The 72,089-nt window shown below is 36.4% G+C and overlaps 1 pseudogene; it reads left to right on the plus strand.

Annotated features, from left to right (window-relative positions):
* Positions 1 to 16,368: 16,368 nt before the first annotated feature.
* LOC131077741 (bifunctional levopimaradiene synthase, chloroplastic-like) lies at positions 16,369 to 43,111 on the plus strand (annotated as a pseudogene).
* The last annotated feature ends 28,978 nt before the right edge of the window (positions 43,112 to 72,089 follow it).

Here is a 72,089-nt window from a genome sequence, read left to right on the forward strand (position 1 = left end):
TGAAGAATTTATATTGTCATTGTCCTTATTGAGCTTGATAATTCCTTTAGCTACAAAAGCTGTTTCAATACTCATTCCTTTCTTAATGAGTTTTTCTATAGTACTAGGACTTTTTAATTTTAGCTCATACATCATTTCTGGGACCAGATTCTGGATAAACAGATTCACTTGCTGTTCTTCAGGTATATCAAGAGAAGAACGACTATACAGGCTTCGCCAGCGTTGCAAGAAAGTCACTAATGGTTCACCTTGCTTCTGCTTAGTATTACATAAATCCGACATAGTCACGTCACTATCGATATTGAACGCGAAATGAGATATAAACTTTTGTGCCAGTTCTGACCAAGTCTTTATATTTCCTGGCAAATGTGAATACCAATCCATAGCTTGTCCAGCGAGACTTCGTGCAAATAATCGCATTAAATATGTCTCCTCATAGCTTACTTCCATGCACGCCGCGTAAAATGCTCGAATATGATCCTTTGGATTGCCATTCCCTCTATATTTCTCAAAGTTGGGTGCCTCAAAATGCTTAGGGAATGGAGGCATGTATATACTCTTGTCAAATGGATTAGGACATAAATCTTGACCTATATACAATTTCTTTGTTCCTTTAATTTCTAATGCATCAACCTTTCGTTGCAACATCTCAAGTTTTTGTGCGATTGTATCAGATTTTAGAGGTCCATCATTAATCCCGGTTGGTATTCTTTGTTGATATATCGCATTTCCGATCGGTTGTTGATATTCTGCAATGGTCGTTTTTGGTGTCTCCTGCACATAAAGTTCTTGGTACTTCTCTTGTTGTTGCAGTTGTGCTATGCCTTGATACTGACCTTGTTGTTGTGCCCCTTGGAGCCTAGGTTGATATTGCAATTGAGTAGGCTGTTGATATTGCATAGGCACCAATTGCGGTTGTAAAGTAGGATAACTTGTTTGCCTTGGCACATATTGTGGCACATGTTGTTGGTACTGACGAATCGGAATTTGTTGACTTTGTGCCAATTGTTGTCGTGGTGTATATCCCATCATTTGTAAAAGCTTTGTTTAGATGGTTTTCGTTGCTTCTCCTTAGGATGGGGTATAACACTTGCATTAACTTGCTGTATTGCTTGTCCTATCCCCTGTGATGGTTGCAAGTTTGTGTTGACTTGTAATGGTGCCGAAGGTACTGCAATTTGTTGTCGACTGCCATATGGTTGTTGTTGCATATCATTTGTTTGCACATTTGATTGTACCTTTTGTATATTACTCAATTGTTGCAACAATTGCTGGTGGTGCAAACCACTATCCATAGTTCTTTGTGTCGCCATTATTGAAGGATCTGTCGCAATAGTGTTTGACAAAGATACATAAGAACTTTGTTGCATCATGGAATTGCTTTGGACATTATTGACATTAGGTATTCCAGTTGTGAAATGTTCTTGTATCTTAGATGTTGATCCAATTTTATGCATATGAGGAACCACTTCTTGTTGAGGAACCATTGTCGATATTTACTGGGTCTTCATTTGATCTTGTATTACAGGCGTTGTATTAAATAATGGATTATTTATCGTCTCAAATGGTGACTTTTGAGGAATAGTCACTGTCAATTCCTTTAAAGCACGTTTACTCATCAAGGTAGGTTGAGTTGCTTGTTGTACATTTTCTTCATTTGGATGTGAGGAAAAACTTAGCGGCCCGCTACCTTGTTGTGTTTGCACATTAATCTGATCATTTGAGGAAGCCACATTACTCACCATGTTAAGGTACTTCTGTGGAAACATCTTAAAGACCTTATTCAAGAATCTATCCATTTTTTTTGTTACCTTTGGATCTTGAAGGAACATGTCAATATCATTTGAATCATCGGAATCGGATGAAGAGTCTGGTTGGATATTCGGATTCACTTCTTGTTGGATGCCTTGATCTGAACCAAATCCTTGCGAAAGAGTTTGTTCTTCATATAAGGTTTGAGTTTGAATATCATGTTGCAAGTTTGGTTGATTCCAATTGAAGGGTGCACTTCCTCTTGGAGTTGGTGGGACACTCCCCTGTCCTGGTTTCATAGGTACAAACACTGGTTCATATAATGGTGGTGGTCCAAGTTGTACCGTTCCATATGGTGGTAGAGATGTGTTTGATGAAGCTTCAACTTGCACTGGTTGGCTAGTTTGAAATTGCGAATTGGCTATGTTGTCCATGGGTTGATACATTGGTTCTCCCATCTTCTTAGATCTTGATCTTGTCTCAACTGGCATGTCACTTATGCAAATGCAATATTTTTGGAATTTTTCAAGGATAATATATGATATGCAACTAAATGCAAACTAAATATATGAAAATGCAATCTATGTTTTTGGTTGTTTTTGAAGATCTTGATAAACTTATGAAATGCAAATCTAAAAGAGACCCTTAGGAAATTGAAATGATACCTAGACCTCAAAGGACAAAAGGACCAAGTGACAGAAGGACAAATTGACAATGTCTCACCTATATGCTTGGATACTAAGCTAGGTTTGACGAAATGATATTGATGACAAAAAGGACAAAAGACTTGATGAGGTCTAGACTTCTTAACAATGACTTGGGGTTTATCAAAGATTTGGATTGCTTAAGTATGACAAGACCTAGGTTTTGAGACTATATGCGAAAGGATAATTAATATGCAAATGATCTTAATATGATATGATAAAGACTTAGGCTTAATGAAGAGACTTTGGATATGCAAATGCAAATGTATGACAATGTCAACCTAAGATGAAACCTAAGGTTTAATTATGAAATGATATTACTCTTATGCAAGAGGACATATGCAAATGGATGACTTTTATTGATATGCAAAAGAAGTATGACTTAGGTGAAACCTAACCTTGATACTTGACAATGACTTTGAAAAATGCAACCTAGGATGAACCTAAATGCAAGTGACATGAATGTTAAGACAAGATTTGGAACAATGTTTGACAACCATGTTTTAGGAAGATGATCTTTGAATCTTGTTGAATTTTTGTTGGATGAATGTCTCTTGTGTTTAATCTTGTTTTGATCAATGTGTTTTGCTTTTGAAATGGGATAACATTCAACTTTTGACAATCAAAGAATACAAGATGTTACAACTTAGACTCAAGACAATCATACTCATTTCCACATTCCTTATGGTAGGCAAAGACATTAGGTACTTGAGAGGTAGACTCATTATGAGATTCAAGGAGAATACATAGATGCTTGACCCCACGGGCTCCCCTCCACGGCACTCACTTCTCAGGGCAGCCAAGCATCAGTCCCCATGGAATCTCCCCATGGCGAACTTAGTATCTCTTCCAAGTATCCGAATTTGTCCTTCTCAAGCAACTAGAAGGGTTTTTGGCCTCTAAAAACAAGGTATGTAGTAAGGATTTCTGTTAAGCATTACTCCTTGATGTCATGCAAGCATGATTGAGACATTAAGCCCATCAAGATACCAACAAATGTAGTCACGCAAGCGCGATTTAGACCAAGAGGCCCTACTTAGATGTTGATATGAGAAAGAGTTTCAAGGGGCATCACTTCCCAAGTAACTGCAATTCCCACGTAACACTTCCTTCAAAGCTTTCGCTCATCAGGTATTTTTTTATAGTGAGTTAGAATGCCAAGGAATTGTAGCCGTACTCACTTTGGGTCGTCCCCTTCTCACGATTATCACTCGCTTGCTAAAGCAAAGTGGTCGGGAAGGCAGGCCCTCTAATGGAGACAAACAATCAACAACACAAGCATGGTATTGAAGATCTGGATTTCTGATCACCCTATGAAGGATGAGAGCATACTCTCCTACTCCAATGTCATACTTAACAAACAAAGCAAACAAGGGTTCATTTCCAACCTATTTAAAAAAAATCACTAAGTGCCTAATTAGAAAACTCAAACACACAATTTGGTTGTTTCTCCAAGGCAACCTGCAAAACACATGTCAGAAGTTTGATTTGTTGTCTTTGACCATCGAATCTGCATAACACATGTTAGTAATTTGATTTTTAGTCTTTGTCATGCGTACGCCAAGATCCTGCACAAATAATCAGTACCAAAATCCAAAGCATAGAAAACAGAAAGCAAAAAACATCAAAAATTTCAAGTAAACTGCATTTTTTTTACCCTCTGATCTGGACTTTACACAGGCGCAGAAGATAGGACACAAGCACAGGTTGTCAAACACAAGCGCAGAATGTCTTGACACAGGCGCAAGACTCTTCAACACAGGCGCAAGATGCTTCACACAGGCGCAGGATGTGTCCAGAATGCATTGCACGGCCCTGTTTTTGAGTTTTGCCCTGCAAATCAGCTTAGAAGCACTCCAAAACACAGTAAGATGGTTAGAAGGTTAGTATTCACGTCGGGTTCACCAGTTAATGTAGTGTAGAAATTAGGATTCATCACAAGATATAAGTAGATCAATCAAAACGTTAAACATGATAGCTCAATCAAAGAAATACTCATTGCAATGAACCTAATTCTAAAGCACATTCAATGAAGGTATGAAAATGAAGCATTCAAAAGAAAACATTATGCAAACCAGATTCAAGATTGAATACTCCTTCCATGCGGCTCCATTGTTGTTCTTTCCTCTTCAATAGTTTTGTGGATCTCACCTACAAGTGCTCTCACAATTGAAAGCAAAAAGCTCAAGAGTACTAGAACGAAAATTCAGTAGTCTGATAGCAATTCGGAGTTCATGAAGTGATTGAAGGGGGTGATTGAAGAAAAATTATCCAATTTATAGAGAAATTGGAGAAGTGACAAAATTGGCATGATGCAACTCAAATGGAAATTGCAAATCAATATGTCAATTATGACAAATTATGCATTTCCATACACAATTTTGATTGATTGATTATGACACATTTCATGTCAAAATTGATTGATTAATCAATTATGACAATTTCATGACAAATTGAAATGCCACTCCCATAGAATTAGGAGATGAATTAGGAGGGAAAAGGAATTAGAAATTTGAAAATTAGCAAAATGAAATTGATGACAAATTAGGAAATTGGAATTAGAAATTGATGAAAAATAGGATTTAAGAATTAGTGAATTAATTAATAATTTTTCATTTATTAATCAATTCACAAAGAAGAATAATTAGACAATTAAATAAAGATTTAATTGTAATAAGAAGACTTAGGATAAATAAGTAATTTATTTAATCCTAAAGGAAGAAATGACAAATTAGGTTAAATGACTAAATCATAAAACCCTAGAAGACGAATTAGAAATGCGAAAATGACAGTTAGGTCTTGATTAAAGATAATTAATGTCATGATTTTGAATTGATAAATGACCAATGCGACAAAATGGTTTGATTGATAAATGCGCCAATTGACAAATTGATCCAAATTGACATACTTGAGATAGACAACGATCGATGACAAATCGATCGTTAAAATGACAAGATTGAAGGATTGATGATAAATCGACAAGATTGATAAGAGGGCAACGATCGATGACAAATTGATCGCAAGATTGACAGGATTGAAAAGAGGACAAAACCCTAATTAGGATTGACAATGTCCAAAATGATGACAAATAAGCATGCTCATTGATGCAATAAGATAAAATCGATCAAAATCATGACTGGATAATGTTGTCGACAAGACCAAATTTGAGGACGAGATGATTGAAGAATGTAGAAGAATGACTCGATGTTCGCAAATGATAAAGACGAAGTGCGAATCATAGGAGAAATGTTAATGCAACGCAAAAACCTAAAATGAGGCAATGCGCAAATGTTAAAGTATGACCTCGCAAGCGTTGACCATTTTTGGGTGTCTACAGTTTTAATTTTTAATTATTATAATTTTGAATTGTAATAAAAATATTTATTTTAATTTTTAATTATTATAATTTTGAATCATTGTTATTAAAAAAATATATTAGTATAATTATATTTATGTAATATTAACTATAACTATAACTCTCATTTTAATAAAATAATTTAAATAATTATAATATAATACAAATTTAATAGTAAAAATATATATTTTGCTTAAAAGCATAATTCTAATTTAGTTTTAAAAAATTATATAATCATAATCATAATTATAATAATAAAATTAATCTCAAATTTAATTATTAATTTTTAGTGTAATATTATCTTATTTTTTATATTTATGTAATATTAATTATGACCAGTCTTAATAACAACTATTAGTAATTATAAAAGTGAAAATAGACATTTTTTGAATAACTTGATGAAAAATATTTAAAATCATGATTAAAAGTTATTTAATTATTTTGTATATATTAAAATAATTAAAAAAATTATGATTTAAAATTATTTTGTTATTTAATGTTTAGTTTAAATGTTAAATTCCTCACTAAATGAGGCTAAGGTCTTTTTATCGCCTATATAGATGCAAAATGATCTTCACTAAATAAAGTCCTCAAATACCTTTAGTGTTCATTTTCTAATATTTCATATTCTCGCTCAACCTTTCTTTTCTACCTATATTGGACTACATATGGTCTTAAACATTAAAGTTATAGGAATTTTGGGGCCAAGTCATGTCATTACGTTTAATTTTAGCACTCAACAACCCTTTTTTTATTTCATATCATGAAACATATCATTACATTTAATTATATCCAGCACAATAAACTCTTATAAGTTTGTTACCTATATTCTCTAATAAATTTGATTTAATTCTCTCATATTTTTTAGCAGCTATATTTTCCTAGAAATGATACACCTCCATGATTAAAACAACTAAATTTTAAATGAATTAGATTTTTAGTACATGTTATTTTAAACGATTAAGATTTCTAAGATATCGGATATTTATGCAGATGCCTGGAAAAAGTTTACACAACTCTCAACATCCATGCTAGGATTGTAGAAGCCTCTCGACTTAAATTAAAACTTATAATGTTCAAATGAAACATATGTTTTTTAAAGATATTTATGGACATTCTTTATATAAAATGGAAATTATAAATATTTAATAACTCAAATAATATAAAAAATATATGAAAATATTAAAATATAGAAAAAAAATAAAAACAAGATAATAATAATAATAATAGATGAAAATGAAAAAAAAGATGAGGAGCCGTGCACATCGACACCCACACCTCGGTGACCATCATTCACACAAGGGCATGAACTACAATGTGGTTGGAAGGCTTCCATCCGAGAGGGAAGCATCTTCACAAAACCACTTGTGACAATTGGTAAAGTGCAGAAGAGCTGCTAGGGCAGAGAAGAGGGAGGCTAGGGTTTCTCTGGAATGGTCAAGTATGTGGGCGATCCCCATCACCTCTCGAATCCCTGGTTGTGCCACGAATGCAAATAGCATACCAGTAGGTTTTTGAGAAAATACTTCTGGTCCTGGACATCCCCTTCAAAAGCCACAACATTCTTCCCGCCCACATACCTATAGAGCGGAGGGTTATAGAAGACCCGCTATGGATGGAGGAAGGGAAATACCATATCATGGCCCCAAATTAGTCAATTCAATGTCGGTTTTGAAGCTGGGAAACTCACTCCATAATGAAAGCAAGAATGTGACAAGGAGCGAGGATGCCTTAGCAGTGATAACCCCGACCCGGATTGCATCGAAATTTTGAACCCCAGGGAAGCCATGGAATTAAGTAAATATTACAGAGGGCACAGGCTCTTTGCAAAATAGGGAGGGAATAATCGACCTCTCACCAGAATAGTTGAATGGTGGAAAACAACATTCCATGGTCGGGTAAATATCACTACCCTAGTGAATAATTTTCTATATATTGAATGCTACAAAAATTCTCTAAAAGCCAAGCTATTACCTGAAGAATATGTTTTTTACAAAGATGCAAATTTCAATTTCATTGAATGGCAACCTAAATTCGATGCTAATAGATATGAATTCAAAATAGTATCAAAATGGGTAGAAATTCACAATGTTCCTGTTGAATTAATGCATGCTAAAATTCTTGTAGAAATTGGGGATAAATTGGGCAAATTCATAGTCGTAGAGAAAAACTAGTCGAATAAATCTAACATAAAACTGCTAATAGAAGTAAATAAGGGCATGGAAAACCTAAAAAACATAACTCTAGAAAAAATAGATGGTATTTACACCCTAAAACCGGTATGGTATATTGGCCCAGTAGCTGAAGATTTAGTATTCTACAAAAGGTCGAACCCTAATCTACAGAAGCCTCAGGAAAAAGAAAGAGATAACCATAGAGCTCCAAAAGACATAATAAACATTTAATTTAATAATGACAGGGGCGGCTTTATTATAAACAATGGGACCAGCAAGAGAATGTTAATATCCCAACCTCGCCTCCATCCTCAGTCTTGAGTAACAGTCCAAACAGAGTCGATAACAACAAAGAAACTCATGTTTATGATAATGAGGACCGAATCCAATAAGAACTGAACAATGTTATAGAAAACTTAATGGGGAAACTAGCTGAAGAATTTGTCGAGGAGGTACTCATTGATACTCTGACAAATAGGGAAAATAATGTCAATATCTCCAATATAGAACAGGTTCACGCCCCCCTCAAAACCCCCTCACTAAACACCAACCCGGCTGAGGTGGCTCAAGAGGAAAATATCACAGTCTCTCCCACTTTAGAGGAATCCCCTATTGTGGAAGGATTGAATGCTAATGAGGAAAGAGAATTCATTATCAATGAATTGATCAATATGCAAGAAAGGAAAATAACATATTATTAGATAATAGCTCAATCAACCCACAAAAAAAAGGTATCCTCCAGATGGGAGGTGAGAAATTAACTCCTAACTGTGGAAAATCCATGAGCAACAAAATAGGTCAGAAGTCTTTTTTAGACAAAAGAAAGATGGATAGGGATGTGAAGGGGTAGGCCAAAATCACAACCCTGTTGGGGCAAGGAAAATCTCCCCTTCTCCTCGTAGAGGAATAAACATACTTACATGGAATGTTAGGGGTTTGGGGCCCCCTAACAAACAAAGATTGATTAAGCGAAGCATACTAAAATCTACTATGGACCTAGTTATGATACAAGAAACAAAACTGGGCAAGACTGATATGAACAATTTTAGTAAAAAATTCACCCAATGGCAGATGGAAATGTTGGAGTCTATAGGGGCATCGAGTGGACTGGGTATAATGGAGAAAAAATGCAGTTGCATTCACATGTCATACCAAGATGCAAAATTGGATGGCTGGAAAAGTAAGAGCCCTTAGTCTAAATCTTGAGTTTATTATCATTAATGTATACGGTTGAATTCCAACAGATAAAAAGAAATTTGTTTGGCAGGAAATTGAACACTACTTAAACATTCAGGATGAAAAACACATCATCATAGGTGGTGAATTCAACACCATCTTGTTCTCAACTAATAAAGGTTGTGGTATAAAAGCCATAAGACAACCACAAAGAGACTTCACAAACTGAATAAATAACAATAACCTACTGGAAATCAGGATTGAGACAGGTTTTCACACATGGAATAACAGAAGAAAATGTTTCTCCAACATTGCAGAAACACTTGATAGATTCTTCTTCAAAGGAGACCTAACCGACCTCAAAACATAAATAGAGACTACAGTATTACCATGCTCAGGCTCTGATCATTACTCAGTGCTTTTAGAACTTATGGGGGAAGCAAAGAAAATTGGGTGTCCCTTCAAGTTCAAAATGATGTGGTTTACACATGAAGACTTCCTCCCCAACATGTAGAAATGGTGGAAGGATAGTGTCTTTGTAGGATCTAAAATGTACTATCTTGTCTCTAAGCTAAAAGAGATTAAGCATAAATTACTAGATTGGAACAAAAAGAAATTCAAAAACATCTTCGAGGAGAAGTCAAGAATTAAGAAAGAGTTGGAGACAATAAATACTGTTGTGATGCAAAACGGGACGACCTCTGAAACATACGAGGCTGAAAAAATGCTTTTATGTGAATATGAAGGCATTCTGGACAGAGAAGATATATACTGGAAACATAAATCTCGAGAGACATGGTTAGAAGATTGAGATAGAAACACTAAATTTTTTCACAATAATGTCAAAATGAAAAGGGTAGCAAATAAGATTACTCAAATCACCAATGATAGTGATCAGATCATTACAGATCAAGATCTAATTGCAAAAGATGCAACCAAGTACTTTGAAAATATTCTCAACAACTGGGAGCACTCAAACCTCCCTAACAATAGAATCTTATTAAATACCATACCCAAACTGATAACAGAGGGTGATAATCAAATGTTAAACTCCAAAATCACCCATGAATAAGTCAAAACGACGTTGGCACAATTTCAAGGAGATAAAGCCCCTAGACCAGATGGCTTCCCTACTGGTTTTTTTCAGAAATGCTAGTACATCTTAGGGGACGAGGTTACTAATGCCTTGGAATATGCCCGTAATGCAAGGAAGTTCCTAAAAGAGATCAATAACACCTTTTTGGCCTTAATTCCAAAGGAGAATCTCTCAAAGTGGGAAGAATTCAGACCCATTTCTATATGCAACATGACTTATAAACTACTAGCTAAAGTCATGGCCAATAGACTAAAAAAATTACTACCTGTCATAATATCAGAAGAACAAATAGGCTTTGTACCCAATAGATCAATTTTGGACGGGATTATTATCGTCCAGGAAGCCATCCACACCTGTCAATTCCAAGGGCAACCTAATATGCTGATAAAATTAGATATCAAAAAGGCTTATGACAAAGTGGATTGGTATTTCCTTTGTAGCTGCATGAAGGCCTTTGGCTTTAACAAACAATGGGTTAATTGGGTTTACTTCTGCATATCAAACCCTAGGTTCTCTATCTTACTAAATGGGAAATCGGAAGGCTTCTTTGAAGTATCTAGGGGACTCAGATAGGGAGATCCCTTATCCCTATTCTTATTTATAATTATGTCTGAAGCCTTAGGAAGAAGCCTGGATGCATCATGGAGGGCAGGTAGACTGGTAGGGATTTAGATCACCGGAGGGGTAGATCCATGTACTCATCAACAGTTTTCTAATGACACAATTATTCTGGGGAAAGGGCAGTTGAAGGAAGCTAAGGAAATCAAAAAAATATTGCAATCTTATGGGCTAGCTTCTAGAGAGATGGTAAACAAGGAGAAATTGAAGATATTATTTTTCAATATGGAGGCACAGGAGGAATACATAATAGCTTCGTGTCTAGGGTACAAAATAGGTCATCTACCATTCTCGTATTTAGGGATGCCTTTGGACAAAGGTATTAGAACCAACAAACTCTGGGATCCCCTGAGTGAAAGGGTGAGGAAGAAGCTGTCATCTTGGAAAGTCTTATGGCTGACATGGGTAGGAAGATTAACCCTCATAAAAATAGTCTTAGCAGCAATGCCTTTGTATCTTCTATCATGTATACCACTTCCAAAAGGGGCCTATAAGAAATTAACTCAAACAATCAGAGATTTCAATTGGAATGGTGCAGAGGATAAGAACAAAATGAAATTGATATCATGGGACAAGATATGTCAAGAAAAGAGTGGAGGCATGGGAATAAGAGAATTACTATGGCAAAATAAGGCTTTAGGGGCAAAACTGGCATGGAGAATGTACACATCCTCAGAAGCCAAATGGGCAAGAATCCTTAGGATCAAATACATATCATAAAATCAGAAAGAGGCAGTATTTAGGGAAACAAACCCATCCAAGGGATCTAGAATCTAGAATTTTATAAAAGAAAGTCGATTGCTCATATCGAACCATCTATCCTGGGATATTCGTGATGGTAAATCCGCCTTGTTTTGGGAAGATTCCTAGGGGGGCTACCCCCTAATAGACAGTCTAATGAATACGACCGGTATAAAGGACCAAATGAAATCTTTATGGGGTAATCATGTAAGGGATTATACAACAATGGCACCAAAATTGACAATGGGATGGAAATGGAAAAACATGCTCCCATTCTTGGCGGATAACAAAGACCAAGAATTGTTGCAAATTCTTCAATGCAGAATAATAATATTCAGACTTGGGCCAGATGAGCTTATATGGTCGAGATAAAAGGATGGATAATACAATTGCAAAGATGGTTTCAAAACCATATATGATGAGGCAAACAATGTCAAGGATTACATCCCTAATACACTATGCTGGGACAAATTTTGTCTCCCAAAAGTTGGCTTCTTTGCCTAGGTGGCATTCTAGGGGAAGGTCCTAATTGCTGAACAATTTAAACTTAGAGGCTACGAAGGACTCTCAATCTGTTTCTTATGCAAAAAAGACGAGTAGACAAATGACCATATATTCACAACCTGCAACTACACACAAAAGTGCTGGTATTGGCTGATGGCACAACTAGGTTGGTCAGGTGCACTTATCCCTTCCCTAAAGGAATGGCTCAGAAGTTGGCCAATTATCAAAATAAATAGCATCTTCCACAGTTTATAGATATGCAACCCAAAAATAGTAATCTGGGAGGTTTGGAAGGAGAGGAACAGGATAATTTTTCAAGAAACAAAAATGAAGGTAGAGAATCTTATAGAAAAAATAGAAGCTTCCACCACAGAAACCTCCAATAGTAGGAATGCACCCATCCCCCAACATGATAAGACATTTACAGACTGGGATAACTGCATCAGAAGGCAACGGAAGGGGATTAAAATCCCTTCGTTCATTGGGAAGGGTGGCATAGACAAGACCAAAGTGGAAAGCATGCAAATGGGTGCCTCCAGAGGTTGGATGGAGAAAACTCAACTTTGATGGAGCATCCAAAGGTAATCAAGGGGAGGAAAGGGCAGGATGTATAATTCACTCAGATGAAGGGATCTGTATTGGATCTAGATCCAGATATCTAGGTCATTGCACTAACAATAAGGCAGAACTGTTGAGCCTAATAAAGGGTTTACACCTATGCAAACAATTAGAAAATATCCAAATTGGAAATAGAAGAGGACTCTTCCATTATAGTTAATGCAATGAGGACTAGGACAATGCCAAACTAGGAACTCAGAAGTTTATTGGACAGAGCCCTATCTCTAATGGAAAGCTACTCAGATTACACGCTCAATCACATATATAGGGAGGCTAATACATTGGCAGATAATCTAGCCAAATTAGGGGCAGATGGAACAAAAAAAACCACATCATTAACATATAGGAATTTAGACCCAGATACTTATAGGCAGGTAGGGGTTTAGATATAATCCTGAACAACACATTCACACACATATTGGAAGGTGTACATATGTATATGCATAGATAGCAGTATATATTTATACTTATATACTTATATGTGCATATGTGCATATATATGGTATCAGATACATATATAGATGAGCGTATACATATATAACTATATATATAGATACATACTCACACATATACAAATATTGTTCGTATATATAACCATATATACCTATAAATAATAATCTTAGAGAAGAGCTCATCATAACCCCTCCTTTGGCTCTTAATAGATTTCTCAATATAATAGATGCATACGATCATTTGTATACACAAAGTATGTTTGTATGCTTATATGGTTATATACATACATATATATGTATATATATAAACATATAAATATGTATATCTATATATGCATACAGTTATATATGTATATACACACACAAACATATACACATTTAAAATTTATATATTTACATAGAGATATATATATCTGTATATATAGATATATATATAGAGAGAGGGAGAGACTAAAATATGTATATATACATATAGATATATATGCAGACATGTATATATATAGATCTATATAATATATAGATATGCGTAGGCATCATCATATGTCAAGACCTTATCATTTAGGTATAGTTAGAACCCTTAGCAATCATTCACTGGAGATGCTAGGGTGCAAGGCAAACAGAGAATAAGGGAAAAACAATCAACAGCCCTATATTCAATATGACAGGATAGTATAGGGATGAAAATCTCTCAGATTTGACAGAGATACACATGCTCATCTGTATACATAAAACATGTTTATATACTCAAATCTATATATACATACATACACACACACACATCATAAAGGCACCACTCGACTACTTGAGCAATCATACATTGGAGAGGCTAGGAAGTAATGCTAACTAAGAATCATGAAAAAGTAATCAACACTCCTATAGTCATTACAACAAGGCGGTATGGGGATGGAAATATGTCAGAGTTATCATAAGATAATCATAATATTTACCAAGAGGTGAATGGGAAACCATCACGAGAATAGCCTGGCATAACTGGGGTTACAACTCAATTTACTGATTATACTAGTTAACAAAATCAATATATCTAAGTAGAGGCACCCACCATTTATCTTTGTAAAAGATGGACTCCGGTATTGTCTTTTCCCTGAGAAGCGTGAAATGTCCTTTCTCGGAGAGATCTCTAGCAAACGCTAGTCGGTTATTCTGAGATCGGAAGATGATCTGGTCATACATGCAACCAAAAGGATTCTGGGCAATGAGATTATATACTTGGAACATAGAAAATGAGTCAATAGAAGCATCCCAATGGGGTTTGTAGCAATACTACTCACAATGGGAGAAGATAAAGCAGTCACAGTCTAACTATGCAGGCTAATATTAAAAAAAGAATATTTGGTTAAGCTGGAAATGGCCATTAAATGTGTGGATGATAAGCTATATATACATTATCTAGAAGATTAAACCAAAGTTGTGGAAGCTATAGACAAGGAAGAGGCTCTCAATATAGAGTTTAAGAGGCCAATTCTCAACAGCAAAGATCATAAACTATGCCGCCAAAGGCAAACAGAGATAACAAGGAGCATTGCATTCCTCAAACAATGGCTTGGTGTAGTAGAAGAGGCAAAAGGTGAATGGTGAGTAAGTTATATAGTAGAGGAGGGTTGGACCCCGTTCCAGGTTGATAATCCCAGTGATATGGAGGCTGAGGAAACACAGGCCTCTAGCATGGAAGTCGTAGATGATAAGGAGGAATAATAAGTTTTCATAACATATTTTTATTTGCAGTTACTAATATAACTAATCTAATACATAGGGATGTAGGATCTACAGTTAGTACAAGGCACATATAGAACTATTTATGAAAGCACTTTGATATAAGGATGGCTTAGAAATGTATAACTTTGTTATAGCATAGATAGCGAAGGGTAAGATACTCACTTGATGACATTTTCAAAACATATAGATATACTAAATAAGTGAAGTTTAGAATCCAGATGTTTCTTTGAGTTAGGCATATACTAAAATGCAATAACAAGAAGTACTCTAGTAACTCTTGCATATTGGTTTAATTGAGCATTTACATTTAGACATCTATAAGACTAGAATATCATGAATTATAGGATAGATGGGTTGTGTTATTATTAGTCTTTTGTTGACCAAGTGTTTATACCTCTATTATTATTGTAGTCTGGGTAATCTTTCATAGTATAGCCAACAATTTCTGATGCTGACTTAATATGAAAGAAACCTAGGGTATAATAACAACAGTGGAAAGTATGCAGAGATAATACTAGTTCTTCTTCTTTTTGTACTAACACTTAATGAAGTGGTTTGCAGAAAGATTGTCTTGAGAATCTGTTTTGAAGGAAAAGAAGAACGCATAAAATATGGCAAAAGAGGCAACAACGTACAACGAAGTTTGGTAGAAGCAAGTAAACTTAGTGGAAATTATAGATACTACCTATGAAGGGCTTTTTGAACAACCATAATGAAGAATTTGTATAAGATTATATGTAACTCAATCAATGATATTAGATACTGACTGGACCTATGGTCCCGGGCAAGGCCGAAGGTTTTCTCCTCTCCGCTCTTTCCTACCGGTGCCCGCACTGAGCAGAGATTGTAATTCTATTTATTAATAAAATATGACTTAGGCCTTTTACCGAACAAAATAATAATAATAATAATAATAATATGAAAACTATAATATAATTATATTTTATTATATTAACTTTAATATTAAAAAATTATTTTCTTATCAACTTTTTTATTATTTTATATTTTTGGTAAATTGCTATAGTTTTTAATATTTTATTTTTATAATTTAAACATACCATAATTAAATCCTAATTTCTTATCTATGATCGCGTCAAAATTAAAATCAAAATATAAAATGGTGGTCATTAAAATTATGACCAAAATTTAATCTATGCATGAATAAAAGTTTGCACTAATGGTTGTTGCGGTTGTAGATGTTACGCCTCAGGACATAACAAAATCTTGCTCAGTAAATACTAGAAAAAATATCTATACTTGATTACAACGTTACAGATCATTAATGACCCTTAAGGTCACATGTAGCAGGTAATGACGGTGGTTACTTCTGCCCACGCAATTATGCTTTTACATTCAAGCAGTAGAAAAGTAAAGAGAAAGTGAGGAGCATATTCAGCTTTTGCTACCTTAAAAATCTCGTCAGTTTTATCTCTAGCCTGTTAGAATGGCCCAGCAGGTTGTCTGTTCTTCCTTCATTGGTAAAAGTTTTGGATGGCGAATATTTTGTGGTACAAAAGTAATCTTGCCTCTCTCCCACAAAAGGAGAGTAATCTACATCAGGTCTAAAATAGGTATGTGAGTCTAATATTGAGTTACAGAGCTATCTTGACATCTTATAAATTAGAGTAATTTCTTTTGTAGTGTAGATGGTGCAAGCTCTGGTTTCGGAGACAAACTACAAATTCGTTTTGGAGAAGTCGATCACAATATAGTTGGTATGTATGTGATTCTTTGAATAATATCTCAATTTTGACTCAATTTAGTTTCATTTGAGTAAATTAACGTCATATTCAGTGAATACTTTGGTAGCTTCATCATTCACACAGACATATGAGGCAAAGCCATACCCCCAAATATATGGGGCGATGATTTTATGGTTTCTTTTGCGACAAGAAATCAGGTGTATAACATTGTCTAGAATGTTTTAGAGAAACAGAGTTTTCTAGAAATGAGAAATTGTTAGAAGTTGTACAAGTAAAGGAACTTTCTAGTTTTAGAATTCTTTATAATTCTAGAAGCTTCCAAGTTCAATTATAAATATGAAGTTGAGCAATTCAATGGAACACACAATGTGTTGTGGATTTATGTTGTTGGATTGAATAAATAAAAACTAGATTGTTATATTTCAGTCATTTCTCTTACTAGTGCCCTGTTTTGCCTTGATTACTGTTGTTATTTCAATTTATAAGTATATTTTGAACCTGTTTTTTACACCAGGTACCTAGGGATTTGTGGTTTTTTAAAGATTGAAATAGGTGCATGATTTAATAGCCTACCTTGATTTTGATGACTATATGAATTCTCCCAGGAGACCATGGTTACGCATAGAGAATTTGGTCTGTGAGATTAAGGAGAAGTTTGATTCTATTGAGGATGGTGAGATAAGTCCGAGCTCGTATGATACCGCATGGGTGGCAAGAGTGCCCGCCATTGATGACTCTCACAAACCGCAGTTTCCCCAGACGCTCAAATGGATAACTGATAACATGTTATTCGATGGCTCGTGGGGAGAGGAAAGCATCTTCCTTGCAAGCGATAGAATACTTAACACTCTGGCCTGCGTCATCTCACTCACTATTTGGAACACTAGCAAGACTTATGTATATATATATATATATACTTATTGTAAAAAAATTTGTATTTTGTTATTAACAAATGGCGAGACACACCATATCCTTTTTAAGAAATTATGTAAGTGATAGTTTACAGATGGCATTGTAGCAAGATGAGAAGTGCAACATCTCATATTTATCTGACATAATGAAGATAAGGCCTTGTTTTTGTAGGTCTAGATTTCATCAAAAGACATGCAGAACAAATGATGGAGGAAATTCAGGCCAACGGAACATCCAAAGAATTTGAGATGGTGTTTCCTCCAATGCTTAATGAAGCTAAAACTCTCGGCTTGGATGTTGATGCAACTCTTTTTAAGGAAATCAGTAAAAGGAGGGACGTGAACATGAAACTATAGAATTCTATCTATGTTTTTGCTACTACTTTGTATATGTTTTATGAAAGGGAATTTATAACTAAGGCATCTATTTAAGGAAAAAAATTGTTATGAAATAGGATTTCGGTGGAACGCTTCCATATCATTCCCACTGGTGTATTGTACTATCTAGCGGGTGTGCAGGATGTAGTGGATTGGAAGATTATCCTTAACTTGCAATCCAAGGATGGCTCTTTCCTAGGCTCGCTAGCATCTACAGCCTGTGTCTTCCTCTGGAGACAAGAAATGTCTAGAGTTCTTGACCAGCCTTCTTTTTAAGTTTAGAGGCCATGATAAAGTTTCAAATATGTAAAGCATGCTCAAATAGAACTAGCATATATATCTTAAATAAAACATTGTATTTAGTAAGGATTTCTTTTTGAATAGTAAGTTAATATAAGCCTGGAGTCCCTGCAAAATATATTTATGGGATCCTTGATACATTTTGACATGGATTTTGTAGCGCCATGCATGTATCCAGTGGATATCTATGAACGTTTGAGGACCGTTGATAATGTTGAACATTTAGGGATCGATCATTATTTCCTAACAAGGATCAAACAAGCTTGGGATTATATGTTCAGGTTGTAGAATTTTGCAGCTATTCCTACAAAATAAAATAGATGTAGCAGAAAATGAAGAAGCAAAACTTGCAAACAAAATAGAGAAGAAAATCAAAACCGAATTAATGCAATTCAATCATCTTTCTTATTACAAATCTGTATGAATTACAAGTGATATATAGATCAAAGGAGCATAAATTATGCGTGAGATGCATGAAATTTCTAAAGATCAACTGAAGTGGAAGAGAGAAAACTCCTTGGTTAGGATTACATTCAAGCATGCAAACATACTTCTCCATAAGTTATGGGAGAAAACAAAATGTGTAAGCAAACAAGTATGCATTCATGCTTCTCCATAAATCACATCTTATAAAAGGAGAGCATGTGTAATCTAAGCTCCGTGGATCACAGTAGGAACAAGAAGTTAACTGCGCTAACACCCCCCCTTAAGCCTAACTAAGGAGAGATATGAGAGATATGGGTCTTGGCAATAAACCCTGATTAGGAACCCAATTACAAAGAATAAAGGAGAAAACCCAATTGAGAGAAACTCCTAACCATTTATTCAAACTAAAGAAGAAAGATGCAAACTACAAATAAATCCACACTACAACAGGATTGTATCAAAATCATAGAAACCACTGCATGAGTACCTCCGGGATACTTTGAATTTATGCAGTTGTATATACTCTACATTGCTCAAATAGATGAACAAACAGGTACACAATCTCTGAATATAGAAACTGATCATCTGAAGACATGAAGATATGAATCTGCAGAAATGTGCTCCAAGCTGAAGAACTACAAAGAAGACCTCCAGTTGGGATGATGCCATTGCTTATCCAATGCTTGACAATATTGTCCCACTAGAAAGAAACTTCGGAAGCACTCGAGGATGCGACTCTGGAATCTCATGTAGTTAGGAACCCTACTAGAAAGAATATCTAGGAGAAAACAAAGTTGCAACATTGAAATCTCATGTAGACAAGAATGTAGAACAAAAGAATAATTTTGGTTGTCAATTGGAGGAGTTGAGTACATAGGAACTTTAATCTTCTATTTTTATTCAGGAAACTTATTGAAAGAAACAAATACTAAATGCATTAAATAAAACCCTCATATAAACCGAATTAATGCAATTCAATCATCTCTATTATTACAAATTTGTATGAATTACAAATGATATATAGATCACAGGAGTAGAAATTATGCATGAGATGCATGAAATTTCTGAAGATCAACTGAAGTGGTAGAGAGAAAACTCCTTGGTTAGGATTACATTCAAGCATGCAAACATACTTCTCCATAAGTTACGAGAGAAAATAGAATGTGTAAGCAAACAAGTATGCATTCATGCTTCTCCGTAAATCACATCTTATAAAAGGAGGGCATGCATAATCTAAGTTTTGTGGATCATGGTAGGAACAAGAAGTTAACTGCGTTAACATAGGTGATTCTTGGGTCCGTCATTCTAGCTTGGTTGTTTTTATTAGAAATTTATGTTAAAAGCAAACATGAGTCCTTAGGTACTAGGACGAAAGAGGCGTGGGTTTTGGAAGAGAGAGCCTACTTCCAGACATTGATTGCACCGCCACAGGCCTCAGACTCTTAAGACTTCATGGGTACAATGTGTCTTCAAGTTGGTCATATGGAATCTAAGCTTGTTTTGAAAGAGCGGAAAATTTATCTCCACAACTACTTTTGTCTTCACAATTTAATCGCTAATATTTTCATGTGGCAAACATTCTAGAGAATATAAATGATGACCAACTTTACTACAGGGGACCTTCGGCTATGTTAAGGCTTTACAAGTGTTCACAGATCAACTTCCCTAAAAATGATTAATGAGAGAGGCGAGTGCCATGGCCAAGGCTTACCTATCCCAAAGCATTCGAAGCAAAAAATTTTTTAATGAGTTGGCTATCAGGAAAGACCTTCGCATAGAGGTTCTACCTATTGCAATATGAACCTTCATCACATCAATATTTGTTTTTATTATTAACATGTATAGTTTATAATGTTTTTTATTTATTTATTTGTTCATGCTCTCAGATTGAGCATGCTTTAGATTATCCTTGGCACATGAGTCTTCCAAGATTGATGACTAGAATTTACATGGATCATTTTGCATCCAATCACTCGTGGATGGAGAAGACAGTATATTATTAAGAATGGCTACATAAACTTTTGAGAATTTTATATTTAAATATTTAGTAGGGGAGAGGCACCAATATGTGTGCACCCTAACTTCAGGGGTCCACGTGGCACATCATGCCACGTGGACCCAGAGACCAATTTTGACCCTTCGCCAGCTCAATCGGTGAGTTGGCAACCCAAAATAAAAAATTGGATGTCCACTCCTTTCATTTTCCATGTGTTTGTCGTGCATTGGTGTGAGGTGTCAAAAAATTTCCGTTTTGTACCCCCGACCGGAACATTGGCGAACCCACCCCGTTCCCTATCAACAATATCTGACAGTCTCAAACAAGTTTACATGTGGTAAATTTTTACAAGACAACCCATTTCATTGAGCTCTCCCTCTAAAAACAATGCCACCACTTTCAAACTTTCCAACCTGCCGCATTAACTCCACATCCACTCACCCTACGTCTAGCTACCGCATCACGTTTTTTGAGAAGAGATGCATTCATGGCATTCATCTCCTCACTTTTTGCTCCTGCATCCATTTTGTGTGCTTTCTCTGGTGAAGGGTTTCAATCAACTCACCTCTTGTTCGCCATGGCATGCAACCAAATCAGCAAGGACCCAGAACGTGCGCACCTTCGATCGGGTATGTGATTTGTTTTTGTCCTTCGAATTCTGGGTTGTGGTCGACTTTTTGCCTTCGTTCCACTTTTTTGATGTTTCAATTGATGTTTGCAGGGTTTGGTTGTGACGAGGACGCGTTGCGATGGCTGCGGCAGACCAACGACGACTTCCCCTTCGACCCAGGTGAGGAAATGTCCTCACTAAGGCATGTTGATTCTAGTTTTTTATTTGAAGGCTACTTCCCTTTGGTATTTCAATTTTTTTTTTCATTCTCTATCTTTCCGCAAGTCTTTGTGTTTTTTAGCACAACACAGTGTGTTCTTGAACACAATTACATGCCAAAAGGGAATCGTAATCCTCTGTTCAAGGTTCGTTGTTCTTTATTTGCTCACTGCTATGAGAAGATGGGTTTACATTTCTTGCATCTCTGTTTCTATTGATGGCTTCTAATTGATGTACAACTGAATTTTGTTTGAGGGTTTGAGGGTTCGAGGATTTGAACTGATATATGTTGGAATTTTGTTTGAGGATTTGAGGATCTAAATTGATATATTTGTTACATGGTTTCAATGCTCGAATGCTTTGGATAGTTCAATGCCTTCGGTTTCCAAGGGTTTCAATTTTTTAAATGTTGGAATTTTTTAGGGTTTATGGGTTTCTCGGTTTGAATGGTTCGAGTGTATATTTGAATATTCGAATGTTTGAGTCTTTGTGAGTATGTGAGTATGTGAGTTTGTGGGTTTGAGGGTTTGAATGCTTTCACTTCAATACATTGCTTCAATGCTTAAATGTACACTCAATGCTTCAATGGTTACATGTCCAAGGGTTTACACTCAAGAAAATGAAGATTATTTGGTAAATCGTGACTTAATGGTTGTCACATTTCAATATTTGTCATGTTTCAATAGTTTGAATGTTGTCAAGTTTCAATAGTTTCAATGCTTGTCATGTTTCAATACTTGTCAAGTTTTAGTAGTTTCAATGTTTCTTTCAAATAATGCACAAACAGTAAATTAGAAACCCTCAAACCCTTAGACATGAACAATGGCATGTATGTGCAAATGTGTATGCACATGTGTATGGACATGTGTATGTATATACTCATGTGTATTTACATGTGTATGTATTTACACATGTCTATGTCTTTACACATGTGTATGCACATGTCTATGTATGTACACATGTGTATGAATATAATTAAATGAAGTTTATTTGGTTTATTGCGAATTACTTGTCAAGATACTTTTATTATTCTTTCAATGAACTCATTAATGGTTGTCATGTTTCAATAGTTCATGATGTTTCAATAGTTTCAATGCTTGTCATGTTTCAATAGTTTCAGTACTTGTCAAGTTTCAGTAGTTTCAATGTTTCTTTCAAATAATGCACAAACAGTAAATTAGAAACCCTCAAACCCTCAAACCCTCAGACATGAACAGTGGCATGTATGTGCAAATGTGTATGCACATGTGTATGTATATACACATGTGTATATAAATACACATGTGTATGTATATACACATGTGTATGTATATATTCATGTGTATTCACATGTGTATGTATTTACACGTGTATGCACATATCTATGTATGTACACGTGTATGAATCTACATGTGTATGAATCTAATTGAATGAAGTTTATTTGGTTGATTGTGAGTTAGTACTAGTCAAGATACTTTTACTCTTCTTTTAATGAACTCATTAATGGTTGTCATGGTTGCATAAATAGTATATTAGAAACCCTCAAACCCTTAGACATGAACAGTGGCATGTATATACACATGTGTATGTATTTACACATGTCCATGCACATGTTTATGTATTTACATGTGTATGCACATGTCTATGTACATATATGAATCTACTTGACTTACAACTCAAATTTCAAGACATTCACTCTATAGACATGTACATTTATGTATGTATGTACATGTATATACATATGTGCATGTACATATATATACGAAGGTGCATGTACATGTTTTTGGTGTGCGATTGCACAAGTTTTGTCAGGCGGGCGATCATGTGTGGGGTCCGTGTGGAGTCCATAATGCACATGTTCTATATCACCTTCTGAACCCGTGCACATATTGGCTACTCTCTCCCCTACCCTAAATCTTACCGATTCTAATTCAGACTGCCGAATAGGACCGACGAGAGGTTCTTACAACTGGCCAAGCTGGACTTCAATAGAGTGCAGGCTTTACACCAAATGGAAATTCTAGAAATTAGTAGTTGCTGCAGAATTTATTGTACAATAGTGTAGTCTTTTATGTTTAGGTATTCAATAACTGACATTAGTCTGTATGCGTTTGTGTTTGTGTTGGGGGGGCCAAAGATGGTGTATATACAAGCTGCGGTTTCAACAGCCTCATTTTCACTCGTCATAGACCAGTGGAGATATACTTCACAGCTGCAGTGGTGAATACTCTGCTTGTACAATTGCCTACACTAAAGCCGCCTGCATTGCAGTTATTCTGGACGACCTCTTTGGTTCTCATTCTTCGCTAGACCAAGTCAACTTATTTACTGAACTCATCAAAAGGTAAGCCGTGTGGTATCCTCATCTACATACTACACGTTAGATTATCGCATGGCTACATTTAACATAGTTTCTCTTGTTGCTGCAGGTGGGATCTATCTCTTTTGCACTGCCTTCCAGCCCACATGAAAATCTGCTATTTGGGTTTGTATGAAACTGTAAACGAGTTAGGGCAACAAGCACCGGAGGCTCAGGGACGTGATGTGCACCCCTACCTTCGCTCGGTTGTAGGTAGACAGTTAATGCTACCATATCTTTCGAGATTCAATGGAAACTATATTTTACTGCCTTACTTATTGCCCCGGCTTAACCGGCACACTCTAAGCATTGACTGCTTAGGTGGTCGGGTTCATGTGGGGCCCTCTTAACCAGGGTTTCCTCGTTACTTCAACATTTTCTTAACTAACCGTTTCCGTAGCATTCTGTCGTTAACCCTTGCCCAGTCTCCGTTTAGCATTTTGCTGTTGCGTTTCACGTTTGCTCTTCAACAGACAGAAAATCAACGCCAGGGAGGGATGCAACGTTCAGGATTTCTGCAATCTACCTGATCCGTAAGGAACCCCCATTTATTATTGCTCATTCCCACTGTTTCGATATTATCTGCGTCACAAATCGACTTTAAATCCCACATTCGTTTCATTACTTGATTGGGTGAGTGTAGCCGTTTATATAAAGGAACCCCATAGGAAAATGAATTTAGTATAAGCACTCATCTTTTCTATATTTCATTTTACACGTGAATAATATTTTTTTATATTAAAATATATTTATCTAAAAATAACTAACTCTCATGAGGGACACCTTTGTGTAGAATTCTAAGTTGTGACTCTTGGTCTTTCATTGGTTGTTTAAAGTGGATTTCTAAGTTGTGACCCTTGGTCTTCCAATTGTTGTTTCTAGTTTGGCGCTGAACAAAAAATGAGCTTTATGATTCTATGATACTTAATACAAAAAAAATAAAAAAATTTGTTAACGTTAATAATTTTAATTTTTATGATTATTATTTAATTATTTTAATATATATATATATATATATATATATATATATATATATATATATATATATATAATTTCAAATTAATAATTTTAATTTTTAATGATTATTATTTATATATGTTAATAAATATATATTTAAAAATGTTATTTATTTTAATTAAGAAATTTACCTTGTGTAATTTAAAGAAAAAAGTAAATTTTATGAAAGTTATGGAAGAATTGATACTACTATAAGGTCGATTATATAGTCTTGCAAAAAAAAAATGAAAAATAAAATGAACATAAATAAATAAATATCTAATGATCAATGCATTGACATTAGACTATATTTCTTTAGCGATTTCATTGAATTCATTGAATTAACCTGTATTTTTTGTTCCTATTTATAGATATTTGGAAGAAGAGAATTTAAGGTTTTGAAAAGTTTCTATGCTTTTTTATTTGTGAAGTTTAAATTCATACAACTAAATATTTCTTTATCATTCAGGTTTAAAATGTAAATATCAATTTTACCATATCTAAGTGTATATATAAGGTTTTTATTAATCAATTTGTCCTATATTTAAAAAACATTATTTTGTATGACTCTTAAAATGGTTGAATGATAAGACTATTAATTATCAATTCATGAGACATATGACCATAAGAAAAATTATTGCACATACCTTTAATAATCACCATCACCTTTAACAAATCATTATAGAGTTACATTCTTGACCTACTATGTGTTACAAACCTCTATTACTTCATGTAACCCAACTAAATAGACAAGAAAAATAATGCTTAAGAATGTGTCTTTACAAAGCTAAATTCTTGCATGAGATAAAATTGCTCAAGCTCATTGGCTTCTACATCTTTCCATTTTCTTTATCTTCATTTCTTTATGGATTATTACCTAGGTTATTCTCATATTTTATGGGAATTTCCCCCCCCTTTCTACATAGAGTCGGGGCACAATTCTCATTTATTAGTATTCAAATATTTTTTTCATTTTCATTTCTATTTCATCTTAATTTTATGTTTAAATGTTAACATGTTAATTAATACAAACATTGACCACATAGTTTCATACAAATATTGTTTCTATAGCCTATCATTTTGGAAATCACAATAATTATCGCACTAATCACCATATTCACAATTTGTAAAATAAAATTAACTTAATTTTATTACCATCTATGAACAAGATGAATTCAAAGGGTAGGTTTTAAAATACTTGCATGCATGGTAATTACTACATATTTAATATACTGATTATAAACAAAATTAAAATAGTAAAACATGTTAAGACTAAAAACCTCTAGATGGATTTTGGGCCTTGGAACCTAAAGTTTTGGTTACCAAGTCCATCCTATCTCTTATCCCTCACAAATTGATGTTAGATCCCCTTTGCATTTTCATTTTTGAATCCTTTTCAATCTTGGTTTGTATTCCCTTCTAGTTCCTGGACTTGCGACCCATTCTTTGACCTTTCCTTATCAAGAACAAACTAATGAATGGATTCTAAACTTTGGAACTAAATTCCTAGTTCATATTTACATTTGTACCTTGATCTCTTATTATTAGTTCCTCCCCACTAGGCCTTCTTCCCATTGATAAATAGTGAACCTTGACACCCAAGGTTCAAGGTCCCACGTCGTCCTCAACCTTTATGACCTAACGTTATTTTCAAATCTCTTCTTCATAATCTTCCATGACCATTTCCTTATTCCAATATCCTCTTATTCCTTGGGAATTCATTCAAACCTTTCATGTCTCACCTCAATTTTCTCTACATTCATCCTTCCTTCTTGTACCTAACTTGCACCCCTTTCAATGTGACTTTCTCAAGTCTATCCCAAACCTTGACTTTGGTCAAGCATTGAAATGTCTAGAATATTACATCAAGAGTCAACATGCTCATTTCACTTACCCATCCACTTTTTATGGATACTATTAATGACTAGATATTATAGATTGAAGGGAGATGAATCCCCACAAGGACATGTTTTAGGAAGATTTAAACTAGCAAAATAATTAAAAAAAACATGACATTGAGGTATATTTTCACTTTCTAAAACTTCCCATGATCATAGATTTTAGGAATTTCTGGAAAGCCTACATGTTTTCCACTTTGGCATGACCTACTAATAAGTATAAAGACTGCATTTTAGTTGTAAAAAGGAGATGGAAAAATAAATAGTATAATAGTTCCAAAATCAACAATAGAAGAGTATCCCACATTAACCTTGGGGTTTCATTCTCTAGTTTTAGCTAGTGTATTTTAAGAATATAGTAATGTAGGTTCACTCAAATTATATAATAGACATTAAAATTTTAAAGAGTGTCTATACTAGAAGGTTTGATAAAATTTTATTGTTTCCAAGGATATTCTATGCATTATCTTGATGAGTTTTGATTAGTTGGTCAACTAGAAGGCCATTGAATTATTTGAAATTTTTTTTAATCTTTCTACTCAAGATCAATAAATAAATATACAAGTTGATTTTTGAATTATTAAGTAGGCTCATGTAAAGTTCTACAAATTTCAATTATTTATTTATATGCATGTGTAAAACCTAATTTATGTGTGCATTTAAATAATTATAATATTTGGATATATCTTGATTAATGTAGCCATTTAGTTTTGAACAACTATTATATATTTTAAGCAAACTTCATTTCTTTTTCTCAAGTAGATATATGCATTATATAATTTTTTGCTTTCCATCATTTTAACACATAATATCATTTCTATCCTTCAACTCTCATTTTACATCCCGATGATGGATCATGGAGTGTGATCCAAAAATGTTGATGCAAAAGAATATCACATTATTGATCCAGAAACAAAACAAATAATTTTAACATGGAACGTAGAAATTTAATGTCTCTTACATAATATCAAACTAAACTTTATATACATTTTTAGTTGTTTGTCTACTCCTAGATTCCATGCATGTATTTAAGTATAATTTAAAAATGGGGATTTTTAAATCTAATATTTAAAAAACCTACACTTGACTATCCCCTTGTTGCTATATAAAGGTCTAACTCTACATTTTCAAACCAACATATAGATACATTTTGACAAGTTGTATACAAGTATAATGTGTAACTGTGGGTATGGTTTGTAATAATAAAATATTTAATCTTATTCATATTATATAACTTGAACACCTCATTGAAGCCCCCTTGATCTTGTAGAAATATAAGTGAAGGAGGTCCTATATGCACCTCAATATTTTGTCCTTAATTGCCCAACTTGAATATAGTTTTTGTGATAACCTTCCTAAGTTTGACACCTTTGCAAATTCATAAATTATCCATTCATAGGGATTTGGCAGATATATCTTAGAACACCAATAAATTGACATCATTGCAAGGGATAATTAATTTAACCTTCTATTTTAAGATTTAGGTTGATAAAATAAGTGGTATATCTAGTTAAGTTGACACTTAGCTCAAAAAAAATCAAAAGATTTATTCTTATACAAATATATTTCTCCTAATTTGAAGAGTGGTGACTCTATCAAGGAAGAAAATATTAGTTACAAGAAAGAAGAAATATAATAAGAGAAAGAGAAGCAATTTGAAGGTCAAAGATAGCCTAATGTGATTTATTAGAAGGAAGGAGGCAATAGGTTGAGTGATGAGCTAAAAACCTAGGTATTTTTCTTGAGCATGATTCCCAAACTATTGAATTAGTAATGATGCAAGAGCATCCCTGGTCTATGAGCAATCTTGCATCAACCAAAAATATTTCCTTAGTTTTGTTCTTGTTCAATTCATGTAGTAGTTTTTTGCGTTTCTTTCAGAATATTCTGGTATTTGTTTATCTTTTGTTGCAAATCATATTTTTTGGGTTCTAGGTGTGTTATTGTGCATTATTCCATATTTCTAGTTCATTTGGGTTATTTTCCGATGAGTTGTTCTTTCTGGAGTAGTTGTTTTTAGGTTCCGAAGCAGTTTTGAGCTTATCATCTAAGTTGAAGATTTCTTCTTTTTCGGAGCGATTTCTTGGACTATGGATCATTTTGGAACCACAATCGATGTTCTTAGGCCCTTGGTTGACCTTCCTTTATGGTTCACACTTCTGGATTGTTCTTTGCGGATGAGATCCTAATCGTTTTGGGACCGACTTGTCTTACACATTTCATTTTCCTTCCTTGGTTAATATAATCTTTTGTGGTCGACTCGAATGTGTTTCGGAGGATATTTATATTGTTTTATGTAACTTGATTAGGGGAATATAGATTAGTATGAGATTCTAGATTCATGATTAAAGATCCGGATAACTTTGAGAGTTCTGGATGGATTGTAATCTGGCATGTTAGCCTACATGTAATCGGTTGATTATCGGATGTTCTATGAGGATAATATGATGATGCAGATGTCTAATTCTGTGATATTCCTATGTGTTCTTGTTGCTTCCATTTTGTTACTCTTGCTGCATGATCTGGTCAGTTCTCTTTGAGGACCCACTAGATCATGGTTACATCAAGTGATATCAGAGTTGGTTGCGAACCTTGTGGCATTCCTTTGGGTGAATAGATCATCGAGTGGAGGTAGGCTACGAGTGTGTTAAATAGATCACTGAGCGTGAGGCAATTGAAACCTATAGTCAGATCACCATGTCGAGGCAGTTTCACCAGAGAAAAGGAGGAGTTGTTTCCCAGAAGGGTGAACCCCTAGAGGGTAGAGAAGATGATTGAGGACATAAAAAATGAGATGAGGAACTAGATCTAGAATGCATTGGCTAGTTTGCGGAGGAATCCAAAGTCTGAGGATGAATATGAAGAAGTTGGAGAAGAGATTGAAACGGAAGAGGTTGAAGGAATGGAAGATGGGAGAGAGGAAAGATTCCTGAGAGCAGTGGCGCAAGTGAGCAAAGTTCATAAAGTGGAGGTTCCAAAATTTTTTGAGATGTTGAGTCCGAAGGATTTGATTGACTGGATTGGAGGGTTGGAGGAATACTTTGAATTTGAGGATATTGAGGACCCACAGAGAGTCTGGTTAGCATAGACTAAGTTGAAAGGGAATGTTGCCTTATGGTGGAAAGAGTTGCAAAGAGATAGAGTGAAGAATGGTGAAATGAATATCACTCAGTGGAGATAGATGGTTGCAATATTGAAGGCTAAGTTCATTTCGAAAGACTATGAGTTGGAATTGTTCAAGAAGTTGCAGAACCTAAAGAAGAGAAACATGAGTGTGAAAGAGTATATTGAGGAATTCTACAAGGTAATTATTAGATATGGACATAGAGAGATGGATAGGTTAAAGGTGGATAGATACATAAATGGACTTGCACTTAACATTCAGGATGAGATGAGCATGCTAAAGATTTCTACAGTTGAGGAGGCTTACCAATATGCTTTGAAAGCTGAGGAGAAAGTGAAAAGGAGACACCAGAGTAACCCTAGAGAAAAAGAGAGATATAAGGGACAAATGAGTGACAATTTAGAGAAGGAGAAAGTGGATGAAGAACCAAAACCTAAGTGGAATAAAGAACTGGATCAGAAGATAAAGCAAAATGGCAGTGGCAATAGCAGTAGAGGATTTTTGGGAAGATGTTTCAAGTGTGGAGAGACCTGACATAGATCTTATGAGTGCAAGCAAGGAGTGGCAAGAAATTGTGTGGCAAATGAGGATCAAGAAGCTAGAGTCATTGAATCTGAATGTGCATCAGACTAGGGATAATCTCTTATGTTTAGGAGAAACTTGATGGAGCAGAGTAGTGAAGATACCAAACCTACTCAGAGAAGGAGTCTTTTCCGGATTGTAAGTAAATCAGGTGGTAAGTGTTGTAAGGTTATTATGGACAGTGGAAGTATTGATAATTTTGTATTCAAGGAGATGGTGGAGAAGATTGGATTACAGAGGCTTAAGAATCCTTGTCCTTACAAGGTGAGTTGGTTACAAGATGATCAAAAGATAGAAGTGGAGGAGCAGTGTTTAGTGCATTTTAATATTGGACCTTTTAGAAATGAGGTCTTATGTGATGTTGTGTCTATGAGTTCTTGTCATGTCTTGTTGGGTAGACCTTGGTAGTTTGATAGAAGAGCTATTTACATGATTGTAAAAGAAACCTAATCACTATTGAGAAGGATGGGCAAAAGTTCACTTTGAATTTCTTAAGGAAGGAAGAAGTGATAAATTTGAGTCTTGGGAAGAGTTGCAGTAATGAGAAGCCGATTACAGAGGCTACACCGGTTGGTGGCATGGATTTGTAGAAGGATCAAGTCAATAAGTCTGATAGCAAGATGGATCTAGGTGACAGTAAACTTATGGTGGTAGACCGGATGAAGTCTTGTGGCAAAAATAAATCCAAGTTACAAAGTAAAGAGAAAAGCAGTAAGCAGAGAGAGTGTGCAGATAAGAAGCAAGAAAAAGAAGAATAAAGAGAACCAGAAGTTGGAGGATATGGTTGAGGTTCCGGAAGAGGAAAGGAAGTGGTTTGCAAACAAGGAAGATGTTTGGATCATAATTGAGCATGGGTTTTATATTCCGAATCCTTTTCGATGTTCATGATTTTTCACTCATGGAACATCTCTTTCTACATGGGGTGTTTGATGTAGGAGCATCCCCGGTCTATGAGAAATATTGCATCAACCAAAAATATTTCTTTAGTTTTGTTCTTCTTCAATTCATGTAGCAGTAATTTGTGTTTCTTTCAGTATATTCTGGTAGTTGTTTATCTTTCATTGTAGATCAGATTTTTGGGTTTTAAGCGTGTTATTGTGCATTTTTCCAGATTTCCAGTTCATTTGGGTTCTTTTCTGGTGAGTTGTTCCTTCTGGAGTAACTATTTCTAGGTTTCGGAGTAGTTTTGAGCTTATCGTCTAAGTTGGAGATTTATTCTTTTTTGAAGTGATTTCTTGGATTGCAGATCAGTTTGGTACCACACTCGATGTTCTTGGGCCCTTGGTTGACCTTCCTTTGTGGTCTACACTTCGAATTATTCTTGACAAATGAGATCTTCACTGTTTTAGGGCCGACCTGTCTTACATGTTTCATTTTCCTTCCTTGGTTAATGTAATCTTTTGTGGCTGACCTAGATGTGTTCTAGAGGATATTTATATTGTTTTCTATAGTCATTAGGGGAATATCAACTAGTATGAGATTCTAGATTCATGATTTAAGATCCGGATAACTCTGAGAGTTTCGAATGGATTGTAATTTGGCATGTTAGCCTGCATGTAACCGATTGATTATCGGATGTTCTATGAGGATAATATGATGATGTGGATGTTTGATTTTGTGATATTCCTATGTGTTCTTGTTGCTTCCGTTGTGTTACTCTTGTTGCATGATCTAGTCAATTCTCTTTGAGGACCCACTAGATCATGGCTACATCAAGTAAGCATATCAAGTAGGTGATGATCATTTTAATAGACCTCAAATGAAACTACCCACAATAGGGTTAAAACTAGTAGAACTCTCAAAAGTGATTAATGGGCCTAAAAATAAAATAAAATTTGGTATAAGAAATAGAGGTACACCTCAATAATTTTATACCCAAGGTGTAGATATGAGTTTACCTTGACCTCCACATTTGAGAAATCCTAGGAGTGACTTTCATCACAACTCTTCTACCTCATCTCATAAAATTGAAGAAGTGAAAACAACTTTCCAAGATACTAATGTTGATGCAACTACTCAATAAAAAAATGAGCATAGAGAATAATAATTATATGAGTAATTAGATCTACTTGACTAGCTTAGACAGATGTAGCATGAATTAGAATCTAAAATTAAGTAGTAATAGGTTTAACTTTTTCTACATGCCTATCAAATGAACCAAAACCTAAATATTTGACAGCATAATAGAAATCCAATAACGCATTAGACATTACAAATCATTAGATACACAATATGCAACAAAGTCAATGGGTCCAAATCAGTAAAAGACTCAACAACAAGGCATAGGATAGAACATGGGGTCAATCGCCAAAAGTGGAGCTATTATTGGAATGAGAATGTAATGGTGAACTATATATTTTAAGTATATTTATATCCTTTTAGTATTTAAAAATATTTAAATAATTTCCTTGTTGATATCTTGTTTTACTTTAGCATGAACCATCATAGAAGTTCACATGCATATCAAAGTGGGAGAAAAAATCAATGATATATCCATGCCCTTTTCCCTTTGACACACTTTGACTAGATTGTCCCTTGTGCAATAACAACTTGTCTACAAATGAAATATTCTTGTCTCAATTCACATCACCCTTTCTTGGATAAGGTGTACTAGTCTAAACTTGACCTAGGTTATCCACAATTATAATTTTGAACCATACACTTTTAAAATTTAAATTCAATTTAAATATTGACAACACCCTTGTAAGCTTACCTACATGCATGCTTTTGTTGATTTTTCAGTTAATTTTTATTTGAAGAGGCTCACTCGGTGATTTAAAATTATCAAAGATTATTAGGGCCAACTAGGATTTATCAAAAGAGCATTTTGAATGAATGAAAGAAATGTAATAGCTTTTTATCATAATGTATATCATTATTACAAAGTCATGAAATTGATCTGATTAAAGTTATAAATAAGGAAAAAAAAACCTTACAATTTAGTAGGTTCTCTAAAAGTATTACTAAACATTGTTGGTCTATATTGGTGTTTGAAATTCAAATATTAAAAGATCAAGACAACAATATTCTAAGTATCCTTTTTACTAGTTGATTCATATATATATATATATATATATATATATATATATATATATATATATATATATATATATATATATATATATATATATATATATATATATATATATATATATATATATATATATATATATATATATATATATATATATTTGCACAGTAGTTGAATTTCTTAGACATAGATATGAACCAAAGGAATGTTTTTATATTTACTTATTATCTAGAGATCTAAATATAGAGAACCCAAACCTTATAAAATATGGTAGATTTCAAACTGGTTTTTCTAAACATTGTCAATCCATATTGAGGTGTAATGTTAGAAGATGAAAGTTAGTGCACTTCAAGAATTATTATTTTACTAGTTGATTTGTGCAATTATAGTTTTAAGATTGTACACTAATTCTATTTTGTAGACAAATAACTAAAGAAAAGAAAAGAAAATAATTTACCTTATTTTAAAGAATTTATCAAATCAAATCTTAAATTACCAACACTTCAAATAACATATTTGTATTATTGAATTTTTAAGATAAACATCATATTTAATTTTAATATCAAACCTCTCATAAATCCTATCTTAATATTGTTTTAAAAATAAATCATAATAAACAATACTAAATAATATGTATTTAATAACATTATCTATTTAAAGACAACAATGTCAGGAGCAGGAGTAGGAGCTGGTGCGGGAGTCCGAGCTGGAGTTGGCATGGGAACTGGTTCAGGTTTGAATTTGCTTTCTGCAGGATCTGGGAGCATAGGAGATTCCCCCCTAACCCTTTCGATGGGGCCTCGAATGCTACTTGGGATGGTGGTACCAATACTGCCAATGGTTTTTCTGTCACCTTCGACAAAACTGGGGAGGTTGTGGACCCCAATAATAAGATTCCCTTTGTGGAATGCAACAAGAAATGGGCCTCTCTTCTTTAATTAAAGCTTAAAGGCAAGGCCATTTCATTGGTACCGCATAAGGTAGACTGTGACTCTGGCGCTTGCTCCATCTCCATTCCAGATAGTATTGTTGATCAAAATATGGCCCATATGCATCTGGTCTTGGTTGGAAAATTTATCGGCCCACGCCTAAATATTGAGGTTGTTAGTTCCTAGATGGCGAGGAAATGGAAAGGTAAAGGTCAAACTGATGTTGTGGCTATGGTTGGTGGCTTCTTCTCCTTTTCATTCTCTTGTGAAGAAGACTTTCGATCTGTTATGGCGGGAGGTCCTTGGATGCTAGGAAAAGCTTCACTGACCCTTAAAAAATGGGAACCAGGGTTTAATCCCAAAGACTAGGAATGTAATGAAGCCCCTATATGGGTTAGACTGATAGGTTTACCCATGGAATTCTAGGGAGAAGAAATTTTTGTAGGTATTGCTACCTACTTTGGGGATCTGATCTCAGTCGACCCAATGACTACAACAAAAAGATGTCTGGTCTATGCCAGACTTTGTGTTAACGTCAAATAGTCCTCAAACCTACCTTATGAGGTAGATCTTTTCTCCAAGCTTGGCAGATGGGTGCAAAAAGTAGAGTATGAATCCATCCCCTTTGCGTGTTTCCACTGTAAAAAAGTTGGTCACTGGGCTAGACAGTGCCCGTCCAAGCCAAAGAAGGAATGGAGAAAACGAAATGAGCCACTCTTAGAAAAGATGGATGCTCTGGCTGTAGAGCCTTCCTCGATTGTTTTGGACTCTATTCTGGTTGACTCTTGTCTTGAGCCAATCTTCCCCACTTACCTTGACCCGATCAACTCGGACCCTGTGGAGATTGCTGGGGTTCCCTCTGCTGTGAATGCCCCCTACTCTAACGGGGTTTCCCCAACCTCTTCCAAATCTACCCAGGATATTCCCATTCAGTTGATTGTTGATATGGATAACTCTTTTGAGTTGAATCCCCAGACCTACCCCTTACAAGATCCTCCTCCTGAAGACCCCGCTCCTTTTATTAAGGTCAAGCCCAAAAACAAAAGAAGGAACTCCCCTATTGGCCAAATCACCCCATCTCCTAGGGGGGTCTTAACCAGAAATAGACAAAGAGCGTATCGTGGGTCAGATTCAAGGGGGTGGGGAGACCTTCTAATGTAGTTAGCAGAGATAGACAGAGTCAGGTTTCTATTGCTAGCGGATCCCAGAGAACACTACCTGAAATGGAGATGGGATCCCCCCCTCATGCTAAATGAAGGTCATCTCATGGAATATAAGGGGATTAAACCACCCCCATAAGCATGACCTACTATCTAATTTGGTCAGAGATCACAAGCCTGATATTTGTCTTGTCAAAGAAACGAAAATGCATGGTAGTAAAGTGGAAAAACTCAAACTGGCAATTTTTGGAGATTGTGGTGTTCACTGTGTGGATGCTGATGGTGCTTCAGGAGGTATCGCCACCCTTTGGAATCTGAGACTGCTATGTGATAAGGTGGTCCTCTCTTCTCCCAATCACATTGCTACTAGATTCTTTAATCTTAAAGATGGGTCCTCTTTGATCATTTCCAACATCTATGCTCCTAATGGGAGGTCAGCTAGGAAATCTCTATGGTCTTCCATTTGCCTTGCCAGATCTCTCTTCCCTAATGAGAAATGGATCCTTCTAGGTGATTTCAATACCCCTCTCTCTAATTTGGAAAAATCTGGTGGTCTTCCTATTTCTATTGATAATAGACAAGACTTGGCTGACATGATCAACTCTTTGAGCCTTCTAGATCTTGATCTTATTTGGGCTAAATTCACCTAGTCCAACAGACGCGGTGTGGAGGATCTTATTCAGGTCAAGCTTGATAGGGGTCTTATTTCTCTAGATTGGCTCCGGTTGGCCTCCTACAAACTCAATGCCTTAGCTCATGTTGGATCAGATCACTTCCCCATCTGCCTCTTGGTCTCTCCATTGTCTAGCAGAAAGGCGTACCCCTTCAGATTTGAGAAAATATGGCTTATGGCCCTGAAAATCCAAGATAAAATTTTGGAGTGGTGGAATATTGATATCCAGGGAATGACTATGTTTCGTATAGCCAAGAAGCACTCCAATGTTAAGTCTAATATCCAATGCTGGAATAAATCCACTTTTGGCAACATCTTCAAAGCTAAACAGAAGCTCAAGCTGGAACTTGCGGAGGTTCAAGAGCATATCCAAGCTTACGGGTTTGATATTGATGTCTCGAATAAAGAAATTGATATTTTGACCAAATTACATGATATTATCTCCAAAGTAGAAGAATTTTGGAAGCAGAGATCTAGAGCCTTATGGCTCAAAAGCAGTGACAAAAACTCTAAGTTCTTCCATATGACGACTCTTAAGCATAGGGATACCAACAAAATAAACAAAATTCAGATTGGGCAGAAATGGGTTGATAAGCATGATGAAATTTGTCAGGATGCCATCAATTTTTTCTCCAAGCTCCTTTCTATGGATGATCCTCTTGATTCTTCATCTCAAATTGAAATCTTGCAGGAAATTTCGTCCCTCATCTCTAGGGACATGAACTTGGAGCTTAATTAGAATCCCCTCCCCCAAAGTTCGCAATGTTGTTTTCTCTTTTTAAGGTAACAAGTTCCCCAGACCTGATGGTTTCCCTCTTCTTTTTTTTCAAAACTTTTGGCAAATTATCTACTCTGATGTGATCGTTGTTGCTCAAGAATGTTTTGGATCCCGCTCTCTCTTGAAGGAACTGAATGCCACCTTCCTGGTCCTCATCCCTAAGAAATCTGACGCCTTCTTCTTTTAGTATTTTAGACCTATTAGCCTTTGCAACTCTATTTATAAAATCTTCACCAAGATTCTTGTGTCAGGCTTAAGATTTTCATCCCCTCTTTAATCTCTAAACATCAAAATGGGTTTGTGCTTGGGAGGCGGATCCTAGATTCTGCTATTGTGGTTCATGAGAACATCAACTCCCTTTGAATTAATTAAAAACCGGGTTTTCTCCTGAAACTTGACCTGTTGAAAGCTTTTGATAGAGTTAATTGGTGCTTCCTCCTCAGAATCCTCAAGGCCTTTGGATTCAGAGATAACTTCATCTAGATTTTTGAGCAATGTGTTTCCACCCCAAAATTCTCTGTGTTGATTAACGGATCTGCCTCCAACTTTTTCTCTGGGTCTTGGGGCATACGACAAGGGGATCCTTTATCTCCTTTCCTTTTTATTTTGATGAGTGAATCTCTTAGCGGAATAATTTAGAGGGAGGTTAGAAATTATAATATTATGGGCCTTCAACCCTCCTCTTAGGCCCCCACTTGCTCTCACCAACAATTTGTTGATGACACTCTCTTGATGGGGGAAGGTTTGATCAAAGAAGCCAAGAATTTAAAAACGACTCTGAATATATATGAACAAGGCTCGGGACAAACAATTAGCCTGGCTAACAGCTTTATCTTCTTCTTTAACACCCCTGAACATAGGAAAGTTAAGATTGTCTCGATTATTGGCTGCAAAATTGGAACTTTGCCTGATTCCTATCTGGGCCTTCCCCTCCGCTAGGGCTTGGCTTGCGACTCTTTTTAGGCGAATCTTATAGACAAATTCCAGAACAAATTGGCTGGATGGAAAGGCACCTTGCTAAGTCAAGCTGGGAAGCTCCAATTACTCAAAGCCTCACTTCAGAGCCTCTCGGTTTATGCCATGAGTCTATTCAAAATCCCAGTCAAAATCGTGGATAATTTGGAAAGAATTCAGAAAAAAAATTTATGGACTAGAACTGAATCCAAAAATAGATTACACCTTGTGGCTTGGAATCAAGTTTGCTTTCCCAAACTCATGGGAGGTCTAGATATCCAGAATTTGAGACTTCAATAAAGCCCTGATGTTCAAGCAGTTATGGAGATGTCTTAAGGAGAATAATGAATGGACTGATATTTTTAAACTTAAGTACCATATTCCTGATATCCAAAACACTCTGGAAACTTATGTGCTCCCCAATGTGGTTTCTGATTTCTAGAGAAATTTCTTTGGCTCCTCCAAATTTATCTTGCATGGTTGCAAAAGGATGCTAGGTAATGGTATCAGAATCAGGTTTTGGGATGATTGGTGGACTGGTGATGGCCCCCTATCAGACTCTGTTTGGGCTCCCCCCTACAAAGAATTATGCCTCAGAAAAATTGGCACCTGGGTGGCTGATTACATTAGAAATGGAGAATGGTTGGACCTCTCTTCTGTTGATAATGATCTGAGACCTATGCAACCCTGGTTGAATTGCATCCACATCCCCCACTCTCAAGGGGAGAATGGAACTTCTTCTCTTCTAGGAAGTTCAAAGTTGTTGATGCTTATAAGTTCATCTCAAGATCCTTCTCTCCCCCTATTGGGCGGGTATTTGGAACAAACTCCTAATTCCTAAAATTAACATTTTTTCTAGTTGTTTATGTAGGGCAAGATCTCTACCATTGATAATCTTTGCATAAGAGGTATTCCTCTCTCTAATAGATGTTTTCTCTGTAAAGAGGTGGAGAAAAATGTTGGCCATCTACTACTGCATTGCACCTATGCCAAAGATATTTGGAATCACTTCCTTAACATTTGGAACATTGCCTGGGCCTTCCCTGTTTCTACCCAGTGAATGTGGTTTGAGTGGAAATGCCCTTTTGATAACCAGGCCTTAGGTGTTCTCTAAAATTTATCTCTTCCTCATATTGCCTGAGGCATCTAGAAAGAAAGAAACAATAGAGTCTTCAGGGACTTGGAAACTCCTCCTTTTGTTGTGGCTGCTAGAATTCACAATGCTATCAAAGAGAACTTTCTCCACTCCTGCCCCAACAAAAAGAATGACTCCCCTATTCCTACTCTTTAGGAGGATTGGGATACTATCAATCGGTGGCAAATTGATTGGAATATTTCCAACCCAGTCCACAAAACTAAGCAATGCAGACAAAATGTTATATGGCATCCTCCCCTATGGGCTGGATCAAAATTAATATGGATGGGGTGGCTAAAGGAAATCCTGGGCTGGTTGGGTGCAGGGGAGTGGCTAGGAATCACTCTGGTCTACTGGTTTCCACAGTGATGCTCCCCCTGGGCACCCAGACTAACCACCACGCGGAAGCCAATGCTGCCCACATTGGGCTACACATGGCTAAAAGAGATGGGTTTACTAAAGTGTGGCTGGGTTTCGACTCGCTAAACATTATCAACTGCTTGAGTGGTCGCATGGATCCTAGCTAGATGATTGCCAGCCTAATCAAGGAGTGCCGAAATATAATTAATGAATTGAAAGATCTCAAAATATCACACATATACCGAGAAGGCAATAAGGCGGCAGATCTACTGGCCAATCTGGCAGTGAGATATGTGGCAACCAGCTGGTGGAGTAGTAGGGATGCTTTCCCCAAAAATATGTGCGATCTGGCACGTAATGATTACTGGGTTAATCAATGATCCCTCATCATGACATGATTGAGTTGATAGGGAAATGACTCTTTCTTGTTTTCCCTAGTAAAAAATCTAGAAACCTCCTTAGCGACTGGATTTCCTATCTCATTGTGTGGTTTTTCTACTACTGTTTGGATATCCTTTGGGTCTGGCCCATTTTCTATGACGGTTCGCGATAGTTTTGGAAACCAAGAGCATAATGGGAGGGGATAAGAATAGACAAGAGCCCTCTACTTGCGAGAAGTGGAAAAAGAATAAAGATGTCTGGCAGGAAGTCGTCAATGGTGGTCTCGTCCCCTACCTGGATCGGCTTCATGGCCCCTCTCCTCTGATTATGGAGGCCTTTGTTAACGGATGGAAAAAAGGGAGTCTTAGGGCTTATGGTGCCTATTATCAGATTGATGAAACTTTGGTGGCAATGGTCACTGGTCTGGCTATCACTGGAAGAAGGTTCTATAGAGATAGAAAAATTGGGGAGGAGGACTTGTTGAGTTTCTTTGACAAAGACAAGGAGCGCTCCAGAGTCACCAAGATGGCCAATGGCGGCTATAATAGAAAAGACCTCATGGCCCCATGGGCTGACATGGCTGAGTTTATAATAAGGTATATCACCCTCGATGGCAGGTATGCAAGCATCTTCTCCTACCATTTCACTATCTTAAATCATTTTTTGTCATAGTAAAATTATCTTTGTTCCCTACTATCTAGCCTCCTCCCTTGAGAATAGCTTGGAAAAGCACTTGGAGAACCCTAACAAACTTTTTCTCCATCAGGGAATTATTGTCCTGATCATGGAACATGCCAAATCCCTTGAAATTGTGCCCTTTGCTTGCTGAGATTGGCCTGTAGACGGAGGTCCAAGATGTCTCTGACTCGGACATGGACCTGGATGATAGTGGGGTTCCTGTGGATGACCCTGAATACAAACCTACGGATGAAAAGGAAATCATGGTCACTCCTAGGACACTCCACAACAAGAATCCCCCCAGAGGGGCAGCTAGCAAATACAAAACCAACAACAAGCTGATCTCCAAGGCTAAACCCCTCACCAAAAAGAAAAAGTTGGTGGCTAAGGATCACAGCCTGAAGATTATGGACCAAGGGATTAAACTGGACATCCCTATCAATGTCCAGAAAGAAAATCACGAAACCATAGCCAATGAAGAGAGCTGTGGAAATCAGAAGGCTAGAAGTCTAATGAATTTGGTCATGAAAGCCACCAGAAGCCAAGAGTGCTGTTGGAAGTGGATTGAGCGCGAAATTGACACCCTTAAAATGGGGGTTAAAGAAATAATTGACATTTTCCTTGCTTCCCCTGAACCTAGCAAACTGGAGAAACTCATGATTATGACTCAAAAAATCTCCCATAATGTTGAGGTAATGAAATGCAACCATGAACAAAGGATTGATAAGGTGGAACAATCCATGGCTAAGATTAAGAAAAATCTCAAGAACCCAGTCGACATTAGTAAAGAAGCCATGAACAATGACATTGAGGGGCTTGAAAAAATTAATGACATGGTTGCTGATTATAGATCCTATCACAGTGATCCGGTGAAAGATCTTGGAGGAGATGATATGGCTGCTGGAGACAACAAAACCACTGGACCCAGTTCTAGAACCAGGAGCAGAAGCAACAACAAGGGTACCTCCAGATTCATCATGGAGGAGCTTGAGGAAATCAATAGGATTTCCATCCAAAAGAACAAGGATCTGGTGCTCTCGCTTAATTGAGATTGTTTTCTTTGCCTTTGGCTTGTTTGTCTGTGTTTCCTTTGTTTTAGTTTCTGTTCGGGGTTGCTCCCCTACTTTTCTGTTGTTTCTTGCCGGTTTGGCTGTTGGTCGGCTGTTGTAAAACTTTAAGTTTCGAGTCCTTATAAAACTCGTTTATCTTTATCAAAAACATTATCTATTTAACGTTTTACTAATTATAAATATTAATCATTAAAAGTTAAAATTATAAACATTTAATAACCCTTAAGGCTTTTAAAAACAATTTACAATATTATTTAATCTAAATTTTACTAAATTTAAATAATAATCATTAAATATTAATAATCAAAATTATTTCTTAATAGTAATTTTAAGACATCTTTTACTATAAAAAATTAATATTCACATGTAATGATAAAAATAGAAAGATGAGTGCTTCCACTAAATTAACTTTCCTATGGGGTTCCTTTATATAGACTGCTACACTCACTTAATCTAGTAATGAAACGAATGTGGGATTAAAATTCCATTTGTGACGCTGAAAATAATGAAACATAGGGAACGAGCAATAAAAAATGAGGGTTCCGTACGGACATAGTAGATTGCAGAAATCCTGAAAATGGCACGCGATCGTGATTTTCATTGCATTCTTCCCCGATGTTGATTGAGTGTTTGTTGAAGAGAAAACATGAACCGCAACAATAGAATGCTAAACGGATACTGGGAAGGGTTAATGGCAGAATGCTACAGAAATGGAGACTGGGAAACCGTTAGCTAAGAAAACATTGCAGCAATGAAAAAACTCAGGTTAAGTGGGCCCCACATGAACCTCGACACCTAAGAAGTCAATGATTAGAGTGGAACGGTTAAGCCGAGCCTTATTTATTATAGGTATACCTTGAGAATAATTCTTATGCTATGTGTTTTAGTTGGACGAGCTTCTCTCAGCTACAACGAAAGAAGGTGAATGGGCTGACACAAAGTATGTGCCGCCATTAAAGGAGTATCTAGAGAATGGGAAAGTATCAGTTACTCTGGCAATACTCATCCTCAACTCCATTTTTTTCACGGGAGAGCCTCTTCCTGACAACCTTCTCTGTCAGCTTGATTTTCGAGCTCCCTTTCTCCATCTAGTATGTTTAACAACGCGTTTAATGAATGACGCTAGAACTTTCACGGTAACTACTACAGTCGAACGCAATGCCATGGCTCTTATACTTGATAGAAAATTTTACTTCTAACAAACTTTTCCCTTTGAAATTGATATAATGCAGAATGAGAGAGATCGCGGTGATTTGGCATCGTGCATACAGTGCTACAAGGGGGAGCATCCTGAATGCACAGAGGAAGAAGGTCTAAGTTATCTATTTTATTTCAACCAAGACAGTTTGATTGAACCGAGTTCTGAGTTTTTGAAGCCCAGGAGGGTGCCAAAATGTTACAGAAAGCTTATTTTTGACACTGCCAGGGCATCCCAATTGTTTTACAAGAACAAAAATGGTTTCGGCATGTCTGCCTAGGAGATGGAACACCATATTACAAAATTTCTTTTGAACCAGTCGTTTAACAGAAGGGCAGTCCACTCTGTTTTAGATTCCAGTATGTGACAAGGAAATGCAATGTTTGCTAAGCTCTAGGATAAAAATTAGGAATTAGTCCAATGCATGAATGCCATGCTAAGTTTTTTATTTTACATTTGAAATAAGAAATCTTTCCATCACATTTTATCTTATGAAAATAATTTGTACTCATGGATTGTTTTTTATAAAGATAAATAGGTTTTATAGGGACCTGAGACCCAGAGTATTACAGACTAAGGCTAACAGCCAACCAGAAAATAAACCTAAACAAAACAAGGGACAAACCCCACACAGATTGAAAGTCAAATAAAACAAAATCAACAGAGCCAAAAAATAGGGGAAAGCACTCAACTAAGAGAGTACACCAATTCAATATTTTTCTGAATAATCCTCTTGTTAATTTTCTCCAAATCCTCCATGATGAATTTGGAGGTTCCTTGGTCCTGGTGCCGGCTCCTGGTTCTAGTGCAAGGGCTCGAGCTAGTCTTCCCACCAGCAGCACTCTATCCACCCTCCGAGCCATTTTTTTTTTCTTTTCCCCCAAGGGAGGGTCACTGGCGATGGTTTTGGTTCTATAGTCGACCATCATGGAATTAATTTTCTCCAAACCATCAACACTATTGTTCATCGCCTCCTTATTGATTTCCACCATATTCTTCATGTTTTCCTTGATATCACTCACATACTCTTCTAGCTTCTCAATTCTGCGCTCATGAATGACCTTCATAGTTTCAACACCCTGAGATATCTTCTAGACCATGCTCATGATCTTCTCAGTTTTACTAGGCCCAGGGGATTCCGTGAAAGTATCAATAATTCCCTTAATCCCATCTTTTAGGGATCCAATTTCCTTATCCACCCACTTCCTGCAATTCTCCTGACTTCTAGTAGCCTCCGAAAACAGATTTCCTAGCACCTTCTCCTCCTTTTTCTTGCCTTTATTTTCTTTATTCACAAACCCTTGTTTCTCATTATCCACATTGATGGGGATGTCCAACCTAATCTCGTGGTCTAGGACTTTGGACCCACTATATTTGGTTAATTTCATTTTCTTTTTGGTGGGGGGATCTAGGTCTTGCATTTTCTTGCTGCTAGATTTGAACTTACTTGCCGCCCACCTTGGAGGATTGGATTTCCTGCAATGGGCTTTAAATTAAGTTGCTCCAAGTTCTCATGTATATGTTAAGTATTTTAGAAATTTGAAAGCGAATATATAGTAAATAAATAAACATGAAATTATAGATGCTTATGAAGGATGAAAAAGAAAAGCGCTTATACTGATTAACATAAAAATCTGATGTTGTTGTTAGATAAAAAAAGTCTATATTAAGAGTGCATCATTCAATGAAGAAGAGAGGACTTGATTATTGAATATTGCTCTTCACTATTGCTTAAAAACAGTTTAAAAATAATAAAAGGATATTCCAAGTCTGATTACCGATGAAAGCTAAACTAAGGACAATGAAAAAGCTAACTCCAAGTTAACTGGACTATGCATATTATGCATTGGACCCAAAACTTAAAAAAGACTGGGAAGTCTATATGGACTTGATTGTATGGGAGTGTGAAGAGGAGAAAATCAACATGTATATTAATTTTAATAAGGTAATCACTAAATCTTAAATCTAATGACAAAATTTAATCATAACTTATGTTATCAAAAAGGAGAAATGAAAATTGTAACAATAATGACACCGTGACGAATCATGGAAAGAGGAAGAGCATACATCAAGTGACGAACCATGATCCAATGAATAGCAAGGTATGCTATTCTATGGATTTGTGGGGAAAGGAGAAACTAAAAATGGATTCTACAAGCTATCAAGTTGTGTTATGCTAGGTCATCCATGGGGGAGAGAGAGGGAACATGGATTCCACTAGCTAGCAAGTTGTGTTATGCTAGGTGATCCATGGAAGAACAGATTCTCATGGGATAACAAGTTGTCTTATGTTGTGTGATCCGTGTGGAAAAAAAGAGTCAAAATTCTCTAGCAAGTTGTGTTATGCTAGTTCCACTCATCCTACAAAGGGAGTTCCAAGCAAAGTTCTCTTATTGCAAGGTGATTGATCAATGCAAATTTAAAGGAAATATTTTGACAAGTAAAGATTTCTTATCATAAGAAAAACAACTACAAGGAAGGTGTTAGTGGGACAACACAACTAGGATAAACAAACAAACCATAGCATGGAAGGATTTCTACAAAAATAAATTGAAAGGAAAGATTTTTTCCAAGCAAAGTTCTCATATCACAAGGAAAACAACTAGAAAGAAGTTGTTATTGGAACACCACAACTAAGATAACCAAACAAAGCATATTGTTCATAAGGAAATCCTTTATTGAAAAGGAGGTTGCATATATGTCCCCACCTTAAGATGTCAACATAACCCTATGTTGATGTCTTAAGGTAGAAAGAAAAGACAAGGATAAACACCTTCATCACCAAGGAGATATCCTTTAAGAAATAATGTACATTTCTATAAGAGTGGACTAAAGAGGCATAACTTACATTACTCCAAGATAAAGAGGCATAACTCTAAATTGAACCAAGGGAAAGATAGTTGTCAAATAAATATCTTGCAACAAGTGTAAAGGGATCCTTTTGAGGGATGCAGAATGAAAGGAGGAAGAGATATTTGCCTAAATATTTTTACCTCTACATGTAGAGAAGATATTTAATAAAGATGACATCTTTGAAAGGGGAAGGATACTAAGAATACACACCTTCCCTATTTCTAACAAATGTGCATTCTTAGTGAAGGGCTGCATACATTCACTAAGGAGAGATTATTAATAAAAGACATACCATTTCAAGCAAGGAATAGGTTCTAACCAAGGGACATACATATACGCACATGGAGGATAATTCTATGCAAGAAAGGACATCAATTTATAAAATATGCAAATTAACAAAGGAAAAGGAAATCATTGAAAAGAGAAAAGATTGAAATATTATTCTTGCCTGCCAAGCATGAAGACAAGAATAAGAAATACTATTATATTGCTAACCAAGTATGATTGCACATGAAACTATAAAACCATGAATCACAAAGAACCCCTAAAAGGAAAGCTTCTAATGTCACATAGAGAGCAACAACATAATAGGCGAAGGGACTACTGTGTCGACTTGAATTTCATCATCAGAATACTACCTGCAACATGTTAGTTTCACAAAACACAAAGGAAATGCTACAGGAAATCCAAACTCAACCAATGAAACTACATGAAATTGATATAAAATAAAACCACTATTTTTAACTTCATGATTTAAGTCTCATTGTGTCCTCCTCCACTATTCCTAGTTGCAGATGATGTGCTCTTAGACAAGCACTGATAGCTTCCAAGATGGAATTTGAAGAATGGACTGATAACTGATAGTTAATTGATACTATGATATGCAATGCAAATGATTATGCTAAATTTCTATAATTTGCTTCAAGATTAAAACTCACGGATGCATACGTTTTCATAAATTTTTAACTTGAAAACTCACTTGAAGATTAACTCTTTCTCAACTCAAACTCCCACATTTATAGACTTTGAGAGGACAAGATGATGTGGCCTAGATCAACGATCATGATCAGATTTGCAGATTTGGATGGCTGTGAGCAAAGGTGAAGGTTCAGAGAAAGGGGGAAGGAGAAGACAAGTGTCACTTATCTCACCTTGACTGGGCTGCTGACTGAGGGAATCTAGGGATGGTTGGAGAAGATTTAGGCATGAGAGGACAAGTGGACTCAAGTCCTTCCTAAGATATAGGGATGTTGGAGAGGATATAGAAGAAGGTTAAGAAATATGTGCACGTACACAATATTTCATTAAATTTTGGAAGTTGAAGATAAATGATAAATTAATATTTAAGAAATATTAATATCTTTAGCCACATTATTGATGAGTTGGCAAAGGAAAAATGAAGTGGAAATGGAATGATGAATTGGAAAAGGGATTAAATAATTTAGAAATTATTTAATATTTGAAACTATAGGATAGAATAATAACCATTAAATATAAGATATCTAATTGATTGAAGGAATAATTAAATATTAGATATTTAATTAATTGATTAGAGGAAAAGGATAAATGAATTAATTAATAAAATATTTCAATTAAATTAATTAATAGAAAGACACGAAATGAATTAAATAAATTAATCTTTTCAAATTAACTATTTAATAGAAGAATAAATATTAAATACATATAAAATATTTATTTAATCGCTCATAGCCATTTTTATGTGTATACATTTTGCCCCTCTTTGGAATGATGTCAAGACAACATTGTTTCAAAGATTAAATCAAGTCTCGAGTGTGCCTGATGGAGATAAAAATCCTAATTGTGTGCCCCCTTGGGAGATTGATCATGAAATTGTTGAAAATTTTGGATAAGCGATTGATCTCACGATAATTGAAAAGGTCCTTCAATTAAATTCATTTATGAAAAAATAAATAAAATTGCCCCATTTAAGAGCATTAATTATCCTTCCAAATGGTAAATATAAAATTAACCAAAGGTAATTTTCATTTCATTTGCATCCTTGTCAGTTTGTGAAGAGAATTGTCTTGGTGAGGTGGCGAAATGGTGATCCCATTCGAGGACCATTGATTTGAGCATGTTTGATGATATCGGTGACCTCCTGACTATGGTTATCCGGTATGTTCCTTATCCGAGCCCCTTTTTGCAACTTGTCGTACGATTTTCCATGTTTTTGGTGCATGTGAGGCTATTTTGAATTTTTTCAATTTTTTGCATCATGTTTTAACACTTTCATTTTGTTTGTTAGTGCTTATGCATTGGATGTTAACGCTTTCGATAGTTTTAGCGCATTCATTAGTTTTGTTAGCGCATTTGTGATGTATGTTAGCACATTTGTTTTGTTAGTGCTTATGCTTTGAGTGTTTGCATGTATGTTGAATAGGGTAGTGCTTTTGATTGTTTCACGCTTTTGTTCAAAGGTTTAGTGCTTTTTTGAAAAAGGTTCATGCATTTGTATGTTTCAGCGCCTGTCTTTAATAGAATAGTGCTTATGTAAAAAGGATTAGCGCTTTTATTTTAGATGAATTTGTTTGATGTTGTTCATGTTAAAATTCATTGAGATGATGATGTGATTGATGTATTGTGATGCACAATTCTGATTGATAGGTATTCGATTGATGTCTTGATAAATAAAAATTTGATAATGGTGATTGATAAGATGAATGATTGATTGATTTGATTTGATTTGATTGATAGATTAGCTCTAAGAAACCGATGCAGTTTCTGATGAAGAGCACTGCAGAGTTTGATTGAACTCATTGATTGATAGTTTTAGATTGATTTGATAGCTTGATTTGCTTCATTTTAAATGATGTATCAATTATTGATGTGATAGATCAACAATCTCTTTGATTTGATAGATAAATGAGTGATGATTGATAGAGATCAAATTCTCTTATTAAATAGGATAAAATCAATGTTCTCCAATGTTGGGAGAAATTCCCGGCCATGCGCCACTTAGTACCAGAGCTTACACAGGATGAGGTTAGACACATAGATGCTTGTGGATTACGCTATTTGTTATGTATGTCTGATATTATCCATAATAGGGGATTGTTGACTGCCTTAGCAGAGAGATGGCATAGTGAGCATAATACTTTCCACTTGCCCACTAGTGAGATTAGTGTGACGCTTGAGGCTGTCTATAGGATTATTCATATCCCCATGACTGGTGAGTTAGTCCAGTATGATTTTCAGGATCGTGGAGGGACAGAGGCTTGCAGAGCTATTTTTGGTGATGACAACATTTCTAGAGGAGAGATCCGATGGGAGGATATGATCATGTATTATGAGACTCTCCTAGTGATTCTTGCAGGTTTGCTTGATGGATTCATTTGTCTAGACAAGAGATCTCAAGGTTTTGTTGTTGGTTGGGGTGAGAATCTTCAGAGCATGATGCAACATTGAACTTGATATGCGTGGGGTATTTTTATGCTTGCTAATTTGTGTCATGATCTTCATTAGGTTGTTTTCGATGAGAGTGCTAGTCTGTTGACAAGATGCACACTTTTACAGATTTGGTGCTAGGAGCACATTGCTATTACTCGTCCTATTCATCATAGAGTTTGTGGTGATAAGCAACCATATGTCTATTTATATGCAGGTAGCCTTACTCAGCACAAGCTGGGTAAGATGGAGTATTGGCGTTGGGTTCTCGATTCACTATATAGTGTTATTTGGAGACTGTATATCGACTGTGAGACATGGATGGATGATGCACGAACATTACCATATATTATGCAGAGTAGATATCTCATTGGTCGTACTCCATATATTATTGAGCGGTAGTTGATTAGTCGCATTTTGAGATAGTTTGGTATCATTCAGCCAATGCCTACTGGTGTCATGATATATGTACGATGGTACAAGGATAGGCGAGATTGGGGACCGTCTTTGTCTTTTTAGATAGAATGCGCAAAGTTTCTGGCTACTCCTAGAGTGGCTTATGATTTGAGATTACACATTCTAGATCCTGGGGTGACTGCAGATTATGCTCAGTACATGCTTGCACACCCGTTTCCTCGTATTACCGATCCAACAGATCCTCCTCCCAGCTCAGGAGATGAGGAGGATGAGGAGGATGATCCAATCATTAGGAGACAGAGATGAAGATGAGAGCTTAGAGTTGCTCAGGAGGCCAGAGGTGATGGATATGAGGAAGGAGATGGAGGTAGAGGCGGTAGGAGACCCGAATGGAGAGGAGGTCGATTGAGAGTCTATGGAGGACCTTTTGGATCGGTTGGCCGGATTGGGAGACCACTTCCTATGGGTGGGAGAGATGCAGGATGGATTGAGAGGGATGCCGATAGAGTAGGTATGAGATCAGTGAGAGGGTTACCCTTTATAGGTGGAGGCAAGATTACTGGACTGGATGGGGGTTGCAGGAGAGGTGTTGATTTTGGTCAGATTTAGCCAAACCCTAAGGTTATTGCAGCTCATGGTAGAGAGGAGGAGGATCCAGAGGATCATGTTCCACTTATTAGATGATGGGTTTTGAGAACTACTTGGGTTGAGATTCCAGTAGGTGGACAAGGAGGTGGAGATGAGGGGATTGAGGGTCATGTTTCTCAGTAGGATGTGCTAGAGCAAGATGTGCCAGAATAGGATGTGCCAGAGAAGGAGACCTTGGAGAGTCTCAAAGAATAGATAGAGCATCTTAGAGCACAAGTACAACCACTCATGACAAAGAGAGATAGGGTTGCTAGGAGACAACAGGATACTCAGGGTCTCCTTGATCACATTCAACAGGTTGGATCGGGCACTATCTCAGCTAATACTGTTAGAGCACTATTTCGGGTTGGGAAGGAAACATCACACTAGCGACAATTATATGAGGATTTAGTCGCAGAGAGCCAGAGGGCAGGTAGCTATCATACCACTATGAGGATGGATACTAGCAACGGTGGAGTCATGGGACCTCCTCAGAGGAGTGGTGATCATGTGAGACAGGCATTTGGAGGATCTTCTCGCCCATAGCCACAGAGATGGACAGAGTCGGGTGGTAGTGGTACAGGACAGCCCTAACTTGATTTATATTGATGAGGCACTTGTATTTTTGATCTGATATCATTGTATACTTGGAATTTTTATTGTTTTATGATGATCTATATGCAAACATGGACTCTATATGATGATGATCTTTTATGATGCATGGATTACATGGATGATGTTCTTTTATTTTTTACAATGATGATGGTATATATGATGCAATGATAAATGCTTTTGATTTTTTTAATGATTTTTATGATCATGGATGCAAATGAATGATTGAATTTATTTCTTTTTTAATGTGAAGGATGATGTAAATGCAAATGATCTACATGATATGTTTTTTTTATTTTTATATGTAATGCTTATAATGATTATGAATCTAAGTGCAAAAATGCAACTAAATGATCTTAATGAACTTTCAATGATAATGCAAATAATAATGATGATACACTACATGATTTATGAAATGCACCTAATGAAAGGAAAACTAATGCAATAATTGAATGCAACTAAATGAAATGGATGATGATTAAAATGATTCTAAAATGAATGCACTTACAATGATCAAATGCAAATTGTATTGGTTTGTCCAAGTATACTCAATCTTTACTTATGACCATTGATTTATGAATGAAATGATATGCTTATAATGCAGATGGATAATGAGCTAATCTAAAAATGATCTAACTAAAAATGATACTACCATTCTTCATATGCTTGTCTTGTAATAGTGCTTGATTTCATCATTAAGCTTTAAAATGTTGTAAGAAAATACAAGCAACTTGACATAATGATCCAAGATGACCTGAGTATTTCTTACATGGATTTTGATATAGAAAGTTTATACAAGTAACTTGATATAATGAATCAAGGTGACCTGGTATTTCTTGCAGAACATACAAGGATTATCCTCTTTCATGCATGACTCGGAACATCCTCCTTGATCTTTTGCCGATCATATCCTTAGACAAGTACATATGTTAATAAGAGATAAACCACAGACAACAATCAAACAAAATAATCATGCCCCATCATAGCTTCTCTAGTCACGGACATCCTTGAGTCGCATACAGTACATGATTAGCATTAAAATCAAGATATAAACACTGAATCTTGTATGTCATTCACATGTTCTCATGGTCATTAACTAATATAATCATCTTGATGAATGATCATTGATAATATTTTATTACTTGCTAGTTGATTGTTTGTTTTCTGAGGTTCACAATTCAGTTGTTATAAAAGGCCTTGATCTTCATTGCTTTGTTGCTCATTATCTGTTTCAAAATCCTAAATGTTTTTGGTTTTTTTAAGTTTTCCGGATGTGTTGGATTTTCAAATATTCAAAAGATCACCTTAGCAAAAAGGAATTAGGGTTTTTCCCCCAGTGGAAACACAACTTTATTATGGATGTTCAAATTGATCAAGATCCAAACCATGGTGGGATACAAATGCGGATATGATTGATCTTGATAAAATCTAAGACAGTGACTACGATAAGTATGTCAAAGATTGATAATTGTTGGTAAGATGTATATTTTCTACTAAATGGTTCAAAGAAATGGATGCGAAAAGATAAAATGGATGAGATAAGATAGATGGAAGCGGTAGATGTGATAGGATGGAATTGATAGGTGTGCAAAGTGATCTCATAGATGGAAGAACTCACTTTTTAGATAGCGCATGTTTACCAGGTTTTCACTGTCTAAATTTATTGCATTTTTTCCATATTTTGATTTTTTTCTTCTTCTTTTTTTCTTTCTCTATTTTATGCTTTTTAGGGATTTTTTTGTTTTTTTGATTTTTACTGATTTCTTGAGGACTTTATATGCTTTTTTTTTTTTTTTTTGATTTTTAAAAAAAAAATTTCAGGACTTTATATGCTTTTTATTATTTTTTCAGGACTTTACATCTCAAGCATAGAATTTCTTGAGATGGATAGGATTGATAGGTTCATCAAACCAATCACCTTCAGGGGTAGATAAATTGTATGCTTCTAAGCCATATGCTGCTACTATGACAAAAGGACCTAGCCAATTTGGTTCAAATTTACCCTTATTTTCTCGATCTTGCTGATTTCTTGGATTCTCCCTTATAACTATATCTCCAATCTGAAAAATTTGTGGCTTGATTCTCTGATTATAACTTCTTTCCATTCTCTATTGATATACCTTCAAATGATTTATTGCATTTTGGCAACGTTCCTGAATCAGCTCAAGTTCTTGAAGTCTAGAGACTCGATGTTCTTCTTTTGGTATAAGACCTTTCAAGGAAACTCGTAGAGAAGGTATCTCTACTTTTATTGGTAATATGGATTTTGATCCATAGACTAAGCAATATGGAGTTGCCCCCGTTGGTGTGCAGATGCTTGTTCGATATGCCCAAGGAGCAGGATTTAGCTGAATGTGCTAGTCTTTTCCAACTTCATTGATTGTTTTCTTCAATATTTTCAAGATAGTTTTGTTTGATGCCTTAGCTTGACCATTTCCTTGTGGATAATATGGAGTAAAAAACCTATGTTGGATATGGAATCTCTCACATAGTTCCTTCACATATTGATTCTTAAATGGTCATCCATTATCAATGATAATGGTTATAGGAACTCCATAGCGACAGATTATATAATTCAAGATGAATGATGATATTTGTTTTCCTATCACTTTTGTCAAAGGTACTGCTTCAATCCATTTATTAAAATATTCAGTAGCAGTCAGAATGAACTTATGTCCATTAGAGGATGAAGGATTTATCTTACCTACCAAATCAAGGCCCCACTGAGAAAATGGCCATGATCCTACCATAGGATACAATTATTGTGCTGGTGGGTGGATGAGATTCCCATGGATCTGACATTGTTTGCATTTATTGGCATATGTGAATGAATCTCTCTCCATAGTAGGCCAATAGTAAACCATACGAAGAGAGTGTTAATCCACTTGAGTGTGTGCCACAAATACCTGCGTGAACTTCGTTAAGAACTTTCTCAGATTTTTCTTGTTTGAGACATCTCAATAAAGTGATATCTAGACCTTGCCTATATAAGGTATTAGCAATAATAGTATAGCGGGATGACTGATGGATAAAATATCTTCTCTGATTGTAGGATAGGTTAGGAGGAAGGATATTCTCCTTTAAGTACTAATAAGTTTGGTCGTATAAGGATTGATTGGTTCCCGATATATGGAAAATCATGTAGGTATGCTAGGATTGAATGGTAGGTGATGCTCTACAAAAAAGATTAGAAAATCTGTTTGATGGCAACACACACAAGAGCACAAGAAACAAACGTTAGTGTTAGCAACAAAAGATTATCCTAAACAGGCATATCAAGAGAGATATTAAGCATGAAATAGAAAGCATATAAACATAGAATGAAATAGCTAATCAAGATGCTCATAGTTGCTCCTCCCTTGTTCCTCTCCTCTCCAAGTCCCAAATGAGTGTAGCTCTCAGTAGCTTTTTGCACTATGGATGCTTATGGAGGATTGAGATTTAATATTAAGCTTCAAATATGAAATGAAAAGCTAAATACTATGCTATTGATGCTAAAATGATTGATTTTACCAAAAAGACAAGATTTTAGTTATGCTATGCTAAATGCTCTCTAAAAATGTCTATAGCCTAAATGCATACAAGTTTTCAGGATCTGGATTATGAAGGAATGGGCTCTATTTATAGGAAAAATGGAGCAATGGATGGCCAGGACTAAAAGGTTTAATCAAGGGTCAAGCTTGAAAGTTGGGGATCCATGTGCACAATTTGCACCAATGAAATGGTGACAAGTGTCAACATAAGATTGGGTTGAGAGAAGAGGTTGGAGGCATTAAATGCCTAAGGAGACCTCATGGTTATCTAGAAGGTAAGGGTCAAGCCTAAATTAGGATTACCCACTGGATTAGGAGTTAATGCAAGGATAAACCTTTGTGCAAATGATTAAGAGATAATCATGGTCAAAGCATTAAAGGCTTGATGAGACCCTTGGGTTGGGTAGAGGTTGAGTCAAAACAAATGTTTTAACCATGTAGGAGGGTTTGGGTTAACCATTAATGGTTTTTGAAGACTTTGTGGATTAAGTGGTTGAAGGTTGGAAGCTTTCAAAGGTTATCCAAGACTTTGAGACATTTAGTGGTTGAAGGTTGAAAGCCTTTAATGGTTATCAAAGACTTTTAGGCTTTGAGAAGTGACTCCATTTTGCTTAGGAATGTGACAATAATTAGGGGATGGATTAGGTTAATTAGGAAGGGGTTAGAAGAATCTAGAAGGGGATTAGATTTTGCAAGTGGATTTGGTGGGTGAGGGAAAATAGGATTTTATTAAAATAAAAATTCATTTATTTCAATAAATGTGTGCAAGTTGTATTTGGATAAATATTCAAATAAATATTAATTTATTTAAATGAGAAAAAGGAAGATAAAGCATTAAAATGCTTGAAGACTTTGAGGGGAACCATTAAAGGCTTGAAGACTTTAAGGGAAGACATTAAGTTTGAAGACTTCAAAGCCATCAAGTTTGAAGACTTTAAGGGAAACCATTAAAGGCTTAAGAAGACTATAGAAGGAAGCCATCAAGTTTGAAGACTTTAAAGCCATCAAGTTTGAAGACTTTAAGGGAAACCATTAAAGGTTTCAAGTGGGTGAGGATAAATAGGATTTTAAATAAATAATTTATTTAAAATAGTTGTGCAACTTGCATTTGTAGGAAAATGCAAGTGGGTGGAGGATAAAGGTGATTTAAATAAATGATTTATTTAAAATAGTTGTGCAACTTGCTTTTGTAGGAAAATACAAGTGGGTGGAGGATAAAGGTGATTTAAATAAATGATTTATTTATTTAAATGTGAGAGGTGGGATTTTGGGGGATTTAAATAAATATTAATTTATTTAAATGTGAGAGGTGGGATTTTGGGGGATTTAAATAAATATTAATTTATTTAAATGTGTGAGAAGATTTAATTAAACAAATATGATTTATTTATTTAATTAATGGTATGAATTTGGTTAAGTGAATTAAATCAAATAAATTGAATAATTTATTTAATTAATAGGAGAAGAGGGTTAAGATGAATTAATTAAATATTAATTTAATTAATTATTAATTGATGGTTAAATAATCAAATAAATACTAAGTATTCATTTAATTAAGTGGACAGATTTATGTGACTACATTTGCCCCTCTTTGAGACGGTGCAGTTTATCGCGTCGTTTCAAAGAAAGAAAAATAGGTGTGAAGAAATGCCCCATAAAATGTAAATTTAATGGGTGGTATGCCCCCTCGAGAGATGCGCCGAATTTTGTTTTGAAAAATCGGGCGATCTCTTGAAAAAGAATGCAAAGTGGAGGGGAGGTAGAATAGAAGAAATTAGAACTAATGATGAAAGAATGGGAGAAAATGGAGTGAATATGAAGAAACAACAAGCCAGCGAGTACCCTGAGGTCATGCAAGAGATACATAGCAGATGTAGTGTGGGGTTTGGATTGATGCTATACAATTGATCAAAATTGGTTGGACAATCTGGTGCAATCGGTTTAATTGCCCCGGTCAAGTCAAAACGTGACAGTGGATGTCAGTTGGTTGCTTGGACATGATAAAGTCTGAGTAAGTGAATCAAAGTGACCTGATGTGACTTAGACAATTGATGTAATTGCCCAATGAAGTCAAGGTATATGAAGCAAAATACTCATTGAGACGTAGACAATTGATGTAATTGTCCGTTGGATTGTGTTTGATTGGTTGATCAATTGGTAGTATGTGCATGTGATGGATGGTTGTGGGGAATCATGGCAGCCCCGTTGAGACTAGGTCATTATGATAAATGCCTGATGTAGTCTAGGATTACCATAATCGATTACCTGTTGAGACCCGAAGATACTTGATCAGAGTATCTGTTGATAGTCTAGGTGTGTGGGAGTCGATGTATCTGTGTAGACAGAGTAACTGGCTTAATTTTGTGGATGAGTGAGGATGGGAAGCGATGAAGGGATTAGGATGATGTTGATGATCAAGATAGGGAGGGTGAGGGGGGATTTGATGTTAGATAGAAGATATGGAGGACTTATGACTCATTCCTATGGAAGAAGAGGAAAATAGAGTATGCATTATTATGACTATGTATGCATGATATGCAGCTATTATGAATGTATGGATGGTTGGAATGCAACGGAATGCAGTATATATAGATGAGATGGAATGATGATCCATAGTGCTCTATTTTCATCATTGAGCTTTAAAATGTTGGAAGAGAATACAAGCATCTTGACATAATGATTCAAGATGACCAGAGTATTTCTTACATGGATTTGATATAGCAAGTTAATACAAGCAACTTGATATAATGGATCAAGTTGACTTGAGTATTGCTTGCGGAACAGACAAGGATTATCTCCGTTCATGCATGACTTGGATCGTCCTCCTTGATCTTAGGCTGATCATATCCTGAGACAAGTGCATACCGTACTAAGAAATAAAAACCTTTATCCAAATTGGATGAGGAGGAACCAAAGAATGAGCATTGTACCTATAAACAAACAGTATATACATAAAGAATAAAGAATATGGATCCTTGGTAATGGTTCATGCTCATATGGTCGAGGTATACGCTGTAGTCAGCAAGCCGTAGTGATCTATGACTGTATTTTTGCCTATGATCACGTAGCTTAGTGAACTTCCCATGTAGACACCATTAGTACATGCCCCAGAACTTCATCGGAAATAATGCGCAAACGATACAAAACAATGCTGAAAGATCCCGATACAGATAAACAAATGAATTACTCATGAATCAACCAAGCATTTGATAGCTTAACATAATTTTCTTGACAAAGAAAACGTCACTTTTGTCTTTGTTTTGGTAAGGAAGGATGCATCCTTGTTTTTAAAGACAGTTTCTGATTTGTTGGATGTGGATTGTGTGGTCGATTGATAAATGGTCATTGTGTGAGTACTGTGTTAATGTTGGTTTTGCATCTACTTGAATGAATATGTACAAGGTGTTGCCATGTTTTTGTGTGATTTTCGATGGTTTTTCGATGTTTTTGGATTTTGTGTAATAGTTTTTGAATGTTTTTGGATTTTGTGAGTCATTTTTGAATGTTTTTGGATTTTGCGAGACATTTTTGAATGTTTTTGCCAATGAATCACCAGTAATGTAGAATCCACTTCCATCATCTAGATTGTAAGGGCATTGCCCCCAAGTTGGACATGATTTATGAAAAAGCGAGATACCAGACGCATGAAGTACTTTCTTGGATTACAGATCAAATAACAAGCCATGGTTAGATGGATGGATGTGTGTATGTATGAATGTGATCGCAATGAGCCTGAAGGATACTGGAGCCATTGCCTTTACGAGTGGCACCTGTTTGCTAGGTTTTCGCCATCGCACTTACCCAAGGTGCCACTGGAGTGGTTGTTCACCGTTTGGATGCATGATTTTTCTTTACTTTTTTGAATGTTTTTGTATTTTCTTTAGGACATTTTTATGAATGTTTTTGGTATTTTCTGATATGCAGGGGAGCCTGATGCCTTGTACACCTTAGGTATAAAACCGTTTGAGGTGCGTGCTATTGATTGGATCTGCGAGCGGTTCTCCATTTGATGTAGCGAACTGATATACCCCGGACCCGAATACAGCAGTGACAACATATGGGCCAAGCCAGTTTGATTCAAACTTGCCTTGATGTTCTCTATTTGGTTGGTTGCGAGGATTCTCTCGAAGAACAAGATCACCTACCTCAAATGTACGAGGTCTAACTCGGTGATTGTAGCTTCTACTCATGTGCTGCTGATAGGCTTTGAGGTGATTGTATGCAACTTGTCGCTTCTCATCAAGTAACTCTAAGTCCTGAAGGCGTGAGACTCTGTATGCTTCATCATTGATGAGATTATGCAAGGAAACTCATAATGATGGTATCTCAACCTCAATAGGTAAGATAGCTTCTGCACCATAGACCAATGAATAAGGAGTTGCACCTGTAGGGGTTCGAATGCTAGTTCGATATGCCCATAATGCTGGATTCAATTGAACATGCCAATCACGACCGGCATCATTGACTGTCTTCTTTAGGATTCTCAATATGTTTTTATTGGATGCTTCGGCCTGACCATTGCCTTGTGGGTAATAGGGAGTGGAAAAGCGGTGTTGGATATGAAATTTCTCACAAAGCTCACGGACATCCTGATTTTTGAAAGGAAGACCATTATCTGTGATGATGGACATGGGCACACCATACCGGCAGATGATGTAGTTGAGGATGAATGAGGCGATCTGCTTGCCGGTGACTTGAGTAAGTGGAACAGCTTCGATCCACTTTGTGAAATATTCGGTGGCGGTAATAATGAATTTATGGCCATTGGATGAAGATGGATGAATCTTACCCACAAGGTCAAGGCCCCATTGACAAAAAGGCCATGGTGTTGTGATTGGTTGCAGTTCTTGTGCTGGTGCATGTATCAGGTCGCCGTGAACTTGACATTTCTTGCATTTTCTGACAAAGTAGTAGGAATCCTTTTCCATAAATGGCCAATAGTATCCAGCTCGCATGATCTTCTTGGCTAGTGATGGACCACTTGAGTGAGTCCTGCAAATTCCTTCATTACCTCTTCCAAAACCTTTGTTATCTCATCCTGTTCCAGACATCGAAGGAGAGTACCATCAAGACCGCGTCGGTATAGGGTTTCGGCAATAATGGTATATCGAGCAGTTTGGCGAATGAAGGTTTTTCGTTGGTTATTTGATTGGTTGGGAGGAAGGGTATGATCACGGAGATAGGTGTAGAACTCACCATACCATGGGGATTCGGAACCAACAAGGCGACATATCATTTCAGATTCGGGGATATCATAAGCGGGGATCCAAAGCTGTTCTACCAAGAACTCGTAGCGTGTTGAATTCTGTGGAAGATCTAGTAGAGATGCGATGGTAGCCATAGCGTCAGCAGCTCGATTCTGATCTCTTGGTATCTGCTCAAAAGTGATAGTAGTAAATGATGTCTTTAGAGTGTCCACCATTTGCTTATATGGCATGAGTTTATCATCTTTGGTCTGATATTCATCTGTTGCTTGTCGAATGACTAGTTGGGAATCGCCATATACTTGTAGTTCTTGTAATTTCCATTGTATGGCTAACCTGAGTCCTGTGATCAAGGCCTCATACTCTGCTATGTTGTTTGTGCATGGAAATGTGAGCCTATAAGACTTCAGGATGCTATCACCTTGAGGTGTGATAAACAGAATGCCTGCCCCTGAGCCGTGCCTAGTGTATGAACCATCAAAATATAGTTTCCATGGTTTTACTTCTGTGATCATGAATATCTCTTCATCTGGAAAATTGGAAATGAGGGGATGATCGCCTATGAGTGGTGCATCGGCCAACTAATCTGCAATGACCTGCCCTTTGATAGCTTTACGGTCCACATACTCGATGTCAAATTCACTTAGAATCATTACCCATTTGGCCAAGCGACCTGTCAATGCTGCTTTGCTAAGTAAATACTTGAGTGGATCAATCTTTGCGATGAGTTGTACCTTGTGTGTCAACAGATAGTGCCGCAATTTAGTGGCTGCTAAGATTACTGCTAGGCAAGCTCGCTCAATAGGTGTGTAATTGAGTTCATAGCCAACCAGTGTGCGAGAGATGTAGTAAATAGCACACTCTTTGCCTTCTGCATTATGTTGTGCCAATAATACACCTAATGCTGTACTTGTCACTGAGATATAAAGTAACAACGGTCTACTTGGATCTGGTGGCATCAACAATGGTGGATTCATGAGATAGTCTTTAAGCGTCTGAAATGCTTGTTGGCATCTGGCATCCCACTGAAAGCGGATGTTCTTGTGTAGCAAGTGTGTGAATGGGTGACACTTATCAGCCAATTGTGCAATGAATCTTCGGATGGATTGAAGCCGCCCTTGTAATGTCCTTAGCTAACTGATATTCTTTGGAGGTGGCATGTCCATTATTGCCTTAACCTTTGCTGGATTGACCTCAATGCCTTTGCTTGAGACAATGTATCCTAGAAGCTTCCTAGAGGTCACTCCAAAGACACATTTCTTTGGGTTGAGTCGAACATGATATTGTTCCAGTCTATCAAAGATTTGATCTAAGATGTGGAGATGTCCTTCTCTAGTAAGTGATTTTGCTAGTAAGTCATCCACATAATCTTCCATCATAGTATGCATCATGTCATGGAAGATGGTGGTCATTGCTCTTTGATAGGTTGCTCCTACATTCTTTAGACCAAAAGGCATTACATTCCAGCAGTATGTGCCCCATGGACATGTGAAGGTTGTCTTATGTTGATCTTCGAGTGCGATCTTTAGTTGATTGTAGCCAGAAAAGCCATCCATGAGTGAAAGCATCGCATGTCCTGCTGTTAGATCCACTATGATGTCGATATTTGGTAGGGGAAAGTCATCCTTAGGACATGCCTTATTCAGATCTCTGAAGTCAGTACAAATGCGGATGCCCCCTTTTGGTTTGCCGACAGGCACAATGTTGGAGATCCATTCTGCATAATCAATTGGCCTAATGAAACCAACATCTAGGAGTTTCTTGAGTTCTGTTTTGACTAGCACTGCAATCTGGGGATGCATCTTATGAAGCTTTTGCTTGACAGGTTTGGCTCCTTCTGCTACGGTGAGGTGATGCATGACTAAATTAGGATCAAGCCCAGGCATGTCTGCATATGACCATGCAAAGTTGATCTGACGCTTCTGGAAGAACTCTATAAATTTAGGTTGTTCCTCTGGAGTGAGAAGAGATGCCAGATGTATGATATGAGGATTTTCAGGAGTCCCCACATTGTATTCTTTGGTTTCCTCGATGAGAATCGTTGATCATTCCTGTTGTGCATTAGCAGGGAGAATGTCAAACCCTTCATCCTCAGGTGCCTCAAAGAGGTTTTCACCGTTGGATACGCTCTTTCTTTTTACTTTTGTGGGATCAAACAGTGCCACAGTGTGGTTTTCACTGGAAGATCCATGTTTCATTGTTATATTTTTGCAGCTGAAAGGTTTGGCATCCGCCCCGAAGTATGCTGCACTATTAAGTTCAATGGCGAATCCAGCTTTGTGATCCCCACTTGGTAGATTATCCCGTAATTCCAAAAAGTCAATGATAGCCTCATCGTTTTGGAAGAGGTCAAGACATGGAGGATTTGATTGGTTCCATTCGATGAGTTCAGGGTAGATAATGGGCATTACTTCATCGATTAGGTTAAGTGCGGGAGATGTATCAGTGAGGGTTAAGATGTTATGGTGAAGGTCGTTAATGGTACTCTCCCTGTCAGAATCAGGCGTAGGATGAGACATAGGGTCTGTGGAAGATGTTTCCAGCTCAGGTACCCAAGTGGTCTTTATCTGTGCTTCTCCGTAAACAGGGATGTCTTTGCGTGGCGGAGGTGGTGATGTGTCTTCCTCATCTGAAGTGTTAAGCTATACAGAATAAAATTCCCACTCATGTGAGTCGGTCTCTGAATCACTCTCCAGCATCCGATTGCTATACCATACTGGGATGTCTTTGGAGTTAAACACGGCAGGTGTGATTGGTTTATGTATCTTTGTAGTGATCAGTGCTGCAGGAACTGTGATGGGGATTAAAGGATTTGTTACTGGAAGTATCGGCAGTGTTGATTTAGTGGCTTCTATTGGAATGGCTGGTGCCATAGATGTTGCTGTGGGTTTCCATACAGTTGTTGCTACAAATGGTGTTGCTGATGGGATTACTGGTTTGTTTGGTGGGATGAATGATATTGATGACAGTTGCGGTGGGGTTGTGAGCCTCGATGGGGCAGTGGGGATAGTGCTTGATGGTGCTTTGATTATGAAAGGTGTCCTCTTTGCAGTAGGTGGGCAAAATAGTTTGCTGGGTTTTCCTTTGAATTTGAGTTTAGGAAGGATCTCTTTTTCAAAGCCTAGGCCTGTATTACCTTTGGGCTTGAATTCTGGTAGCAGAGGTTCATGTCATCCTTGTTTGCAGTATCCCAAAGCACTCTGACCATCATATCCCATTCTTTGCATAATGAGGAGGCCTTTGCCATACTGTTCTGTAGGAAGTGTAACTCGCGGTTTATCAGTGGTGATGGGATCTTTATAGATCCAGTCCGCTAGGTCCTCATCTTGTGTCTCTTCGTCTTGACTCTTTCCAAGGACGAAAGGCATCAAGGCACATGCTGGCGTGATTAGTGGTTGCTGGAGTAACTGTTGTGGCTTGCCATGTGTTCTAGGAGAAGTGGGCATTTGTCCCACACAAAAGAGCTGACTCAAGTTGTATTCTCCAGGACCTTCCTCTGCTACTTTCATCTTAAGCTTTTCTTGCTTGGGTATAGGGGTGTTTGAACTGGCAAGAGAGGCGGGACTTACATACGATGTGGAGGAAATGGCTTCCCTATTATTAGGAACAGTAATTTCTGGTTGATGGCTGATATTATGGCAAAAAGCAAAGGGATTTGCATCGCCCAGGATTGTGATCTCTGTACCGTTATATGGGAACTTGATACATTGATGGTAGGTAGATGGAACAGCTTGCATGGCATGTATCCAAGGTCTCCCTAATAATAGATTATATGGCAGAGGAAGGTCCAGAACCTGACAGATGATGTGCTTTACTACAGGGCCCACTCAGATTGGTAGTACCACAGCTCCTTTGGATGAACGCTCTGCATCATCATAGGCCTTGATGGTGATCTTCTTGTGAGGATCCACTGATTCTATTGCATATCCCAATGTTGTGACCAACTGTAGTGTGCAAATGTTCAGGCCTACTCCATTATCGATCAAGACTCGCTTAATCCTATACTGGTTGATAAATCCTTCAATGTGTAGCGAGGCATTATGAGGTTGCTGGAAGGAAGAGTTGTCACTTTCAGAAAAAGTGAGACAAGGTGATGACTTTAGATTTCCAACCATGGCTTGAAATTGGTTCGTATTCAGGTTTGCAGGGACTGACGCCTCTTGGAGTGCTTGATCCAAGATTGTTTTATGAGATGGCGATAGGCGCAATAGTTCTAGAATGGATATAAGTGCAGGGGTTTTGTCTAATTGTTCCACAAGATTGTACTGCTTTGGGATGGAGGTGGTGCCTTGTGGAGCTACCTTGATGGTGACCTTGCCATGACGTGTAACAACATTGCAATTTGAGGTGGGATTTTTGAAGGTGATAGTTGCAATTTGTTCACTGGCATCATACAGGTGATTTACAGTGTAGTTATACGCAGCCTGCGTATAATCAGTGGTATCAGTGCCTCGCCAGGAAGTGGAAGGACCCCTTTGATCTTGTGATGGAAGTGGATTTTTGAACATCAAATGATCATTATTTGTTGTTTTTGGGTCATGTCCTTCAATTTCAATTTCTCCTCGGTCAATAAGATCTTGAATGAGATCTTTCAATCGGTGACAATTACTTGTCTTGTGTCCTCTCCCTTGATGGAATTCATAGTGTTCAGTATCTCTCCACCATGCTGGTTTGACCTGAGGCTCATAGTTTGATAGTTTAGGTAGAGTGACCAAATTTTGAGAAATGAGTTGTCGCAACACTGTTTCAATGGGTTCCCCTAAGGGAGTGTATGTGCGTTTTTGTTTTTGCTGACAAGGTCTAGGTTCATCGTGAGATGTGATGCAACCTTGATTAGGAGGACCATTTGTGTTGTTCTGAGGTGGAGGATTTTGTCCTGCAAACCGAACCACAGGTTGTGCATTTTGTATAGTCCTAGCATCCACAACCCCATCGTTGACAATATTCTTGTTCTTGTTCCAGAAGCTTGGTTTATCGCTATTGAAGTGTGGGCGAGGACCATCTTTTGGTTCATTAAAGATTTTGATGAGTCCTTTCTTGATGAGTGCCCTTTCACATTTTAAACCCTTGGTGATCATATCGTTAAAAGAGTCTGTGTCTTTGACATCCAGGTGAAATTCCATTTCTTCTTTTAAGTTGGAAATGAAAATTTCCACTAGTTCTCATTCAGGTAACTGAAGAGAACGTCTGCTAGACATTTGGTGCCATCGTTGCAGGAATACTGAGAATAGTTCACCTGGTTTTTGTTTGGTGTTGCACAGATCAGCCATGGTGATGTCGCGTTCAATGTTATGAGAGTAATGAGCTAGGAACTTTTGGATGAGTTCCTCAAATGTTCTAATGCCACCTGGTAGTCAGGAAAACCATGATGTGGTTGTTCCTCCCAAGCTTTGGGGAAAAAGGCGCATTAGGTAGGTGTCTTCATATGCTACTTCAAGACAAGTGGAATGAAATTCTCTGACATGATCACAAGGATCTCCCTTTCCCCTATATTTTTCAAATTTGGGTGTTTCGAATCCACGTGGAAAGGGTGGCATATAAAGATTTCTATCAAAAGGATAAGGACAGATGTCATTGAGTGAAAATTGGTTAATCTTGACACCACTATGAAGTTGTTGGGCGAGATTCTCGACTTGTTGCCGCAACATCTCCATTTCATTTGGAGGAGGAGGTGGTGGGTTACCTCGAGGGATGTTATATCTGATGGGATCTCTACCCCTTTCCTCTTCATGGTGACTTTGTCTTTCTGATGCTTGTCTTAATTGGGCAAGATCAAAGTCAGAGGGGAGTTTTGCTCCTTCTTGAGTGAGTTTTAAGAAGTGAGCATCCGCATTGCTCCTGAGTATTTCGTCAAACAATCTGTTAAAGAGAGGGTTATGCTGAGCCCTTTCTATTGTTGCAGGAGTAGGAGTACTTGGGTTTTCGTCATTTTCATTTCCTCCAAGTGCTTCTTGGAATTCATTGAGATTTTCCTCTTCTTCTTCTTCTATTTCTATTTCTCGTTGCCGTGACTGCGATCGGGTTTGGGCCATTTTGTTTATGAGTCTTTGTTGAAATTGCATAAAAATGATGATGAGTTTTTGATGAAATGAGAGATTTGATGATTGGTGAATTGTGTTGCATGTGGATCTCTTAACACTTTTAAGGTAGATGTAACCGAAATTTCTTCTTCGAATTGCTTGCTTGTTTGATAAGATTTGATGTGATAAGGTGTAGAGAAATCTGAGATGTGTTACAGATTGAACTACCTAGTAATGAGAGGATTCACTCATGAACTAGTTTTAACCTGCGTAGATGTGTCTCTTAGGATGAGCTTATCCTAGATGTAGAAACAATCTAAAAAGTGATGTGATGTGTTTGATTTCAAGCAATATCTAAAAAGGGATCTTGGGACAAGAATCTCTTAATGTTTTGAGAGTTGGAACGGATTGATGATGAAGTGATGATGTATGAGTGAGATGATGGATGAAAATGTTTTCAACTTCAATAAAAACTTTGTGTTACAAATGGGACAAACTCTATCTCTTCCCTTTCGGGTGTTGGTGGTATTTCTCGAGCTGTGTTGTATGTGATACAGACGTTTGGGAAAAAGTTGGGATTAATCTTACCTCCTTGGTTTTTGTGATAACTCAGAGCTCTATATTGCATAAAAGCTCTGTGGTTCAATGATTCTAAATCAAATTTGTTTGTTTTTCCTTGAAGGTAGAGATGCATGTGACGTAGAAAGACTCTATGTGAGACAAAGATTTGTCTATTTATATAGAAGAATTTCCTCCTTTTGATCAAAGCCTTTGAGCTCAATGGTCTTCTTTTCAAGTTGATATTCTGATGACACTTCTTCTTTTGCAAGATGTGAAGAATGGTCATAAAATTTGACTCTTTGTTGTTTGTACCTTGTTTTTGATGTTTTTGGTTGTTTTGACAGATGTTTGGTTGGATGAATACTTTGTTTTTGGGAAGTGATTTTCTGATTTTTCTTTGACAAGAAAACAAAGCAAGCACACAAACACAAGAATGTTGCCCCAAAGGCACAAATGAGTATGGGTCTAGATCAACCCAATCCTTGGACTTTTATATAACCCTCCCTTTAGATGTATTTTAAGGTGCATTTCCAAAGCCTGAAGTTGGCTCAATTTGCACTGGGTCTTGACTAAAATGAACACACTTCAAACACTTTTTATCCCTAAGGTCAAATGGCCAGTTGTGATAAATTTAGCCCACATCTTGATATTTCTTCGACTTTGGTACTACATACCTTATGAATCCCGCCTTGGCAGGTAAGGATGTGATATACTAAGTCTTGCACGAGCATAAAAAATAGATGATCCCTATGATGGGGGAGTCACCACTTTTATCAAGCCACAAGTGACTTTTCAAAAAGCTATGTTTCTACTCAAGGAAATATGTATGGTGAGTATCTTGGGAGCAAAACCATCTATGCTCTTGCACTAAATTATATCGCAAATATCCTCAATCAATAGAATGGGTGGGCTACTACTTAAAGGTGTTTAGCCATGTTCGATATTTTTGGACATAAGTTCATTCTGCAGTGACTCACTTAAGAGCCTTGTAACTGGTGGTGGGGCCCATTTGTCCTTTCGGCCAGTTACACTGTAGGAATAGCTATACTCAAGGCTACAGCTTTCGCTCTCACCTGATTTCTATAGCGGCTTGAAGGATTTACCGCTCAAGGTCGTTCCCAAGAGTGATGTGTCTCTTGGCAGGCCTCTCTTAAAAAGATAAACCTTTGAGTGTTACTAACACTTTTCTCTTGCACCTAGGACCACAAAAGCCAAGGGAGAGGATAGTGTGTGTTAGAAGTAGGACCACTCGACCAACTCTTTGCACAAGTGTGCCAAGCACGAAAAACACTTGTTCTTTTTAATCTATCATTGCAATGTGATCTAACTATTTGGAGATGTTACTCCAACAATCATGGTGTTCTTTTTAATTTTCAAAGGCAATTGTTTGAGTAAACTAGAATTTGAAAATCCTGGTCAACTTAATGAAAAACACGTTTGCATGAAGTAAAATTGCTTTGAAAATGAGACAAGTTGATTGTGAATTTTATTTGCACCAAAAATGGAAGTGTGGATTGTGAGTTTTATCTTGATGCAAGAAATAAAATTTGCCTTGTTTATTTTAAGCACCAAAACGAAGTTTGTTTCCTAACTTGCAAAAAAAATAAAGTTGTTTTTGTATAAGTTTGTGGTTCTTTTTACCTTGGAACAATGAAATTCTTTTTAAGAGCCCCAAACAAATGTGTGATTCTTTTTTTTAAAAGCCCAAAGTTGAAATGTGAAGTTAATTTTAAACCAAAATAAAAAGTGAATTCATTTTTAAAACCAACTTCAAAAAACAAGTTAGTAAAAAAATATAAATCTACTTTTTAATCTAATTTAAATCTGCACAAAAGAGAAAAATAGTTAGTAAAATCCGCCTATTTGGTGGGCTTCTACAAGCCTAATTTTTTATTTATTTTTTTTGGTTTTTTTTTTTTTTTGGTTACAAGGTGATTTGTACAACATTTTGTTACAATAGCACTAGTTTGCATTTGAACAGAGGCACTATTTAACACAAACGCACTAAAAGAAAGGGAAAGACAGAGAAGGAAAAAGCACTGAAACAGGGTGAATAGCGCCAAAATAATGTCAAACGCACCAAAACAGTGTCAAAAGCGCAACCTGTGTGACATTTTCAACATTCAAACATGTTATTGGTTAAAAACAAGTTGATATTTTTGGTGTTTGGATTCACGTCGGGTTCACCAAATGATGCTCTGCAAAAAAGATTAGAAAATCTGTTTGATGGCAACACACACAAGAGCACAAGAAACAAACATTAGTGTTAGCAACAAAAGATTATCCTAAACAGGCATATCAAGAGAGATATTAAGCATGAAATAGAAAGCATATAAACATAGAATGAAATAGCTAATCAAGATGCTCATAATTGATCCTCCCTTGTTCCTCTCCTCTCCAAGTCCCAAATGAGTGTAGCTCTCAGCAGCTTTTTGCACTATGGATGCTTATGGAGGATTGAGATTTAATATTAAGCTTCAAATATGAAATGAAAAGCTAAATACTATGCTATTGATGCTAAAATGATTGATTTTACCAAAAAGACAAGATTTTAGTTATGCTATGCTAAATGCTCTCTAAAAATGTCTATAGCCTAAATGCATACAAGTTTTCAGGATCTGGATTATGAAGGAATGGGCTCTATTTATAGGAAAAATGGAGCAATGGATGGCCAGGATTGAAAGGTTTAATCAAGGGTCAAGCTTGAAAGTTGGGGATCCATGTGCACAATTTGAACCAATGAAATGGTGACAAGTGTCAACATAAGATTGGGTTGAGAGAAGAGGTTGGAGGCATTAAATGCCTGAGGAGACCTCATGGTTATCTAGAAGGTAAGGGTCAAGCCTAAATTAGGATTACCCACTGGATTAGGAGTTAATGCAAGGATAAACCTTTGTGCAAATGATTAAGAGATAATCATGGTCAAAGCATTAAAGGCTTGATGAGACCCTTGGGTTGGGTAGAGGTTGAGTCAATACAAATGTTTTAACCATGTAGGAGGGTTTGGGTTAACCATTAATGGTTTTTGAAGACTTTGTGGATTAAGTGGTTGAAGGTTGGAAGCTTTCAAAGGTTATCCAAGACTTTGAGACATTTAGTGGTTGAAGGTTGAAAGCCTTTAATGGTTATCAAAGACTTTTAGGCTTTGAGAAGTGACTCCATTTTGCTTAGGAATGTGACAATAATTAGGGGATGGATTAGGTTAATTAGGAAGGGGTTAGAAGAATCTAGAAGGGGATTAGATTTTGCAAGTGGATTTGGTGGGTGAGGGAAAATAGGATTTTATTAAAATAAAAATTCATTTATTTCAATAAATGTGTGCAAGTTGTATTTGGATAAATATTCAAATAAATATTAATTTATTTAAATGAGAAAAAGGAAGATAAAGCATTAAAATGCTTGAAGACTTTGAGGGGAACCATTAAAGGCTTGAAGACTTTAAGGGAAGACATTAAGTTTGAAGACTTCAAAGCCATCAAGTTTGAAGACTTTAAGGGAAACCATTAAAGGCTTAAGAAGACTATAGAAGGAAGCCATCAAGTTTGAAGACTTTAAAGCCATCAAGTTTGAAGACTTTAAGGGAAACCATTAAAGGTTTCAAGTGGGTGAGGATAAATAGGATTTTAAATAAATAATTTATTTAAAATAGTTGTGCAACTTGCATTTGTAGGAAAATGCAAGTGGGTGGAGGATAAAGGTGATTTAAATAAATGATTTATTTAAAATAGTTGTGCAACTTGCTTTTGTAGGAAAATATAAGTGGGTGGAGGATAAAGGTGATTTAAATAAATGATTTATTTATTTAAATGTGAGAGGTGGGATTTTGGGGGATTTAAATAAATATTAATTTATTTAAATGTGAGAGGTGGGATTTTGGGGGATTTAAATAAATATTAATTTATTTAAATGTGAGAGAAGATTTAATTAAACAAATATGATTTATTTATTTAATTAATGGTATGAATTTGGTTAAGTGAATTAAATCAAATAAATTGAATAATTTATTTAATTAATAGGAGAAGAGGGTTAAGATGAATTAATTAAATATTAATTTAATTAATTATTAATTGATGGTTAAATAATCAAATAAATACTAAGTATTCATTTAATTAAGTGGACAGATTTATGTGACTACAGTAGGGGTTAAGATATCTTCCACCAAGAATTTGTAATGTTGTTGATTTTCCTGATTTTGCAAGAGAGATGCTATTGTAGCCATTGCATCTATTGTTTTATTCTCATTTCTTGGGATTTGAGTGAATGATACTTCTTCAAAGTGCTCTTTAAACTCTTCTACTAACTATTTGTAGGGCATGAGCTTGTCATCCTTAGTTTGATAATCATCATTTATTTGGTTGATGATAAGTTGTGAATCGCCATAGACATGTAATTCCTTGATATTCCATTCAATAGCCATTTTGAGACCAATAGTCAATGCTTCATATTTGGTCATATTGTTTGTGCATGGAAACTATAGTCTATATAATTTGGGAATTGTGTGTCCCTGAGGTGTGATGAACAAAATTCCTATGCCTGATCCATATTGTGTATAAGAACCATCAAAGTACAACTCCCAAAATTTTGTACTTATTGTTAGGAATATCTACATCAGGAAATTTAATGTGCAATGGTATGTCATCTTGTAAATGTGCTTCAGCTAATTGATCAACAATGACCCGTCCTTTGATATCTTTTCGATCAACATATTCTATATCAAACTCACTTAGTACCATAACCCACTTTGCCAGTCTGCCTGTCAAATTTGACTTGTTCAGCAAATACTTTAGTGGATCTATCTTTGCTATCAATTTCACAGAATGAGTCAACATATAATGTCGCAACTTCTGAGTGGAAAATACAACTTCTAGGCATGTCTTCTTTATGGATGCATAGTTTAATTCATAGCCAACAAGTGTTCTACTAATGTAATACACTGCTCTTTCTTTTCCTTCTTCGTCATGTTGTTCTAGGAGAGCTCCTAATGATACATTTGTTGTTGAGATATAAAGTAACAATCGTTTCCCTTTGATTGGTTATACAAGGACTGGAGGATTCATGAGATATTCTTTTATTTGCATAAAAGCCTCTTCACACTTCTGATCCCATTTGAATGGAACATTATTATGTAAAAGATGAGTGAATGGATGACATCTATTTGCTAATTAAGAGACAAATCTTCTGATTGATTGCAATCTTCCTTGTAAAGAACGTGATTGACTTATGTTCCTAGGTGACTTTATTTTCATGATGGCTTTGACCCTTTCAGGATCTACTTCAATTCCACGAGCTGATATAATGTACCCAAGAAGTTTTTCATAGGTTAGTCCAAATGCACATTTCTTTGGATTTAATCTTAACTGATATCTTTCAAGCCTATCAAAGATCTTGTTGAAGATGTTCAAATGTTATTTTCTTGTATGATATTTTGCAAGTATATCATCTACATAGTCTTCCATAAATGTATGCAACATATCATAGAAAATTGTTGTCATAGCTCTTTGATAGGTTGCCCTCACATTCTTAAGCCCAAATGGCATAACATTCTAGCAGTAAGTACCCCATGCACAGGTGAATGTTGTCTTTTCTTGATCTTCAAGGGCGATTCTTATTTGATTGTATCTTGAGAATCGATCCATTAATGAAAACATTGTTGGCATTATGTGAACTGGTATGAGGACATAATCATATTATGTGTTGTCATTAATGTCAATATGATGAAGAAAAGAGAACCAGTATAACACTGCGAACTGACATTTGTGCCAAAGTGAAGCGGTGTGCTTGTTCAAGGTGAACTGGCATATGGTTATGGGAACTGACACATGGAAGCATTGTATGACTACCAGTTGGTAGTCTCAACTTCAGGATTTTTGGTTGGAGTGCTTCAAGCCTGTGTGGCTCAACCAGTGACTTTGTGTGATGAGTCAGCATGATAACGAAGAACAGATCGTGTTGCCACATATGCCTTGTGTGCGTGAAGGATCTTGCATGAAGGAGATTGTTCTTATCTACCTCGGGAATGTGCGAAGTCTATAAATGGTGATAACATGTGATGGGTTATCAGCCACCATGAAATCAGTGGAAAATGAATGATAGAGATTAATGCAG

This window comes from Cryptomeria japonica, unplaced genomic scaffold (genome assembly GCF_030272615.1).
Source record: "Cryptomeria japonica unplaced genomic scaffold, Sugi_1.0 HiC_scaffold_283, whole genome shotgun sequence".
Lineage (NCBI taxonomy): Eukaryota > Viridiplantae > Streptophyta > Pinopsida > Cupressales > Cupressaceae > Cryptomeria > Cryptomeria japonica.